We start from the raw sequence: 70558 nt of genomic DNA on the forward strand, positions 1-70558 counted from the left end.
GTGTCTGTTTGAGATCGCATTTTCACAAGCACCTTATGACAAGAGCTTTTCAGATTGTCCCAAACTGAATTACGCATGAGTTCATCTTATCATCCCCAATCCGACGGTCAAACCGAACGTGTAAATCAATGTTTGGAGAATTATCTTTGATGTACTGTTCATGCATGTCCTAAGAACTAGTCGCAATGGCTTTCCCTCGCTGAGTATTGGTACAATACGTCATACCATACATCTCTTGGAGTTACACCTTTTGAAGCCCTATATGGGTACAAACCGAGAGATTTTGGCATACCGGCAATAGCTGAATGTAATGTCCCCGACTTGGCTTCTTGGCTGAAGGAAAGAAAGATAATGAGGGATCTTCTTCACCATCATCTGAACCATGCTCAGAATCGTATGCAACAACAAGTTGATAAACGTCGTACAACAAAGGAATTCCAAATTGGAGATCAAGTGTATCTGAAATTACAGCTATACATCCAGTCATCAGTCGCGCGGAGGCCATAAAAAAATAGTCTATCAGGTATTATGGCCCTTTCACAGTGCTCTCTAAAGTGGGATCAGTGGCTTATAAGTTGGATCTTCCAAGCTCAAGTCAGATTCATCCCGCTGTCCACATTTCACAACTGAAATGGGCCATAACACCAGGTACGATCGTCAGTAAGCAGCTTCCAGTTTCTTCAGTTTCGCCTAACCTATAGTACCGGAAGCCATTCTGTAAAGCAAGTTGATCAAGCATGGCCGTTCTACAATTGCTCGTGTGCTGATCAAGTGGCACGATTTGGACGCGAACATGGCCACCTGGGAGGATCTGGATGACATGCAGCGCCATTTTCCCGATTCACCGGCTTGGGGACAAGCCGTCTCCGAAGGAAAGGGGGATGTTATGGACTGCTGTGTATCCGGCAATGACATCAGGCCATCAGACCGCAGTGCGTGAGCAGGCTTGTCGAGTTGAGTGGTAACGCACTAGCGAGTCGTTGTGCTACACCGGTATGATGTAAGCCAGCGCTAGAGGTGCGTGTGTGGGGCTTAGACCATCTCCAGCGGCGCCCGTATCCCAGCCGCAAAGCACTGTAGGTCCAGAAAAATCCCCCGAGGCCGGCCGCATCCATCTCCAGCGGGTACCGCATCCGGGTGAACAGGGAAGCGGGGCGGCTCTTCGCGTCGGCAAAACTGCGGGGAGATGCGGGCGCCGCATCACTGCGCGCGAGCGGAATCCCGCAGCGGCCGTTGCTCCCGTGGAGAGAAGGAAGTTGAGCTGGCGAGTGGTTGCGGCGACGAGGCGGGGACGGTTGGGGGCCATCGCAAGCGTGCTGCCTCCGGCGACCCGGGCAACGACGCGGCATCGGCGGCTTCCCCACCTTCGGTCTGCTCGGCCGCCGGCGCCCTAGCGACACCGTGGTCGCCCCCCAACCTGTGGTAAGCCTCAATCACCGAGATCCATGGGTAGTCATCGCGGTTGGGCTGGTGCTGCGGTGGGCTGCCGTGGGCAATGGCGGGGATAGGCGGATGTAGCCGGTGTAGGGATTCTTCCTCCGATGTGCAATTCTTCCTCCGAGTTGGTACCAAATCCTCCGGTGTAGGTGAAGTTCCTGCGATTTGCAATGGTGTAGGGATTCTTCCTCGGTGGATTTCTGAAATTGTTTGGGGAGGTGAACGGATCTGGGGGGTGGCACTTGGAAAAATCTGATGTAGCAAGCAATTTCTTTCTGTGCATTGAAACCGAACTGAAGATTTGCTGAAAAATGGTAGGGTGGAAGGATTTTGTACCAACTCGGGTTGCATCATTAGAGTGAATAGAGTTCATTTGCTGTTTGTAGCGTTTATGGGGTGCTCTGATATGGTTTGGGCATGCCAAATCCCATTTGTTCATGGTGTGTATGTGCCTAGGATTTGTGTACCTGCACTTGTTGGTTCATAGTGGTGTGGTGTTGTATGTTTGAGGTCTGTTGCCTGCTGCCGTGAGGAAATCAAAATGCAGGTTCACCTAAAATTTGGTGGTCGAATGTAGGACCCTTGAGTGCAAATGAAGGAGAAGCATCAGGTAGTGATCCTGCAAATGAGGTGACAAATTGGTAGCTGCAGGTTGGTGGGTTTCTTACATTTGATTGGGTCTATAGGCAGTGCTGGGAGTTGTAAATTTGAAGTAGCTGAACTCTGGGTAAATGGAATGGTGCCAAATTGATAACCTAATTCAGTGGAAGTGCATCTCACTTAAATACATGCAAATTCAGTGGAAGTGCATCTCACTTAAATAATTGGAATGTTTTTGTTTTGAGGTACTGGTAGCAAAACCTGGTAGTAAAGGTTGAGTTCATGTATGCATAATGTGAAATAAGGGGTCATTTGACAGGGGAGGCATGAAACCTTGTGCAAGTCTTTGTTATGAATGGACAATTATGCTGACAATGCTGTGTTCATACATGTTTTTGTGTCCAATGTTGATGCACCTGATGCTTCATACTTGTAGGATCAGTGAAAGTGCAATTCACTGAGACATTGGCATTGAGGGTGATGCAAATGAAATAATAGGTTCTGCTGACTTAACTGCAATTAATGTGTTGAAGTCTTGATGGTAGTGAGAGCTTTACCCAAGGGGGGACAGTACTGAAAGTGGACCATAGACTAGAAGTATGTTCTTTTTATGTATCCTACCTTCATGACATTTGTAGTTTGTCGCTTTAGTCTTCCCTCTCATTGGTTGTAGATGGACACCGCCGAGCTAGCCGATCTTGTGACGAAGATGCAAGGCCGTGTGCAGGTGGCGGCTGATGCTTTGCAGAAGGTGGTTACCGATAACCTAAGCCTGGATAGCACCCCTGGTGCCGTGGACCTGAACATGGCACTGCTACAGGTCGACACCATTGCGGCGGACCTTCAACAACTTGGGTTCGAAGTAGAAGATGCACTGAACCGTGTTGGGCACGCCGACAATGGGACCGACGACGAGGTGCAGGAAGGTTCTGCATCATTGGACGTTGACGACGATGACGTGGTTCCCGTTGACTGGAGCCCGGATGAGTTACTTTGTTCGGATGATAGCATGCCCTACGAATCCGATCGTTCTGGTAGCATTTAGTCGGGGATGGTTTGCAAAGTATGTGTTCCAATAGTAATGTGTTATGCATGTGTGATTGCCCTAGGCTAAACAATTTGTGTGTGAACTCATGAGCTACGTTATGTGTCCTTGTAGCAATTTGTGTGTGAACTAATGAGCTACGTTATGTGTCCATGTACCAATTTGTGTGTGAACTCCTTATGTGCTACGTTTTGTGTCAATGTACCTTTGGAAATCTGTTGGACCATACTGATTTCATTACAATGCATCTCCATTTGCTATTGTTGTTGTGTGCAGGGAAGCGATGGAGTATGCCAGGTTCCTTCGTGGCGACAGCGAAGACATGAATTGGGCCGATGTTACGCCGCTAACCCAAGACAGCATATTCGGTAGCCAGATCCCCGCGGTGGATGTCCAGAGTGGGGAGCCTACTGGAGATGTCGCTCCTGGGGGTGGCCAAGGTCCCCGCTGTGATGCCTCCGACTCATGCAAGGCGCTCACAGTGGCAAGGAACAAATTATCTTCCTCATCGGAAGAGTCATTTCCGAAACACAACTCCCTCACGGTCTCCTTCCAAGCTTCGCGACGATCCATTTGTTGGTGGCTTGCCAATTGTGAGGACCTCACCCGTGTATATATAGGGACCTCATGAGCCTTCTAACGGAAGACACCGCCCCTCCTTCCCCGACAAGCCACTTCTCATGAGCCTTCTAGGGGAAGACTCGCCACAAGCTTCCAGGATACATTTCACCAGGTCACGTTCGAATGCTCACGTGCAGGTGCAGCGATACAGATTTATCCCTCAAAATTTAATGGAAATATATTGTCCCCGAATTTATTTTCTAACAAATTATAATTCGACACACTAATTTTTAACGTGCGTTTCAATACCTGCTGCAACGGGATCACGCGACAAAACATTGCCCCTCAGACGGTTATGGTGGTTGGGAAATAATAATTTTAATAGAGGGGAGAGAAGATAGTGGATGAGATATAGAGTATCTGCTAGAGATGGATATATTGAGGGATGCTGTAATAGTGATAGGGGAGGCTGTAATAGTGTTTTTGGGATAAAAATTTGAGGTAGCTGCTGGAGATGGTCTTAGGGCCCAGCTGTAAGTATAAAGTTGCCCCCCCCCCCCCCCCCCCTCCCGTGTCTGGGCAAGCTTGGACAGATAACATAACGGATGGCCATGTTCCTCCCTCCTACCGGCTCTCTTTCTCCTTTTCTCCCTCGGCGACTTCTTCTTCTCCTGCAAGTAAACCTCCTCGCCGGCGTAAGGTCGGTAACACCCCTGTGTATGATGTGGTCAGGGCTCAGAGCTACGTGCCGAGCATGAAGCCATCCTACATGTACGCGAGTCCAAGCGATGCTCTCTCCGGTGTCGCGTGGGACGTCGTCCAATGCAGAGCGGCGTCGCAGGCGCTGCTGCTGTTCTTGCAGCAGTGGGTAGGTGAGGAGCAGGACTCTCCATTCTCCACGGTTAGCTCTTAGCAAGGAGCCGTGAAGGCAATCGATCGTAGAGTAGTGGATGCTGCTGTCAGACTCCGTAGCTGGTCTGTACCTTTTCATTTCTTTTCCGAAGAAGCAAGAATCGCCCGTCGTATGCCTCATTAACAATTCTTGGAATGGGGTAGATTGGGTACGTTTGATTTCCTGAACCGATCCTTCTGTTTCATACGAGTTGCTAAATACAGAGTAATCACTAGAGCTCCTCTTTCTTACTGCCTGTCCAATACTGTCAGACATCAGAAAGGCTTCTAGATATACAAGCAAATGTGGGGTATATATTTTGCGACCGGAATAGCAGACACATAAACATCTGTCAGAATCAGTAGTATCATTTTTAGGCTATACAAATAGTATATCTCCAATCGATGTGTCTCTTGACGCTGTAAGATAACTACGGTTCATTTCAGCACTACTCTCCAAAATTTATCGCTACTTTTACATGCAATACATGACTATATGCTCGGATAAACAAAATTCAACGGAAGTTGTAATGCTATTGAAGTTAAAGAAAGAAGCAGGCAGCACCACGAAGATAGGCTATTGCTCTGAGTTTTGAGATCCATCAAGTTCATTGCTCAACATATGGTGCAGAAGAATATCAACCATTGTACCCTTTGTCCTCGCACTACAGCACGTCAACGCTGAGTAAGTAAAGGCTGCCAACAGTAAGGTATAGAAAAAATAGCACATAATAACAGTGGATTACCGCATAGATCGCCGTTTGTTTCTTCCTTGGGGAGTAGGATCCTGCAAGGATGGGAAAATGCCCTCAAGACATTAGCTCTTTTGATCCATATAATTTCTTATGATGAAATATTAGTGGAAAAATGATTAAAAATTTATAACACTGTAAAAATTAAGTCTAAGCATGTCAAACTTGTTTCCCAGTAAGTGTTTGTGTACTAAAACTTGCAGAAGCCGTGTTAGTGTGCCAAATGTGGTGTTGGTAGTCTAGTAGAGCTCCCTAGTTAAACTAGTGGTAAGCAAGGAAAACTTGAGAGTAGTAGTAAGATATCATTTTTCCAACTTTCCAAACAATATTGTGAAATTGTGATATATAGTGTACATCAAAGTAGTCAAAGGACAATGTAAAAAAAATCAAAACTGGATAGCATTTCTGGCCTCATTAGCAAATACGGTACCAGTACCAGCAATGCCCAGTTAGTTATTGACTTACCGCTGGTTTTCTGAGTATAATGATAATTTGTTTTGAGCACAAATATTAGTCTAACCTGCATATCAGCTTCTCCAGCTTTCTCCAGTTCCATCTCAGCAAAAAATGCCTCCAACACAAATGCCATAATCTGAGAAGACAAAAGGCTATAGGTAAAAAACATACTCGGAAATATCCATTTCTCAATGAAGTCTAAAGCCAAGGGCAAATCAATCATATGAACAAAGTTTCTACTATGGAAATTCAGAAATTTTCTACCATGCATGTCCCTGGATGGGGGGGGGGGGGGGATATTCAAATATCTTACCAGATTAAGTAGCAGCAATACTGAAATAAGGTAAAAGCTGACAAAATAAATCAGGCTCCATGAACTTCCAGTTAGGTGCGCGTAGCTCTGAAAGAATGGGAAAGGTAAAGAAAAAAATGTTACCCAATACAATAATTCCTTTAATACTTCTAGGCAGAAATCCACTCAAATTTGTTTAGGTAGACAATCCGGAACCCATGAGCAGAAAAATTGAGGGGACAAATGAAGCTCGTTCCCTCCTCCCATTTAATAGATTTAGGGTCATAGACTTCAGTATTTCAAGTTAGTTTCTTAGATTTCAAAAAGACAAGTGAAGACAATAAAAGAATAAACATAAGCAACTGGATACATATCAGACCCCTAATAAAAGATGGGACAAAAAAGAAAACAGATTGCAGCTTAAGGGTGCTTGCGAGATCCTTACCTCCATCCAGACTTGCCAATTTCCCATCACTAACAAATTGAACAGAGTAACCATACCACTTGGATAATCATTGAAGTTAAAAAGAAGATAACTGAATATGTCAAGGGAAAAAATTGAGAATGATGGGGAAAAGTACATTTTGATTGCATGGTTGAAGTTTTAGTATAAAAGTTACGCAAGCCATGATAAACTGTAGAATCACATGTGGCGATTAAGAATAAAAGCGGATACTCGTTACTGAAGAGATCTGTTTCTTCCAACTTTGGGTTTCCTGTATACACAATGCCCCCAAAAATCTGCAAACAAAAGAGCTTCGACTATCATCTTATGAAAAACAGAGAGATCCCAAAAACGCCTATGATATTTCGACATGTAACGCATGCAGTTCAGCACAAGAAAAGCTCAAGCAACAAGTGTCACGAGTAATTTGTGAACAAAGAAGACAAAGATATATGGCTAAAACAACAGGTTGTTGTATGGAGGCGGACATGTGTTCAACTAAAGAAATTGAATCAGGTAGTTGCACATCTTTTCCACGCTGTAGATTTAGTTAAAAGCCTACACATGAAAATAAGTGTTGAATAACCATAAATGCTACATCTTTAATAATAATTAAGCTTTCAGGCAAACTAGTATATTCAGACCTGCAAACCAATGGAGCAGTATACACAAAGTATACAAAATACAATCCCTAAGTATGGCAACAAGCTAGACATCAGAGTAAAGAATGTCGCAACAAATGCTCTGAAACGCCGAACTTGCAACAAAATTCTTGTTAAACGCAACATCCTTCCCAGGAGAAGATATCGGATCCTGTGAGGGGAAAAATAAAAGAAAACAGATAAAATATTTGATAACACGACTGTTACAGCAAGCAACAAGAAAAAGTTGTCACAGATTTTTCTCAGCACCATATCCTCTCGAAACATGTTTAAGTGACAACATGTTGAATTTTTAATTCTTAGAAATCCAGCACAGGACACCTCTGAACTCTGAAGTACAGCCTGACTCATCACCACATATAGCTCAACATAATTGTGACAGTGGCAGGTTCTTGCATTTACAATATAAAGGAACTGAATAATAGCGTAATATAGATTTCTTCGCAAGCTTACTGAAGTCCATTTAGTTATGCTGTTTTATAGACTTCAAAAAATAAAGACTGTTAGGGTAGGGCTGGGTTCTGACCTTTTATAAGGTAGTATGTTGTACATTCAGTTTTCAGCAATTTTTTTTTAAAAAAGGCATGGTACCATACTGTAAGAATAATATAAATTTACAACGAATTGAGTAAATTTTGGAAAGTAATGCATCCAAAACAGTGAAGTTACCATTCTCCATTTGAAAGAAAAGAAAGCTTTGAAGGGAAGGCGAATGTCAGGGTCTCTCCAATAACTACAGGGAAATGGGATGTTATCATGTTAGATGCTACAAAAGTTCATTTAGTAATATATAATTTATAATAAAAATCAATTTCGCTTCAGACGGTGCTCAGAAATTATTCAAGACGTAGAGCTAGTAGCCATTAACTGTTTTCAGTGAGGACTATAGGAGATGGAATGCAAAGTTCCAAAATATAGAGAAAAAGGTTTCTTTGTAGCTCAGATGGCTTTATAGACGAACTAGATAATCATTTTCTAGCTTATTGTTTCTGTTCTTTATTTTCGCTTAAATTGTTTCTGGACTCTTTGTTACCCTCTTAATTCAAGGGTACACAGCTCTCCTGTGTGTTCTAAAAAAGAGGTATAGAGAAAAAACTTTAGCAAGTATCATGCATCTGGCATGATAAAATTTCTTCCGTAAGAAAACATGGCTAGGAAAGTTGATTACCACTCAAATCAGATTAAGACTGACCTGGTACTCTATACTTTTTCTATAAACATGTATACCATTATTATGTAATATATATAAATTTATGTTTTTATAAGATATCACTGTAATACATTATTGAATGAATTTACAGGTTTTGTTGTAAAGATGGAATTTTTCTTTTGATTAGACTTACATATAGTCCATGTAATCGCAAAATCAAACTTGTTTTGACCTTCCATCCAATAAGTGCCAAATCCTAATGAAAATATTTTCAGTGCCATCTCCACAACATAGATCCATCCTGCAACATAACATTTGTATTAATATTCATGACAAATATGGGAAATGCCATATCTGGTTAAATAAATGCTCTAGGAATTATGTCTTCCACTTCCAGGATGAAATAGCACCCAGAAAAACACTTCAAATGCTCAGTAAGGTGCCAAAGGGAAGATGGCAGGTGATGAAGGAAGAAATGTAGAACATCCAATTTATGTGGTGGTAACACTAGTAGTCTAGCACATTAGTTCACTATTTTCAGTACCACCAACTAGTCCAGAAATAGCCAATCAGGTACTTGTATCTTTATGATATCTTTCGCATGAACTTCACAAATTACAAAATGGGTGTAGTTTGTAACTATTTACTGTGGTAGTGCTTAATTTGCAGAAGCATTGCAATTTGCAAAATCTACAATCCCATATGATAAATGAAAACACACTCATAACCTGATCATCCAGATGAGACTTTAGTCAACTGACAAGAAATAAAACCATTTTCAGGATATATTTAGCAGTCACACTAGTCCTTGGACCACAATGTGAAGTTTGCACACCGGTGCGGCAGAGATAAGAGTGAAGCCCATGTGTTGTCATGCACCATATGCACCAAGTGGAAATTTTGTAGGCATGTGATTTACTATACTTTAGAAACTGGTTTAGCCCAATACGTAGAAACTGGACCAAGATACCCAATTTAGACCAATGTTGGCATGTTTTGGACACTAAGGTATTGACATCCCTCGAGATTCTTGTTAAAAAAAGGTGGCATTAAAACCAGTTCGTCTTATGTAACTTATTTATGAAATGATGTAGATGTTTATTCGTTTAAAAACTTAAAGTTTAATGTGTACCTTGAGCGTGTTCTGTTGTTTTTACATGTTACAGACCATTGCATTGACTCATATATTTGCTACAGCACGTGGCTGTATGGCAACCTATAATGCTACAACAGGAAAAAAAGAAGTAAATATCCTTTTGACAAAATTAAGTTCAAAAGATTATAATGTGGCACTGTGAATTAACAGACAAGGACCGACTTTAAGTTTGAAAGATAAGAGACAGAAACTTTATCAGAGATAATTTTTATATTTGTTAAACAGTATGTTGAGGACTTGTTCACCACAATATACTCACCAAAGACAAGCTCAACTTCTTGCCATACTTTCTGTGATGAGCTGTTTTCTATATCTAGCTGCAAAGATCACAGTCAAGAAATTACATATGATTTGTCTCAGCGTGCACTGTACAAGTTTGTAAAAGAAAGGCAGGTTAACTTACCTAATATATGTTTTGTTTCAAAAGAAATGAGAAATAGAATAATCATGGCTTTCAATTAAATAAAACATAGGTTGCTCATTTCGCCATGAACTTCACTAAATTTGCTGGTACGAGTATATATGGTGGGGAAACCTTACAAAATGTTGTAACAATTAATGTTCTGGCAGAGTTGTCAAACTCGAGACGGAACAAATGCCAAGAGTGCATATATTTCATGTATTTCTGTTTTATGTGCATTCTCGTGCCAGTGCCCTGATGATGACCTAAAACTAAGAAAAGCAATGATGGTTGTGGTACAGTGGTAGCATGGTAGCCACCACTTAGAAAACATGCTGCACACTGTGGATTGGTTGCAGGGAATGTGAGAAATAAAGAAAGTTAGATACTTCATGCTTCTGCTTCAAAATTGCTTTGCCTCAAACTACTAAAATCCCCTCAACACCTAACTAATGAAACTCATCTAAACTCTTACTAATATAACTGTTAATGTATATACTTGTATTAGAAGAGGAATCCTATTGTATAGCGTATAAACATGAACATTAATAAGCCAAACTTTGTGCCTGAAGTTCCTCATTTCAGACAAAATATATCCACATATTTACCATTTGAACACATGATTACACAGTGATATTTACCATTTGAACACAAATCCTGTTAGTTTACCTTCCACCTAATACAAAGTTTTTTTTAATTCGTAAAAAGAACAGTGATAATTTATAGTTTTGCTGCATGGATTCTGAGGATCCAAAACATTTGACTTCTCAGAAGCACAGAGCCACATATGTTATAGATCATAAACCATATTTATTGGTCAAGTCATCATTTTACCCCGCCAAGTAAATATTAACAAAACATTACTGTCGACTATGAGATTGAGTCAAATGCAAAATGTGAACAAAAAAGAAATAATGCTGCCACTGTCATACCGTTGTTTCGATGATGACAGCGATTAGGTTCACCAGAAGAATAAAGACAACAATATACTCAAACAGGCGACTCCGCACAAACGATTTCAACCTTTCACATTGTGGCGAGTGGTAGAACGATGGGTACTTCTCCAGATAAGAAGGCTGCAAAGAAGTGTACAACATTAAGTCAAACAAGTCAAAATGTGGTTGCAACAGCATGAGATCAACAATAAAGAAAACAATTCAAAGTATTAATATTTTCGATGCGAAAAGAACATCACGTATTCACGTTCTTATCAGTGGTAGTGACTAATGTTTTTTGCAACTCTGACTAGTGCTAATGATTAATGCTTTTATATTAACCCAAAATGTAAATTGCACGAGTCCTAAAGCATTGTTGTTAGTAGCGGAACAGTGCATCGCTGCAAATCAGACCCTCAATGCACTTTCAAACTTGCACCTCTCCTTTTTGGTAGAGAATAACACTACTGCTCATAAATTGCATGTATTGGTACTGGTGTAACACCCTGCTTCCAAATATGCTTTTATTCCAACCCCACGTATGCATAGCACCTCTCTTACACTTTTGTCCTCATTTCGTGTAAAAGAGTTAACCCGGTGGTGCTATGATTGGAATACGCAAGCTTATAAGCTGGCTCAACTTATCTAAACTACCAACGCGGGACTACTCTCACTACACCAGGACACATGGGCCACACGGGCCAAACAATAAACACTAATGTGCCTAGGTATTACATCCCCCCTCCCCTTCAGGTCTGACACCCTCGGCAGCTTACCGCATACACGGCGGAATACCAAGGATCTCCCCTCAGTACTACAGTTGTGTCATGCCCCCTCCATAGGCCGACATGCACGCGCTTGTGGAGCGATGGTTGATGCTCTAATACCACATACAACACCCCGCTTCCAAAATCCTTTTTTAACCCAGACCCACATGGGACGGGCCCACATATGCATATCACCTCTCTTACACTTTTGTTCTCGCTTCATATAAAAGGATTATCCTAGAGGTGCTATGTTTGAACTGTGCAAGCTTATAACCTGGCCCAACCTATCTAGACTACCAAGGTGAGATTAATCCCACCACACCATAACACTTGGGGCCACACGGGCCGAAACCAAAAACACTAATGGGTCGGGATATTACAATTGGCCATAAGAAATGACATAATTCTTTGTCATAAAAATATGCTTTCATAATATTATTAGTTCAAATATGCTTTCATTGTATTATAGCTTTGGCTTATATTACAACAAAAAATTAACAGTCAAAATTTCATGTTAGACATGGGATAACGAGCCTAATCCAAATATGAGCATAATTTTCATGATATAGAATAAGTACAGAATTATGAGCATCTGAAGAAGTCAACATACTGGTGGCTCCTTCTGGAATTTTATTGCAATAGTATTGCATAGGTCAGCAAATTCCTCGGAGGTGACCTGTACAAGGGTATACAATTTAGAAGCATCAATGCTGATGTATAATATCACCAAATGAAATCAGTTAACATAAAAATTAATAACTCACCAGGACGTGTTTATGCTTTGAAAAAAAAAATGTTATAGAAGTGATAGATAACCAGCCTGGGAAACTAGCAGCACTTTTGTTTGTACATATATTTTATTATATTTCTTTGAACTTTTTAAAGTACTGTCCAAAAACTTGAAAATTCAGGATGTACAAAAGCAAATCTCAAATTCAGATGCTGCACCAACTCTTAAATATAAAGATGCAGCAAAAGAACTTGTACACTGGCGTTTGTTTGATCACATAAAGTACTCACTAAGGCCTTCTTTTTCTGCATCATGATGCTAATGACCTCCGTAGAATAATTTATTTTTATTTATAAATTTTAGAAATTCAAATGAACCCGAAAACACCAAATAGATTAAAAAAAAAGAGTGAATTGCACAAAACTACAACTATTGTGTCATTTGTAACATAAAACTACAACTATTGTGCCTATTAATACAAAACTACAAGTTTTGTCAATTTCACACGTAACCCGATTTCCTTATCTCCCGAAATTCACTGTTCACAAGTGTTGTTCACCGATATGTTTCTTCAAAAATCCTAGAATTTTTTTTTACGTGTTCCATAATCCATATGCAACCCATTTTATGCAAATGGAGCATTACAAATGAACTCACTTTTTCATCATATAACCTAGAGCTGGAAATAATTTTAGAAATTAGGCAATCATATAAGAAGAATATTAGTGAATTTTTTCAGATTTTTGGGATTTTATTTGAATCCCTAAAAATTGTTAGATGTTATAAAAGTAGCCTTTTTTAGAGAATTTTAGTTTAAATTCTATACAGGTTTTTTGGGTAAATCCAATTAAAATAGATTGTACATGGATTATAGAATATGTACAAGAAGTTGTTGAATTTTTAGAGAAACATAATATCACTGATTTTTGCATTGGTGAACAATATATGTGAACAGTGAATTTCAACGATAGAGATAACTGAAATCGGGTTGTGTGTGAAATTGTTGTACACAACTTGTAGTTTTGTGTTACTAGGCACAATAGTTATAGTTTTATGTTACAAATGGTATGATAGTTGTTGTTTTGTGCAATTCACTCAAAAAAAAAGATCACAACAGTTGTGGAGCTCAATAAAATATTTCAAGCTCAAGATAAATTTTGAATACTCACAATTAATTTTTAATTCTGAAATTCCAATAAGGCTTTTAGCATCTAGAAGAATCGCCAAAGTTTAGGGGGGTGATGAAAATTTATGTTTTAAAATATTATAGCAACAACCTTTTTTGGGGGATGTTATAATATAAGCATATAGCATACCTTGAAATCACCACTCTGATCAAGCTCAGTGAAGATTAATTCAAAATCCTCCCTTGAGGTCTTGGGCAACGACCTACAACGAGGTAACCATAACATGACCCACAAGACCATAACACAATCAGTTCTTAAGTACGCTATGTCAAAACAATGAAGGAAAATTTGAATTGTGTAATCTGAAATAACATTGAACTGTCAAAATAAAATACACTGATAAAGTGATAAGCAATATTATTACTAAAAAATAAAAACTATTTCGGATATGAATAGGACAGTTCTCTATAGCAAGAGACAATATGATGCTAGAAGATTATTTGACACTGTGATGTCCCAGAGGGTGAAAGGAGACGCTTTGGCTACCTGTACTTGTTTAGCTCATCAAGTAATGATATGCACTGTTCTTTGTTGAGATATCCCTGACCCTGATGCATACAAAAAGGCAAGAAAGCAAGATCAACAGCAAAACAGTGAATCTAACTTGGTATTACAGCTAGGTAAAATAGTGCATAGGTACACAAGGGAACAGAAACAGAAAGCACTCACGTTAGTATCGATCAGATCAAATGCTTTCTGTAGAATACTTTTCCTTATAGAGTCCATCCGAGCAAGTTGCTTTGCGAGCTGGATCACAAAAAATATGACATGTATGCATCAAGTTACTATTTGGCATAGCAAGAACACGCCAGAATTCAGAAGGCACGAACATACTAATGATCAAGAGAATTATGACCCAATGAAGGAATCTACCTGCTCTTTAAAGCTATCATAAATGACAGCAAGAATTAGATTTGTTAGGAAGTAAACTCCTAACAGCACGTAGACAACAATAAACAGGGAGTACCAACGAGAGCTCCTGCTCAAATAAGTGCCAGCGTATATGAGTGCATCTGAAGGAATTATCATAAACACTTCAGGAATAGTGATGTCCAACTTACTTGTAAGCAGGGACCCATACGTCAGGATTATTGGATGTGGTGAAGAGGACAAACATCTGATATAACGTTGCACTATATGATGAGAAAATGGTCTTTCCTTGCGGTGTGTCCTCAAATATTACATAAGCTAGCCAGCTTGCAAATAATAGGAACAACAGCGAAAGAGCCTATATAACCAAGGTGACAAAATTATATGATGAACTGAAAATATAATGCGCGCAGGGCACTAATGCAAACAAGAATGTCAACATGAAGAAGCGCATAGCTGGTGCATGATAAACACACATAAGAGATGTATTAAGGGTATAATAGTCAAGGGTATTACTGTAATCTCCTAGTTCTAGGGTTTCCCACATGTACTCTATATATTGCCCTCATATGGCTACCATTGAATGCAAGTAGTTATTCCTAACATCTTATCACAGCTAGGTTTTTCTCCTCAGGGCGCCACAACTAGCCAAAGCCCTAAAAAATTGTCATGTGCTTCCAATCGCCGTCGTCTTGCTCCTTATCCAGCCACTACCGCTTGTCATCCATCGGGCACGCGGCTCGTCGTTCGCTTCACTGTCTTCGAGGTCAGATCCTGCTGCTCGATGATGGCTCCTCTGGGTTCCTTCACCGCCGAGATCCGCTGTTCGCCAAGATCCATCATCCGAGTTCTTGGTTGTGGACGTGCCCCTAAACTTGCCCTCTCATGGCTGATTCTGTCACTGATTCGTCTCGACGCCAGGTCTTCTCACCCCTGCGTCTCTGTCCCACTGCCAGGTCGTTCAACCCGCCGCCGGCTCCGCTTGTCTTCCTCGATAAGGTCTACCTCTAGCCCGACAGTCGAGCGTCGCCCAATGCCAGCTCCTCCGCCGCCGACCTCAGCCTTGCTCGCCCTTCGTTGGCTCCGCCACCATCAATTCGAGCATTGCTGGCTTGTCGATGTCACTCGTGCTTGTCCGTCGCGCGCCCGCCTATGCTCGTCTGTCACGTGGTCGCTCGACGGGAATTGTCGCGTGTCCGCCCGGCTCCACTCGAAGTGGCTAAGATCTACTTCAATTCAATCAGGATTCACCCTGGCTCCCTAGCTCGTCACCCCGTGCAACTCATCGTCTAGTGGCTCCAGCAAGGGGGCATCGTCTTCATCTCTAGCCTAACACGGCTTCGATTAGCCACCACCACCGAAACTCGCCTCTGCTGCCACGAACTTCATCAACCAACTCTTTTGTCTCTCAATGCCAGCCACTTATCCCCTGCCACCGGCTTGGCTCTTGATCTCACTGTGCTCTTGTTGTCATTCCATCTGTGTTGCTACTCTGCTCTGTTGCTTTCTCTGTTTCGGTTCATGGTGCAGCAAGAGCTAGCAGATGCTTTGGTGGGCTGCTGCCTGCTGGTGCTAGTATGAGCTCTTAGTGTTGGGTTGCTACAGTCAATGGGCCTCTATGCTATGGTATGCTTCATTCGGAGGCTTATGGTGCTAGTTCTTTAGCTTCGGCATGATCTCGCTGGTGCTTGCTGCTTCGATTCTTTGGTTATGAATAGCTTTTGTGCTGCTAGTATCTACTAGTAACTTTATTTGCATCTAGCTTTAGTTTTTTGTTCGTTGCGTCCACATCCAAGTCTCGGTCTCTCTTTGAGCTCATATATGTCGTGTGAGTCCACATATTCCTTCGTCAATTAGTTGTTTTCTTTTGTGGTTAGCGACATATTCATCTTTGTTTGGCTACTTCTTTCCCATCATTATTGCAGCAACAATGCCATCTAGGTCTTTCCATAGCTTTAATGACAACTTCATTTGTTGTCTTGCTACTCATCATTGCTTTATTTGCAATTCTTGATCTAATGTATTCTTTTGTCATCTTGGTCTTTCTGTAGTTTTAGTGACAATTTCGTTTGTTGTCTTGCTACTCGTCGTCACTTTGTTGCAATTCTTGACTAAGAGCATTATTTTGTTGTCATCATCACGACTCTAATCATGTGCTTCGCTTTGCACTTCTTCATCTTGATTCAACAGGATTATCAAGGCTCCACTCTACGACGGCTTTGAAAAGGCAATTTTTGGATAAATTAGTTTTATTTTGTCTAAGTTTCGTACTTAGTGTGGCATATGTCTTACATTTGAGAGGGTGTTAAGGGTATAGCAGTCAAGGGTATTATGGTAATCTCCTAGTCCTAAGGTTTCCCTCGTACTTCATATATTGCTCAATGGAGCTACCATTAAATACAAGTTGTTATTCCTAACAAGATGAACATCTTAGCTATCAGCATCACCACACCTCAAAAAGTATTAAGTGCATGGTTAACTATGGACAAAGAACTATAAACAAATATATGTGTAATTGAAATGTCCCACCGTGCTTCTGTAGATTCTATTGTGTCTGACAGGTTTCATGGCATTCTCAGATGAAACAGCTATAAGCATATAAGCCTTTATCAGTGGAGTTCACTTTTAGTAGTTCTTTGAATTACTTTTAGTAAAGGTAATCCAATATTTGTCCCGGATACAGGTTATTCAATATTCATTTTTGTTTTGAACGATAAGATTGGCATCTGCTCTTAGTTGAAGATTAAGATGGTAATCCATTCAACCATGCATCTATCCTTTTATTGTGCTTTGGAGGTCCTAGAGGTTCAACTAATCCAATAAAAGTGAACAAAGAAACATTAATTGACGAAGTATGTTAGGTATGGGATTGTAACTCTAGGTGCTTTAGTAATGGTTAGCCATCTAAGAAAACCATTCAACTCCACAATCTTATTCTCCTCTCAATTATCAATCTTTCACTCACGAGCATACGTCTTTGCACATCCCACTCCAACGCACAACTCCTAGTACTCCTCTCCTTCCCTTCCTTCAACCCATGATTTTGCCAATATGTATAGTGATTAGTAATTGCAAAATTGATCTTCTGGATGCCAAGTGAGGTCTCTTTCATGCACTTGTTGGATCATATGCATCTTTTTGAACAGAATTATCATTAATGTCAAGTGCATGCAATCATGCACTGTTAATAAGATGATTTTTGACTTGCCTGGCTTTAATTGTTTAGATGACAATAGCCGTAAACACATATTGTGCTTTCCTGGTATGCAAAGCAAATATTCAATGTGATGCAAGGAATGCATCTCACCATGATTCAAATTTAAGGTTAGAAATGATGTCAACAGGGGATCTTGGTATCACGGGAAGAATGATTTTTATATTGCTACCCTTCTCTCTTTCTTCTATGTTGAAGGATATAATAGGTTACTGAGCTAACCACCCACCCTATTCATAAGATGGTACCCACCCCAAAGCTTAAGTAGCTACTCCACATGTAACTTTTACTCCATAGCATTAAACAATAATTAATGATTGGTCCTTGCGAGTTACGTTTTGTAGGCATTGGAAAAAACTGTGGTTTATTCTGAAGGGAACTTGTTACTTATAGTCGTATGACAGCATAAGTGGCATAACAAACAAAACCTTACCAAAACATTAAGATATGTCCCAACAATACCAACCAGTGTAACAGCACACATTCGCAGTTCCCTGTTGCAAAAAGGAAAATTTAATCAATATGTCAAATACGCAACAGTCCTTAACTTACAACGAATTATATGCCCTTTGTGTGTGTGTGGGCGTGTAATTTTCTTGCTTCTAAACAGTATGACTCTTATCTGGGCCTTTCTATTACACATTAGTTATAAATGGATTCAGTTGGAAGCCCTCCTACTATGTTCATTATGGTAGCAGAAGCAGCATCAGCTCAGGCAGATAAAACACATACCTGATAGTCATGATTAGAAACACAACACGGATGTACGGAGCTACTCTGAAAGGTCCGGGACTAAACATAAACACCAGTATGTCACATGCTAAGATGAAGAGAAGAAGAACCTACAATACAAAGCAGAACCATGGACAAATTACAGTGAGTGGAGCAGCAAATCCAGATACCCAAACCCAACACAACAAAGTTGGTTAAAAAACATTTAGCTTGAAGATAGAATCTATCTTAAATGTGAAACTCAAAAGGAACTAGACCTGTGCATAAGTTAATATACTACTGACTGACTACAAGTAGTTTATATGATCAAATACATATTTTTTTCCTCTCGAATACGCAGGAGAGTTGTGCATCATTGCATGAAGAAGAAGAAATGTACATAGAGTACAACACCCCCCCCCCCCCACAGAGTTTACTTCAAAACAAACACGCCACTTAAACAATCAAAACGACCAACGACTCAACCATCCGGACTTAAATCTCAACCATGGTCAGCGGTGCTAAATCTTTGACACCGGTCATGACCCAAAGTTGAGTCTCATCCCTAATGAGCTGCAGCACTCGTTGGGAGCTAGGTGAAGCCCCGTTGAAGACGCAATCATTCCGATGTTTCCAAATTGTCCAAGCCCCCAAGGTGATCAAGGAGTTCAGACTAGCCCTCGTAGAACTTGTCACCAACTTAATAGCACCAGACCACCAATCGAAGAAATGTGTGGTGAGCGATTGGGCCGATAGATCTGGTAGCCCATATAGCCTAAACAAGAGTGACCAAACTTCTCTTGAGAAAACACAAGAAACTAAAATGTGATGATTGTCTCATCCTCTTGGTCACAAAGCGGGCATCGATCTGGATGTGGAAGCCCCCATCGTACTAGGCGATTAGCGGTCCAACACCGATTATGGGCCACCAACTAAAGGTAGAAGTGACATTTCTAGGAGCCCATGATTTTCAAATCAATTTCCATGGCTCCAGGGTAATGGATCCAATAAAAAATGCTTGATAAGCAGTCCTGGCTAAATACTTTACATCCCCAGCAACTCTCCACCTATATTCATCTTGTGTCTCGTGTTAGAGCTCCACACCTGTCACTAAATCCCAAATTACTAGATACTTGGACAGGACAGCCACCGAAAGGGCTCCCTGTATGTCTTGGACCCAGCAATGATCAACCAAAGCTTCTTGTACTGTGCGCCGATTGGCTTTGCGTTTAATAACGAGGGCAAACAAAAGTGGGGCAAGATCAGCAATGGACTGTCCTTCCAACCACTTCTCTCCAAAAGAGAGTGTTGCAGCCATCTCCAACCACCGTAATTATTGCAATAGAGAAAAAAAGCCTTAACACAAGGATGAACTTGCAAAGTAAACAAGGCCCAAGGCTTGTCTGGCTGGGTTTTATGTAACCAAAGCCACCTCATTCGCAGGGCCCAACCAAATGTTTCTAAGTCCTGTATACCGAGACCTCCAAGTTATTTAGACTGACATACCTTTGGCCAAGCTATCAAGCAATGTCCTCCTTTTGCCTCTTTTTTTCCTTGCCACATGAACCCTCTTCTAATTTTATCAATCGCTTTCAAGGCCCATGGAGGGAGGTCCATAGCCATGGCTAAATAGACCACCATAGAGGTAAGCACGACCTTCACCATAACAGTTCGCCAACCTATGTCATGAGTTCAGCTTTCCAGCCTGGAAGTTGGTCTGCAATTTTAGCAATAATTGGTTGGATTTGGTCTTTGGTCAATTTTCTGATGGATAAAGGAAGACCAAGATATTTGCACGAAAATTCAATCAATTCACAAGGCAAAAGATGTTGCACCACCGCAAGATCCTCTTTCAAACATTGAATTGGAACAACACTGCTTTTTTGAATATTCATCTTAAGACCAGAAGCAGCCCCAAATAAGTGCATGATATCTTGGATCAGCTCCAAATCTGAGATAACCGGTCTAATGAAAAGAACCACATCATCAGCATAAAGAGACACCCGATGGCGAAGGGGTCGGTTTGAGAGAGGATGTAGCAAGCCTTCATCACTTGCCCTCTGAATTAGAGTGTTGAAAACATCCATGACAAGAATGAATAACATTGGACAGAGAGGGTCACCTGGCGGGGTTCTCTCTTATGCTGAATCTCATCACCCGGAATACCATTCAAAAGAATATTTGTGGTGGAAGTATTCAATAAAGCACTGACCAAATTACGCCACCGCTGACCAAAACCAAGGCTCTGCAATACCTCCAAAAGAAAGGACCAAGGTACCGAATCAAAGGCCTTACTGATGTCGAGTTTCAACAATACTCGGGGCTGTTTTTGTTGATGGAGAAAATGAGCAGTCTGCTGCACCAAAAGAAAATTATCTTGTATGCATCTCCCTTTCAAAAAAGCACTTTGATTCGTAGAGACCATGTCGTGGAGGTTCCTTGAAAGCCGATTTGCCATTAGTTTGGTCACAAGTTTAGCAAAATTGTGAATCAAACTAATAGGTCTAAAATCTTTCACATGTACTGCACCATCTTTCTTTGGTATTAAGGTTATGAAGGCCGAGTTGAGAAGCCTTAAATTTCTGAAATTGCCTCCCTCTATAACCAAGAGAGCTGCCATCACATCGTTCTTAATGATCGGTCAGCATACCCTATAGAATCTTCCAGTAAAGCCATCAAGGCCTAGGGCCTTATTAGAAGGCATTTGTTTGATGGTCTCCCACACCTCTTCCTCAATAAACGGGTACTCAAGATCAGCTAAATCGTGAGATTGCACCTGCAAGGCTTCAAGATTAATAGACATGGATCTCTACTCAGCTGATCCAAGGAGGCTATCATAGAACTCAAGGACTGCCTGTGACTTACCCTCATGACTTATTAATATTTGATCATTAGAGACTAGTTTGGTGATGAAGTTTTTCCTCTTGCGGTGCAAAGCATGAAGGCTAAATAACTTGGAATTGGCATCCCCGTCTTTAATCCAATCGATTCATGATCTCAATCTAGCAATAGTACGCAACAAAGCTGATAAGTCGAGCTGTGCTTTCTGAGGTTACAGCATAGCCAAGCTTCATCACTTGACAAAGGTTGGGAATCTTGAGCAATTTCCAACCGGTAAACTATTTCCTTGGCAAGGAGGAGTTGCGATTTCACATGACCAACTTTCTTTTGACTCCAACTTTGCAAGGCCCGAGCTAAGGCCTTGAATATGACACAGAGGGTCTCTATTGGACATCTTCTTCGTGCCACCGCATTCCAAGCACAGAACACCTCCTCAAGAAATTCATCGATTCTTGGCCAAAAAGCTTCAAAATGAAACCGTCGTTTTCCAGGGATGCTGTCATGTAGTCCAAGTAAGAGAGGATGATGATCAGAGTCTTCAGTGGCTGCACTCTGGAGCAAACAATATGGAAATAGGGATTCCCAATCTGCAGTGCAGAATACTCGATCCAATTTAACTAGAGTAGGAGAATCCCTCTCGTTGGATCAAGTATATTTTCGCCCCAAAAGCGGTATCTCCTTAAGCGTGAGATCATCAAGACACCGGCGAAATCGACCCAGCAATGCACTATTGAGGTTTAGATTATTTTTATCCTCGGCTCTATAAATGAGATTGAAATCTCCCGCGACCACCCTAGAACCTTGGCACTGGTGTCTGATGTTTCTCAGTTCCTGAATAAATAAAGTCTTCTGATCATTATCTTGTGGACCATAGACACAAGTTAGCCACCAATCCTGACCATCAGCTAAAGAAAACTGAACTAAAGCTGAAAATTCATCAATACGCGACGAGATAGCCGACCTAATACGATCTCTCCAAGTAATAAGAATTCCTCCACTAGCTCCAACAGAGTGATATCATGTAGTTACTGCTGAAATCTGAGACCAGCATAGAGCTAATTAAAAATTGAGAGATCACCTCCATTTTAGTTTCCTAAATACACACGATATCCACCCTTGCCATGTCCACCATGAAACGAACCGAATCTTTCCATGCTATTGAGTTCAACCCCCTTACATTCCACACTAATATATTTGAAGGATTCATGTCCGATGAGAAATAAACGACCTTTACCAAACCTCAAGTGAGCTCTAGACCATCTCCTCGATTGTTGGCTCGTCTGGTGGAGCCCAACCAGAGAGGGCAACAAGGGCTTGAACGTGTGCCACCGAGAGAGGTTGTTCGAACATTTTGGCGTAATCATTCATGGCCTTCTGATTGATATGTTCCTGTTCATCATCAATAATTCCCAGCGAACGCATAGCCCTTTTGGCTTGCTTGGTCACAGGTGGAGGCCGGAGAATTCAACACCAGCACCATCAATCCTCCTGCTATGGCGAAGTGTTGTGCCCAACAGCATAGTTTCCTTTCTCCCTTCTTGGATATGCGATACAGGGAGCAGGCTTGCAGTTGTTTTAGAAACTTTGGCGATGAAGTTGGTTCGCTCAACTTGCACTGCCGACAAAGGAGAGAACGCCGTCAGCGTAAAGGGAGCAGAGGCAGTAGCCAGCCTTGCCGTGGCGCGAAGCCGCTGCTTTGGAGGTGAAGAAGTCAGCCCAGCTGCGGCGCCATGTCGCTGCAGTGGAGGTGAAGAAGCCAGGCCAGGAGCATCATCGGGCTGATGCTGCGGAGGTGAAGCCGCTGACCCAAGAGTTGCACTGGTTTGTTGCAGCAGAGGTGTAAGATTTGGTCCAGGAATAGAGTCGGGTCGTTGCTCCTGAGGGGAAGGATTCAAAAAAAACTTTGGCTAACAGTACCAACATATACTTTTTTTTTACAAAATTATTAAGTTGACACAAAACCAAGCATACACTCCTATATCTACTATTTCTCAGTAATGATTTTCTATTGCGCCAAAAACCAAACTGTGTTGTGGCGGACAAGGGACAGAACTGTTCCAGATCATTTTGCTTGAATGTTTTCCTGTTCTCCATTACCTTTTGAAGTGACCTTTCTCTTCAAACTTGGTTTGGCTGAAAAGTAAAACACTGATATCTACTTTCTATCTGTAACAATTTATACTTATATCGCAATGTATAGAAGCTACTATAACTATTTCAAGTTAGAAGCTACTATAACTATCTCAAATCAACATCTATGCATTACCAAATATTTGAGTTCTCTAATGCATGCTCTACTGGCCTCTATTTACTATTCCTAATCATCTATGCGTTACTTAATATTCAAGGTCTCATATCTTTTCCAAAAGAGTAAATTTCACAAAACTATAGATACTTTGACAAACTTATCGCAAAACTACAGATTTAAGCAATAGTTTCACAAAAATACAGATTTAGTGCCAATTTTATCATAAAACTACAGATACTTTGATAAAATTATCGCAAAACTACATATTTAAGCAAGTTTCACAAACCTATAAATTTAGTGTCGATTTTATTGCAAAACTACAGATATTTTGGCAAAATTATCGTAAAACTAGAGATTTAAACAATAATTTCACATAACTATAGATTTAGATTTTATCACAAAACTACAGATTCTATGAGTTATTCCCAGCCTCGTTACCATGACACGGGCCCCTCTTGCAATCTCACAGCAGCTGCCAGCTCATGAAACAGACCGTCTAGAAGGAAACTAAAGATACTTTGGTAAAATTATCGCAAATCGCAAAATTACAAATTTAAGCAACAGTTTCACAAAACTACAAATTTAGCGTCGATTTTATCGTAGAACTATAGGTTCTATCGCAGACCTGTTCACCTGACGAATGAGCCCCGCTTGCAGTCACATGAGCTCCCAGACGGTCAGTTTAATAAGCTGGCAGCTGATGTGAGACTATAAGCGGGGGTTGATCGTCATGGTAATAGGGCTGGAAGCAGCTCCTCTAGAATCTGTAGTTTTGCGATAAAATCAGAAATCTATAGTTTTGTAAAATTGTTACTTAAATCTGTAGTCTTGAGATAATTTTACCAAAGTATCTGTAGTTTTGCAATAAAATCAGCACTAAATCTGTAGTTTTGTGAAATCATTGTTTAAATCTGTAGTTTTGCGATAATTTTGTCAAAGTATCTGTAGTTTTGAAATAAAATTAGCACTAAATCTGTAGTTTTGTGAAACTATTGCTTAAATCTGTAGTTTTGCGATAATTTTGTCAAAATATATGTAGTTTTGCGAAATGTACTCTTTTTGAAATGTACCCAAGAAGATATAAGTAAAGACAGATGTGTTACCTTTAATTTATTCATGGAGTTCTTGCAGAAAAGATTTAAACCTTCATAGGAAAGTGGATAGAAGATATCCAATACAAGAATGACAAGTGTAAGCCCCTGAAATTCAGAGAAAGCATGTAAACATCAATACTTCGAGCTCTTATTTTCAGACTCCTTATAAATCACTACATGTTCACATATGCAGTTTCAATTTATGATAGCTCCAACTGAAACAAATTGTAAAATAGTACTCCCTCTGTCCTAAAATATAGGATGTATTAGGATTTGAAAAAGTCAAACTTCGTAAATTTTAACCAACAATTAGTCAAATTATACGCATGTTTTAATGAACAAAGGTTGTATCAATAGATCTGTATTTTATAAATCTTTTAATATGATATTGATTTTGTAGAAATCGATAATATATTACAAAATAAATTAATGGTCAAAGTATACTTTCAAAGACTTTTTCAAATCCTAATACGCCCTATATTTTGGGATAGAGGGAGTAGTTTAGAATAGTACTCTCTGTTTCTTTTTATAAGGCGTATTAGGATTTGAAAAAAGTTAAACTTTGTAAGTTTTGACTAACAATTAGTCAAATTATATTCATGTTTAGTATACAAAGTTGTATCAATAAATTTGTATTTCACAGATTTTTTAGTACAATATTGATTTTGTAGCAACTGATAATATATTGTAATAGAAATTGATGGTCAAAGTATGCTTTTAAAGACCTTTTCAAATCCTAATGTGCCCTATAAAAAGATACGGAGTGAGTACTTCAGATAATTGAATGTAAATACACATGGTCTGACACAAACTATCCACTACTCCACTACTAACCATACTGCTTTAAGATTTGTGTAATTAAGTTCTTGCTAGAGCATAGAAGCAATACTCATGTCAAGTAAGCCTTACCTCATATATTAGTGATTCTGTTTTGCTTAAGTATGGCAACTGCCCAAGAAAGTAAAGATCCCTTTGGTCACAACCATGTGGGTCATATTTCCGGCACCAGAGAGGCTTCTGAAAATGCAATGAAATATTTCAATATCACTGCTGTAATCGTCGTTGCGATGATGTGTCATTTTTTGGACAAAACAAACTTGGTGCACTTAAGATGCCTAGTTTCAGTTAAGAGTAACATAAGGTCAATCTTGATCTAAGAACCTATACAATATAATAAATGGAGACAACAGTTTTTTGGAACTAACCTCGAGAAAATTCAATAGAATCAGAGCAAACAGGTTAAGTGACCACAGCCAATCCAATCGGAGATACACGAAATAAAACCGCATGGCCCTCTCAAACCTTGTGTCATTCAAGATATCTTCAGGGATACCAACGCCATCTTCTGCCTGTCAATCAATTGTAATGAGATTTTTTTTTTTGACAGGACAACTGTAATGAGATTTCAAAATATGCGAAAGAAAATGACAAAGAAAATGCAATTTCAGATTGCCAATTAAGCTTTCACATCTATAATTACAGCCCAGCTCCCACCAATAACCTTATTTTTTGCTACCGATCAAAACTTAGAAATGAAAAGCCATGGCCATTCTAGACTTCTAGTCAAATGTAAATTCTCATTAACTAAATTTTGGATCAATTATTAACATCTTTTCACACTAAATTGTGATAGAACTTGTGAAATATAGCATCACAGATATCACAACTCCTACAACATAGCGCAACTACCACATTTCCAAACAAGCATCAAGTATTCAAATGTATGGAAACCACTCGGATCAGCACTCAACTAGTCAACTCCACAAGCACTGGCACGTAAATGTTGCTCCAAATGCACAAAAAAAAAAATCAGCAACGCCAGAGGATCCAACACTCCAAGCCACCCGAAACTCGCACAAACAACGCATGAAGCAGCACCTCAGCTTCATCTCGCCACTCTAAACAGAGCATAAACTCCTAACAGCAGAGCTCAGCGTTACACTACGTAAGCATGCAGAACTCGAACAGGCAATTCGTCAAACACCACTCGCCCGCTCCGACAACCCACCACCTCAACCAACAGCCAGCCGCACCGACAACTCACGGGAACCTCAATTCTGAGATGTAGCGAGCAGAGCAGCTCCTTCGTCTAACGAAGCAGAACAGAGAGAGAGCGAGAGATGTGGAGCAGGAACCGACGAGGTCGACGAGTGCGGCCGCCTTCTGGTACCGGTCGCCGTAGGCGAGCGCGTCCGACCGCCGGTGGTACTGCCTCGCGCTCCGCGCGCCGCCGCCAGCGGAGCGGCCCCCGGCAGGCTCGGAGCCGCGCCCCTCGCCCCCCACATCCTCGGTGATGAGCGGCACCTCCGCTTCTAGCATCTCTCCGCCGACGGAGACGTACGCTGAGACGCGGGGAGATCTGGAACGACGAGACCGGAAGCGGAAGTGGTTTCGCTGTGCGATGGTGGGAGTGGGATTAAATAATCCGATGCTATCGTGCTCAGTTAGTAGCCGATCACGTTTACAGACATGTGGCGGTCAGCGCGGAGCGGAGCGGGGCAATTGATTATTTGTCATCCTACGGGATGGCTCACTCCCAAACGACACACTACCAAAATTCAACTCCCAAATGTCATCCGGGTCCGCTGGCAGTTAGCCGTTATAGAGCAAGAAAAAATTTGCAATTCAAACTAAAACTTATGCAATTCAAATTAAAAAATACTAAAATATATGTCGATTTTTTACATGATCTATAATTCATAAGCAACCCATTTTAACTAGATTAACCTACAAATCTTGTATAGAATTCAAACTAAAATTTCTCAAAAGATACTACTTTTGCAACTTATAGAAATTTTTAAGGCCTCACAAAAATTTTAAAAATCTGAAAAATTTTACTAATATTCCTCTAATATGATATACTAATTTTTAAAATTATTTTTCACCTTAAGTGAAAAAGTGAGTTTATCTGTAATGCCTATTTATTTATATAAATGATTATTAGCACTAATAAATGGGCATTAAAAAACTCACTTTTTCGTCTTATAATCTAAGATAAAAGATAATTTTAAAAATTAGTGCATCACATTAGAGAAATATTAGTGAAAGATAACCGGTCTTATTTATCAGTATCATAAAATCATCTAATACAGGTAATTAATTATAATATCAACTCTATCTCAAACAGACTTATATTCAATTAACTAAAAAAACTCAATTTAACCTATCAAACAGATAGAATTAATCAAATACTTTTTTACAATATAATTATATTCAACCTGTTTTTTCTTAACTAAGTCTATGTGCGTAAGACGCGTGTACGCGCAAGACAACATGGCGGTCGAGACGGGTTGCTTTCGGAGCAGATGGGGTAGGATAGGATGGGATCACGATGGTATATCCGCGTGGACAGCGTGGCCAAGAATTGGATATTTGCGTGCTTGTCCTTCTCTGCTTACAGATTTGCAAAAGCTTTTCCAGGTTTGAATTCTGAATTACAAACACACGGCCCGATTCTCGTTGATGATTTTCTAGAATAAATATCCCGTCTCAAGTTTCTCAAAGTGTGTGACTACTTAAGCTTATGGGTCCTGCTAAGAAGCGTGAACCAGAGAAAACCCGACTCGAGAGTCGAGACCACTTGATGATGATTGGGCTCATGGTTCTAAGATCGTGTTCAACGTTTCCCTTTAGATCTAAAATACTTTCACAACGGAATTTTTATTTCTTTCAGCGCTCTAACGGTTTTTTTTCACAGTTTCCGTCGCGAAGAGATTTCCAGGATCATTCCCTCTAGGTCGAGATTCTCTCTCCTTTTTCTTCACAATTCCCTTCGAAAGGGAAGCTGTTAGAAATAAGAAAAAATAAAAGGAATGAGAACGGGGAAGGAAATCGAGAAGAAAACGAAATGAAAGAAATATAGTTGGAGATAGTCTAACATCCACTTCTGGAGTCTCTCTTCACCTTATCCGTTCGTGTTCTCGCAATATCTCATTGCCTCTTCAATCTGGCGTCGTGGCGCGTCTCAGATCAATCGCCTCCCACGCTCGTAACCATAGAAAACGCCAAATTCTGCATTTTAATGTTACATGGCATCATATGAACTCGAATCTATGTGCTTCTGCTCTAGATCTAGAAGATAACATGAACAAACTAATGTGAGATGCAAACCCTACCATAGGAACTACGTGAGATGATGTCAAGGGATCTTCTGATCAATTGCACACTTTTCATGACGTGTCTGCTTAAGGGGATGCATGCTTTCTCCTTATATTCCTTAATAAATCAAGTGCATGTTTTCAAGTTGGCTTCTTTCACTTGGAAAGGATCCAGGACAGTAACCGAAGTTTCTTTCTTCACAAAGAACTTCGTAGGCGTAGCAAGTCTATAAAAGTCTATAATAAGAATGAATGTTCTTGTCCTTAGCGATTCTGACATAATTTTTTTATGGTTTAAAGGCGGTTGATGACTAAAATTGATCTACTGTAAAGAATTTTGGAGATGAGGAATTCAACGGGTCGGAACATCCGATTATAATATCAGAATTTTCGGTTTTTTTAACAATGGATGATCTGGCGTTTAGAAATTTGTTGTCACCGGAGTTTTTATCGGAACATCCGGTTTATGGATCGGAACTTCCGGTTATATATTTTTGTCCAACCCGAGAACCCTATGTCTGGATGAAATCGGACATTCCGGCCGATCAGAACTTCCGATTTTTTAATCAAAACTTCCGAGTAAATATTTTTGGCCAAATCGAGAGGCCAATGTTTGAGCAAAACCGATCTTTCCAGCTATATTGGAACATCCGATCGTAGGATCGGAATATCCGATTAAATATTTAAAACCAAACCAAGAGCATCATGTTTGGAAACCCGGATGTTCCGATACAATCCGAACTTCTGATGTTCCTAATTGGAACATCCGATCGAACTCGGATCCGAGATTTTGGAAAGAGATGGAGTCAGATTTGAATGGGAGTTTTGATAAATTCCAACTCAGAAATAGGGCATCCCTCCCTATAAATATGAAGGGCCGCAGCTAATTGAAGAGGACCATCATCCAATCAAATCAATACAATTTACTTTTATCTCTTTTATTATCCTTTTGCCCTAATTCGTTTTTCTAACCTATTTTGCTTCTCGTTATTGATCTCCACGACCAAGGACAAGCCGTCGGGCAACTGCACTCTAATGGGATCCCTCACGAGCGTGGGTGATGATGAAGGCTCAACGGTGTGGTGCCATGGCGACCATGCTGCTCGTTGAGTAGACAGGCCAGAACTTCCGATCAGGAAGGCCGGAACTTCCAGCCCTTCCAAGAAAGTTTTTGTTCGATTTGCACACGAGGTGTTTGGTGTGACCACTTTTCGCATCAACACATTTTTTGGCAACTATCGGTGACATGAGAATCAGGGGTCCCCGAGTCCCGAGGCCACGACAGCAAAATGCCACGTGGCGCCTTCCCTCGGGGACTATCTCCCCGAAGCCCGAGAAGACATAGTTCCGGGAGGGGTGCTCGGGGCCATGAACAGTCGTTCCCGAGTACCCGGAGTTCCCCGAGGACCGAGAAGAGACATATCCGGGAGAGGGCGCTCGGGGCTATAAACAGTAGTCCTCGAGCACCCAGAGTTCCCCGAGGACCTGAGAAGCCCCTTGCCGGTGGACCCCACAAGGGCTCAGCGGTGATGTGTTAATCGGTGAGAGGCCCGATGCTGCATTTAAGAGGGGGTGTGGCCTGTCGTTTCCAACCACTCCTCCCACGCTTGTCGTACTGAGTACGTCAGTCCCTACCACCGCCTGGCAGGGAGGCGTGGGGGCATTTAATGCGACGGGTCCCATCGCACGTCACCCTGCGCGGCTTGGAGATGTCGTCGCTGGGCTCGAGGCTTATCGCCTGCCCCCTGCTGTGTCAGACCTGCTCTGACCGAGCGGGCATGCGGGATTGTTCGGCGGCTGCCCGGTGGGCCCCCCTGCACCCGTTGCAGCTGGGCATAATGGGCGACGGGACCGGCCGGAGGCGGTTTTTCAACCCCCTATAACATCAAGCTGCAGTCTATGATGGCTGTTTTCTATTTATAGCTCATGGGAACTCGTGCCCTCCTTCCTAGGCATGCTAAGCCTCCCCCAACAGGATAAAAGGGGGGTGCACTCCGAAGAAGGACAAGTTTTAACACACCATAACAAGCCGAAGAATACGGCACACAAGTCTGAGAAGCTGAGCAGAGATTCACCAAGCTCGAAGCAAGACCGAAACTCTAGACTTAGACAAAAAAACCTTGTAACACAGAGATCCAGATAAAGGCATTCCTGGAGCATTAATAGCACACACACACAGGAGTAGGGTATTATGCTCCGTGCGGCCCGAACCTGTCTAAAATCCCTCGAGCATTTACTCCCACTAGTAGACGATCATCCATCCTGCCTACATCTCACATATTCGCATTAAATCCACGTATGAGGTAGATCCAGAATTAGCCCCCCGACCGAATCTCAAAGGGGGTCCCCCAGGATCCTCGCTTGAGGAGTTCATCCTCCGACAACTGGCGCGCCAAATAGGGGGGTTGCATCCCTGAATCCATCTTGTTTTCTGCAGGAAGAATGGCGGGCGGACATCGTCTTCAGCGCACTGGCTCAAACTTGAGCGAAGAAGTGGAGCACGTGACCCAGGAGGCCCCGGCTCCTGCTGTTCCTCAGCAGCAGCAGCAGTAGGCCCGTACGGCACCCCTCCCTTGGGGACAACGGCGCTGGGCCCAGCAGGGCCGCCGCCGTCGCCGCAGGCGGGCCACCCAACCCTCAACAAGCGGCAGACATCCCTGCCACAAGGTCGACGTCCGGACAGCGCCTGGCGCCTTTACGGCGTAGGCTCACCTTCGGTGACGCCAGCCCAGGGAGTGCTTTGCTTGCAGCGCAACCACTCCTCAGGCACCCGCCTGTCCAGGCAGCGGGGGAAACCCCGGAAGGCCGTTGGCTGCAGGAGATGGCCGCCTTGGTGGGCACAGCTCACCGGCAGGTTCTGGCCGAAAGTTCCCGTGCAACAAGAGCCGGACCATCTTCGGGTGGCGGCAGAACCAACCGAGGGGGCTCCAGGCGGAGCGCCGCCCCCCTGGTCACAACAGGAGCTCAGGATCTCCGCTTGCACCTCAATGAGCGGAGGGATGTCGAGGATGCGCGTGTCACTCTCGAGCGCCACCGGGAGTCCCGGCGCGAGGCCGAGGCAGAGGACCAGGCTTCCTCTATGCCAGCCCCTGACCGCCGGGGTTCCCCGGCGCGTTGGTGTTCGCCCCCCAAGGGCGCTGCTGGTGCCGTGGGTTATGGCACGGGCTGCCACGCATTCACCAGTGAGCTCCGCCGGGTCAATTGGCCCACGAAGTTCCGGCCAGAGCTACCGGTGAAGTACGACGGGTCCATCGACCCCATTGAGTTCCTCCAAATCTGTACCACCGCCGTCCAAGCGGCGGGTGGAAATGAAAAGATTATGGCCAATTACTTCCATGTAGCCTTGAGGGGCTCTGCCCGCTCTTGGCTTATGAATTTACCCTCAGGATCTATTAGCTCCTGGGATGATCTGTGCCACCAATTTGTGGCTAATTTTCAGGGTACTTTCACACGCCCCGGCTTGGAATGGGACCTCCATGCCGTTAAGCAACAAGAGGGGGAGACACTGAGGCACTTCATACAGCGTTTCAGCCAGGTCCGCAACACCATTCCGCAGATCACCCCTCATGCCATCATTGTCGCCTTCCGGCAGGGTGTCCGCGACGAGCGGATGCTTGAAAAGCTAGGTACGCACGAGATCGAAACCACCGCAGAACTTTTCACGTTGGCCGATAAGTGCGCCAAGGCGGCGGAGGCTCAAACGTGGCACGTCCCGCACCCTGAGCAACCCGTTGCCGACAAGGCAGGTTCTTCCCATTCCGACAAGTGGGAAAAGAAAAAAATAAAGAAGCGCGACGATGCTCCTGTCATGCCGGCAGAGGGCGCTGCCCGTAGGCTGGCACGCCGGGCGGCTGTCGACAAGAAGCCCCCTCCTGCGAAGCCTGAGCCAGGAAAATGGTGTGAAATCCACCAAACCGACTGGCATGACCTCACTGAGTGCCGGTCGGTCAAGGGCCTCATCGAGCAGCGCTAGAAGGAGCGCGATGAGCGCCGCAGGGGTGGCGACGACAGAGCCGCCCCCGAAAATCAAGAACTCGGGTTCCAAGAGCCCGAGCACACCGTCGCTTTCATCGACGGAGGCGCGTACACGCCCTCCTCTCGTCGATGCGTCAAGACAATGCGGCGTGAGGTGTGCTCAGCGACCCCAGGCGTTGCGGCTGCAAGGCTTCTGAAGTGGTCGGAGACCCCGATCACCATCAGTCAGGCGGACCACCCCGCGAGTACTGCAGGGGTATGGCGACTACCTATGGTAGTGTCCCCCACCATCTGCAATGTGAAGGTCAGCCGAGTGCTGATCGATGGGGGCGCAGGCCTGAACCTCCTATCCCAGGAGGCATTCAAGAAGCTGCATGTGCCTCCGAGGCACCTAAAGCCGTCCCTCCCCTTTTATGGGGTGACACCAGGGCACATATTACCCCTCGGGCAGGTCGAGCTGCCCGTTACCTTCGGGAGCCGGGACAATTTCCGGACGGAGAACGTCATCTTCGATGTCGCGGAAGTCCCTCTCCCCTACAACACAATCCTCGGGCGCCCGGCGCTCGCCCCGTTCATGGTGGTGATGCACTACGCCTACCTCACGGTCAAGATACTGGGCCCTGCCGACCCCATCTCCATGCCCGCCGAGACCGGCAGAGCCGTCTCCTGCGCTGAGCAGCTATACTCGGCGTTGCTCTCTGCTCGGGCCGAGGTCGAAGGACACCCAGGGGGCCCGGGACCCTCTTCATCCAAACCCCAACTCGCTGCCGACGCCTCCATCCCCACGAAGGAGGTCGTGGTGGGTGAAGACTCGTCCCAGGTCATCCGAATCGGTAGTGACCTGGGCGACAAATAGGAAAGCGCGCTAGTCGCCTTTCTCTGGGCTAACGTTGAAGTGTTTGCATGTCAGCCGTCAGATATGCCCGGGATACCTAGGGAAGTGATCGAGCACCACCTTGCTGTGCGACCAGACGCACGACCGGTGAGGTAGAAGATCCGGCGGCAGGTGCCTGAGCGCCAGGAGTTCATCCGGGAGCAAGTCAGTAAGCTCCTCAACGCCGGATTCATCCGATAGGTTCTCCACTCGGAGTGGCTGGCCAACCCAGTCGTCGTCCCGAAGGCCAACGGTAAGCTGCGGATGTGCGTCGACTACACCGACCTAAACAAGGCTTGTCCAAAAGATCCTTTTCCTTTACCCCGCATAGACCACATAGTCGATTCTACTGCGGGGTGCGATCTTTTATGTTTTCTAGATGCAAACTCGGGTTATCACCAAATCCGTATGGCCAAACAGGACGAAGAAAAAATATCTTTTATTTTCCCGGTGGGGACCTATTGCTATGTGTCAATGCCTTTTAGTTTGCGCAACGCTGGATCTTCATTCCAGCGGGCCGTGCGCATTACCCTTAATACACAGGTTGGCCGCAACGTCGAAGCTTATGTCGACGACCTCGTGGTCAAGTCCCGAGATCGGGCCACCCTGCTGGAAGATTTGGCCGAGACTTTCAATAGTCTCCGCACCACCCGCCTGAAGCTCAACCCCGAGAAGTGCGTCTTCGGGGTACCCGTAGGCAAGCTCCTCGGTTTCTTAGTTTCCAGCCGAGGAATCGAGGCCAATCCGGAGAAGATCTGTGCCATCGAACAGATGCGTCCCCCAGCCCCCAGCCCGGCTAAAAGAGGTCCAGTGCCTCACTGGGTGCATGGCGGCCCTGGGGCGCTTCATCTCCAAGCTCAGGGAGCGGAGGCTCCCACTCTTCAAACTGCTGAAGAAGATCGGTCATTTCGACTGGACACCGGAGGCCGAGCAAGCCTTCCAGGACTTGAAGAAGTATCTCACCTCACCACCCGTACTGGTGGCCCCCTCCGAGGGTGAGCCTTTACTGCTCTACGTCTCGGTCACTCCTCAAGTCGTGAGCATGGTGCTGGTGGTGGAGCGTGATGAGTGCTCGGGGCAAGATGCTGGGTTCAAGCTCCCGGCCGCCCCCGAGCAGCCTACAGGTCTCGGGGTTCCTCCCAACCAGGGAGTCGAGCCTGAGACATCGGCTCCTCCCGACCAGAGAATCGAGCCCGAGACCTCGGCCGGCCCCGACCACTGCGCCGAGCTCAGGGGCTGTGATAAGTCCTCGAGCGAGGCCACTGTCCGAGTCCGCCGGATACAGCGACTGGTGTACTTCGTCAGTGAAGTCCTCCGAGACGCCAAGACAAGATACCCTCAAGCCCAGAAGATGCTTTATGCAGTGCTCATCGCTTCCAGGAAGCTACGCCACTACTTTCAGGCGCACAAGGTCTTGGTGGTAAGCACATACCCACTGGGGCCAATCCTCCGGAACCGAGAAGGCACTGGGCGCATCGTTAAGTGGGCGGTCAAGCTTGCAAAATTCAATCTGTACTTCGTCAACCGCCAAGCAATCAAAAGACAGGCTCTGTCCGACTTCGTGGCAGAGTGGGCGCCGGTCCCCGAGATCGACAATGAAGAGTTGTCCGCGTACCCCGGGCAAGATGGGCCCGGGTACTGGGTCATGCACTTTGACGGCTCCCTCACGCTGAAAGGAGCGGGGGCTGGAGTGGTGCTCACCTCCCCAACGGGTGAAGTACTCCAGTATGTCGCGCAGTTGTATTTCCGAGTAACCAACAATATGGTGGAATATGAGGACCTCATCGCTGGCCTCCGGGCAGCGGTGGGCCTCGGGATTCGGTGGCTGCTTGTTAAGAGAGACTTCCAACTGGTGGTCAACCAAGTATCCAAGGAATACCAGTGTGCAGACCCACAGATGGCGGCGTACGTGGCGGAAGTCAGGAGGCTGGAGCAGCACTTTGACAGCCTGGAGCTGCGGCACATACCTCACTGCGACAACACTCTGGCCGATGACCTCTCCCGCCTGGCCTCCGCCCGGGTGCTCGTCCCGGCTGGAACCTTTGAAGAAAGGCTCACACGGCCATCCGTCCTGCCTGCCGACCAGGGTGAAGGGGAACCCTCGAGCCTAGTTGGGGGAACCCAGGCAGCACCCTCAGTGGGAGGTCCCATCAGGGTGCCGCCGCCCGGTGAGTGCGCTGTGCTTGCCGGTAGTTCTCAAGATGCCTCGTGGATCGATGAGATCTGAGGGTACTTGAAAGAAAACATCCTTCCCGGGGATGATGCCTCTGCGGAGAGGATTGCATGGCAGTCCAAACGCTATGCCAAAGTAGATGGGGATCTCTACCGGTGTGGCACGGACGGTGTCCTCCTGAAATGCATTACCCGAGCAGAATGCAGTGAGCTCCTCACTGAGATCCATGAGGGCGAGTGCGGTGGCCATGCATCGTTCCGCACGCTGCTCGGGAAGGCCTTTCGGCAAGGCTTCTACTGGCCTACAACTCTCCAGGACGCTTCCGAGTTGGTTCGACGCTGCAGGGTACGCCAGTTCCATTCAAAGCAGATTCACCAGCCAGCTCAGGCTCTTCATACCATCCCCCTGTCTTGGCCCTTCGCGGTCTGGGAGCTGGACATTTTGGGTCCATTCCCCTGAGCAATCGGGGGCTATGAGTACCTCTACGTCGTCATCGACAAGTTCACCAAGTGGCCGGAGGCGGTCCCAGTTGTCAAGGTTACCAAGAACACGGCAATCCAATTCATCCGCGGTATCACAAGTCGCTTCGGCGTCCCGAACAGGATCATCACCGATAATGGCACCCAGTTCACAAGTGCCATGTTCGGGGAATACTGTGAGGACCTCAGGATCAAGCTTTGCTTCGCCTCTGTCGCTCATCCTCGGAGCAACACGCAAGTCGAGTGCGCCAATGCCGAGATACTTAAGGGGCTCAAAACCCGGACCTATGACGTGTTGGCAAAGCATGGGAAAGGGTGAATCGACGAGCTGCTTGCCGTGTTATGAGCCAACCAGACCACGCCAAGCCGGGCCACCGGGGAGACACCATTCTTCCTCGTCTACGGCGCCGAGGCGGTCCTCTCCTCCGAGCTCACGCTCGGCTCCCCTCGGGTGAATGCTTATTCAGAAGGTGAACAGGAACAACGAAGACGCGACGACGTCGATCACCTGGAGGAGTGTCGGCGACGAGCCGCCATCCGAGCCGCCAGATATTAGCAGAGCTTGCGGCACTACCACCAGCGCCACATCCAGACCCGGTCACTCAAGGTTGGGGATCTAGTTCTCCGACGCGCCCAGACGCACGAAGGAAAGAATAAACTCTCCCCTATAAGGGAAGGCCCCTTCATCGTGACCGGCGCCCCGTGGCAAGTCTCGTTTCGGCTGGCCACAGAGGACGGGCACAGAGGACGGGCGGCCTCTCCCAAACGCGTGGAACATCGAGTATCTGCGTAAGTTTTATCCCTAGGTGAGCTCGTTTGTGCTCAAGCCAACCAGGACAGAGGCCTCCCCCTGCCCAAGTTGGCCGAGGGCTGCCACCAACCATGTAAGTTAGCACTTCTGTACAAATTATCAATATACGCTCATATTACTCAGTTTTTCCTCTGGAATCCATATGTTTAATCTGTTTGGTGAGATGCGAGAAAAACACGCTCTCTCATTTTTCCCACTGATAAAAACGAATCCCGGTCGGTATGCGTGCAAGCAGCGACTGCTGACTTAAGTCTGTTGTGGTAGGTTGTGGTGCCCGGCTGCATGGCAGTACCCCGAGCACTACCGAGCCTCTGGGGTTCTCGGGTAATCCTACCGCTCGAATATGAGTGGACGGGACCGCCTAGACCCCAGGGGCGGGCTGTCGGTGCTCGATCTGGTCAGTCCTATCCCGGGCACCACCGAACCATTGGACCTCTCGGTCATGCCTTTGTCTGTACACTTCGCCGGTCTGGGCATCCGAGAGGTCTCGGGTCAAAAACGAGAGCATTCTATAATGAGTACCGCACTAACAGAGCGCACCAAGTAAAGAACTTTTTGCCTATTTTCCAAACTTACAGATCAATGCTCGAGAATCAAGCAGCTCGACCGCAAGGGCCTCAGTGCCCAGGGCGTTGCTCGAGTCTCTAGGGTCCTCGGGTAATCCTACCGCTCGGGCATGAGTGATCGGGACCGCCTAGGCCCTGGTTCCATTTCCGGGTTTCCAGTGCTCGGGTGCTAAAAAAAAGTCCTGGGGGCTTAGGCGCTCTGCACAAGGGAACCCATGTTCCCGGGCGCCCTGAGCTTAGGGCATCTACCCTTTCCTGGACCAGTCGGTCGGAAGGCTGACGGCTACCCGGTGAGTAGGGTATTACGCTCCATGCGGCCCAAACCTGTCTAAAATCCCTCGAGCATTTACTCCCACTAGTAGACGATCATCCGTCCCGCCTACATCTCACATATTCGCATTAAATCTACGTACGAGGTAGATCCAGAATTAGCCCCCCAGCCGAATCTCAAAGGGGGTCCCCCAAGATCCCCGCTTGAGGAGTTCATCCTCCGACAGCGACTCTACTAGGGATGAAGTTTGTCAGCTATCTCTTGGCCGAATTCTAAAACCCAAGGCATGTCTACTTCGGAAATCGATAAAGACAACATCATCATGGCATTCTATGACGAGTTGTTGGAAGAAGCGTGTTTGGCAATCGAAGCCGACTTGGAACAGCATCGGCAACAGTTGCTCTCGCGTTATATGAAGACTCGAAAATGTGTGTTCAAGAAAGAAGATTCTCCACCGCCCACCGACCAAACCCATAAGGTACCAACCAATGTAAGTGTTCAACCCTCTCTATCGTATGAAAAAGTTGCTAGTATGATTGATCAATCTATTGGTGCAACTATGGCTAATAGTGTTCAAAAGATGGTTGATGATACATAGGCTGAAAAGATTTGGCCTTTAGTTTTACAAATTCATGAGGAATAAAATTCAAAAAATCCTTTTACTAGTAATGTTAGCACTCCAATTATTATTGTTGTTGTTAATACATTACCTAGTGCTTCAATTCCTCATGATGGCTAAAATTACATGGGTAGTATTGCACCTAATCATGTTCCATCTTATGCTATTATAACTAATGTGACACAAAACTCATATCAAACACCATATGCTTGAAAGTACATCTAGGCCCCTATTTGGGTTTTGGATAATTGATGACAAACGATTAAGGGACTAATGAGTTTATTAAAGTTATGAACAATTTTAGTCCCAAAAAAGAAGTTAAATGACGTTGGCGTCTCTCAAAAAGAAAAGAAAAGCGGTATGTGATCAATCAATAGATTTAAATTAATTTTATTTTTGAATTTGAGTATAGGTATGACGTACTATCAAGAGGGATACGTATAGATAGACTTGAAGATGTCTCAGTGCTCAAAGTACCAATTTAGACCAAAGAAGATAAACACAAATCACCTCACGAACATCAGGAAGTTCTAAGTCTTAGTCTGTACCCAGAGTCTCCGGGCTGACCTAGATACTCTGGATTCTGGTGTGTCAGCCGGGGTCTCCGAGTACAGCTCCGGCAAGGGGTGTTCGGTCAGGGCTTTTGTGTTTTACCTAGAGTCTCCAGGTTGACCCGGATACTCCGGAATCTGTTAGTCATCCGGACCCTCCGAGTTGGGTTCCAGACAAGGCTTTTGGTTACACGTTAAAGTGCCAACCCGGAGTCTCTAAGTTAACCCTGGATACTTCGGGTTAGTAAAAAAATATTGTAACGACTAGTTTTTTAAGGGAATGGCATAAATACCCCCTCTCCACCTCCCTTTAAGTGTCGTTGTTGCTGAACCAACTCGAGACAAACACATTCATAGCCATTCAATAGCCTTCCTAACTCCTCTAGTGCATCAAATCTTGCAAGGGTTTGAGAGCTAGGTTGGAAAAGTGAGATTGAGTACTAGTGAGCATAAATCCGTCTTTTGAGCACTTGAGTTTGTCATCAAGCCGTCGATTCACGTTCGCTACTCTTGGAGTTTGGAGCTCCTAAATGGCTAGGCGTCACTCGAAGAGCACCCAAGCTTTTGGAGTGCCCCGGGAAGTTTGTGAAGGTCATCCTCGCCTCCGCAAGGGAAGAGGAAGCTTTGAGTAAGTCCAAGCTCGATCTTCGTGATCTTATTTTTTGATTTCCTCTTCAATTCGGACTATCCAGGTTAAGCTCGGAACCTTCGAACCCCGAAGTCTCTGGATTGACCCAAAGTATCTGGGTCTGTAATCCGATGTGAAGTTTTAATTTTTAAGAAACGCCTATTCACCCCCCCCCCTATCTAGGCAACATCACGTACATTCAATTGGTATCATAGCCTTATCTCATACAAGGCTTCACTACTTGGAGAAATTGAGGATGTCAGCATCCAAAGAAAAGTCTAAAAAGCCCAAAGAGTCCAAAGTATGATCTTTCAACTTCATGTAACAGTAAAAGTAAGGGAGTTGCAATTGAATTCAATTATGATAAATTAAATGCATATAATTCTTATATATCTGTGACATCTAGGCGTACTCCATATTTTGATGGCACACACTATGCCGCTTGGAGGCACAAAATGAAATTGCATCTGATATCTTTTCATCCAAGTATTTGGAAGATTATGTGCACAGGTTTTGAGCTATTAGATGAGGATAAAGAGCTTACTTCCGAGCAAGAACAAAATCTTCACCGCAATGCTTGGTGCCTTGAGCCTTAAAGAGTTTAACAAGGTGGATAGGCTTGAGGAAGCCAAAGTGATATGGGATATTGTCGGTGACACAGGAACCAGGGGTCCCCGAGTCCCAAGGTCAGAACAGCAGAGTGCCACGTTGCGCCCTCCAGCGGGGGTTATCTCCTCGAGGTACGAGAAGATCAAGTTCCGGGAGAGGGTACTCGGGGCTATGAACAGTGGTCCCCGAGTACCCGAGTTTCCCGATGACCCGAGAAGACCAAGTACCGGGAAGAGAGTGCTCGGGGCTACGAACAGTGGCCTCCGAGCACTCAAGTCCCCCGACGACAAGAAAAGCCAAGTACCGGGAAGAGGGTGCTCGGGGCTGCGAACAGTGGTTCCCGAGCACCCGAGTCCCCCGAGGACCCAAGGGAAGTCAGTTCTGGGAGAGAGTGCTCGGGACCGTGAACAGTGGCCCCCGAGCACTCGGTTCTCCGAGGACCCGAACAGCCAGTTCCGGGAGAGAGTGCTCGGGGCCGTGAGCAGTGGCCCCCAAGCACTCGGTTCCCCGAGGACCAAGAAAGGGCATATACGAGAGAGAGTGCTCGAGGCTGTGAACAGTGGCCCCCGAGCACTTGGTTCCCCGAGGGCCTGAGAAAGTCCTTCGCTAGTGGCCCCCACAGAGGCCTAGCGGTGAGGTGTCAGCTAGTGAGAGGCCCGATGCTGCATTTAAGAGGGTGCGTGGCCTGTCACTTCTAACTGCTCCCCCCACGCTTGCTGTCAGTCCCTGTCACGGCCTGACAGGGAGGCGTGTGGACATTTAATGCACAGGTCCCATCGCGCGACATCCAGCGCGCCCCGCCTGCTGCCCTGCTGTGTCAGGTTTGCTCTGACCGGGCCGGCACGCTGGGCTGCTCTATGGCTGCCCGGTGGGCCCTCCCCACGGTGCCCATTGAAAAACGGCATGATGACGAACAAGACTGGACGGGAGTGCGTTTTCAACTCTCCCAGCCACCTCGCGTAGCAGCCCATGATGGTTGCTTTCCATTTATGGCACCTTGGAACTCGCACCACCCTTTCTGGGCACGCTACCACCCCGGCGAGTATATAGGCGGGGCAGGCTCCCCGGAGAAGAGAAGAGGAAGACGAGCTAAGTGCAAGACGAACCAGTCAAGACCGGATCGAACTCTCGACAACCGGCGACAAGTTGAATACAAGCTGAGGACGAGCACCGAAGAACAAGGAGCACGAAGCTCTAGACTAGAAAAATATTCTTATAACCTAGCAAACACTCAGAGAGACATTCTCAGAGCATTTATAGCATACACACAGGAGTAGGGTGTTACGCTCAGTACGGCCCGAACCTGTCTAAAAATCCTCGGAGCATTTACTACTTCCTGCATCCGATCCTTCCATTCCACCTGCATCTCATTTTACACCCATTTATTTCACATGCAAAGCAGATTCAGAAACATCACCCCAGCCGAATCTCAAAGGGGGTCCCTCCGGATCCCCGCTTGAGGAGTTCACCCTCCAACAGATACACTCCAAATCGCACATGAATGCACCACGAACATGAATGCACCACGAGTGTGAGAGAGTCCAAGATAGAATTGCTTGAAGGCAAATTAGGAAGATTTATTATGAAAGATGATGAAACCCACAAGCAATGTATGACCGCATGATGGTGCTAGTGAACAAGATTAGAAGACTTGGAGGTGAAGAGCTAGATGATCACAAGATAGTGCGAAGATTGCTAAGAGCTTTTGCATAAAAAAAACCCACCTTGGTCACTCTCATCCTAGAAAGAAGAGACTATAAGAGGCTCACATCAAGTGATGTGCTCAATAGAATTCTTACTCATGAACTCATGGAGGAGGAAGCCAATGAAGTCAAGAACCTAGTAAAGCAAAGCTCAACCTTTAAGAACAAAGAAGTAGCATTCAAAGCAAGCAAGAGCAAGCAAGTTGAATAATTGAGCTCAAGTGAAGGTGAGAGCTCTGATGATGAAGAGATTGCTTTCTTTGTAAGGAAATTCAAGAAATTCATAAAGAAGGGTGACTATAGTAGGCACAAGAGAGACATGCCCAAAAGAAGAACATTCAAGAGAGTTTGCTATGAGTATGACGAAGTTGGCCACTTCATCGTCGAATGTCCCAACAAGAAGAAGAGCAAGGATAAAGAATAAAAGAAGAGCAAGTCCTTTAATAAGGATAAGTACAAGACCTATAAGAAAAAATATTCAGGTCAAGCACACATTGACGAGGAGTGAGACTCTAACTCCAACTCTGACTCCGATTCTGACTCTGATGATGAAGGGATCGCCACCATCGCCATCTACTCCTCTACACCGATAATGTCACTTTTTGGTGACATGAGCGACGAAGACAACACTCCCAAGTCCCAAGTGTCTCATGGAAAAAGGGTGTAAGGTAAAATCACAACACAAGCTCCTAGATAGTGAAAATGATAATGATTGTGAATCTTTGATTAAAGGTTTAAGTAAAAATGTCATGTTTAAAATAAAGGAGCTAACAGAAATAATAGAGAGTCAAAAGGATATTCTTGAGAAGCAAGAGGACTTGCTCATCGTTGAAAAGGAGAGAAACCTTAAACCCGAGGAGCTCCTTGCTAAAGAGAAGGAGAAAGTTGAGAAATTGACCAAAGATCTTAATTTGGCCAATGTCTCAATTACTAGTCTAGAGGGTAGCAATCCTACACGTCAAGAAAAATTCAAATGTTTAGATGAAACTCATAAAAATTTTGAAGTGCAAATTGATGCTCTTAGGAGTAGCTCTTCTTCCTCTAATGATGCAACCTTACTCTCTAATGCTTCCACTAGTCAAGGTCGCTCTCGTTGTTACAATGTTGATATAAATATTTGAGCTATCAATATTCAATCCTTGCAAGCATTAAAAAAGGAGAATGAGAGGCTAAATGCCTTGGTTAATTATGGGTGTATCAAGACATACAAATTAAAGGATGTACTATACAAGACCATTGAGACTAAGGATAACAAGCAAAAGAGATGTCTTGGGTTTGATATGCATACAAGCAAGCCAAGTGAGCATGTGGTGATAAATGGCAAGAAGTACCTTAAGTTCATCAAGGGAGGCAAGCAAAGTGATCTCACCACACAAGTCAAACAACCCAAGGGTCATGCACCTCTATCTACTTTTTTATGTATCTTATGTTTTGAAAAGAAACCACCATAATAAAGTGGTTGCTCTATATATTTGTGCCTGCACAAAGGATCGAGTTGTCAAAAGAAATATGTGGATGCCAAAAGTTCTTGTGACCAATATGAAAGGACCCAAACAAATTTGAGTACTTAAAACAAAAGCTTAACTTATTTTGTAGGCATACTCCTCTAGTGGATCAAGTTGGGTGTTTGATAGCGGATGCACAAATCATATGACCAGAGAGAAGTGAATGTTCTCATCATTTGAAGAAAATGGAGGATCTCATGAAAATATCATTTTTTGTGATGATGGGAAAAGAGAGGTAATTGGTTTAGGTAAAATTGCTATCTCTAATGATCATTCTATCTCAAATGTGTTGTTAGTCAAATCTCTTAGTTACAATTTATTGTCTATATCACAACTTTGTGAAATGGGCTACAATTATCTTTTTATAAATGAGGGTGTGACCATCTCTAGAAGGGAAGACTACTCAATAGATTTTACCGTTCATTTGAAGGGTAAGCTTTATGTTGTTGACTTTTCAACAGATGAAGTGAGGCATAAGACTTGTTTGATTGCTAAGTCTAGCATGAGTTGGCTATGACACTGCCGACTAGCCCATGTTGGCAAGAGAAACTTGTCTATACTTCTAAAGGAAGAGCACATCCTAAGACTAACAAATGTTTTGTTTGAGAAAGATAGAATGTGATGACGAGCAAGCAAGCGGGGACATCCTAGGAACTTGACTAACAAATGTTTATAGTGCATGTCAAGCAGGCAAGCAAATTGAAACTCCTCATCTCGCCAAGAATGTGATGACAACTACAAGGCCGTTGGAGCTTCTTCACATGGATTTATTTGGATCAATCGCCTACATAAGCAATGGTGATAACAAATATGGTTTGATTATTGTTGATGATTATTCTCGTTTCACTTGGGTATTCTTTTTGCATGATAAGAATGAAACACATGTCATATTCAAGAAATTTGTGAGAAGTGCCCAAAATAAATTCGATGTGACGATAAAAAGGTGGGATCTCTCATCCTAAAGCCTCTTGCCATTGTTCCGTCGGGAGTCATCATTGTTTCCTCCGATGAGCAGGAATCGAGTGAGAGGCATAGGATGAGAGGGAATAAAAAGTCCGTCAAAGGTCGTCGACCCTTCACTCGTCAACTCCGGTGCCTCCTCGATGCTGACAATGTGGAGTGAACAGCGCAAGGGTCAGCGACGCGAGCTACACAAGGAGGAGATGAAGATGGTGGTGATCTTGACGAGATCATCGACCATGTCACTGATGAGGTCTTCGGCGATGGAGCCCCTGAGCCTCTGGTGGTAAAGAAAGCACGGTCAGCAACTCCAGCAAGGTCTAAACCTCGGCCACTCTCTCTGATCTACCACCTCTAAGGAGGAGCAGAAGAGGTTCCTCAACTCATTCGAGGGCAAGTAGGGGTCCACATACTTCTGAACTCTTAGATGTGGTAGATCTTCACTATTTGCGACAGTTAAGAAAATCCTTTCCGTCAACTTTGCACTAGCTATACAAGTCAGAAAAAATATATAATAAAGGTAGTCAGTCTGATCAAAATATAATTGACTTACCTTTAACCTACCTTATCTACGAATGAAACCATCAAGAAAACTTCCACTAGCCCATAGTCACACCAATAAACTCAACTCAATATAAAGGTCATTCTACTATTGACCGATAAACAAATTGAGCCCTACGCAGTCCGATTATTTCCTATTTATACATGTGCACGATCATAAAAATATCGAAACAGAGTTGATACTCTCTCCTGTAAAAAAATACTTATATTTTAGACATGATATAGTCTCTAATGTGGACATTTACCACTATTTTCTACTAAAATTATTAAAGATTAGTTTCTGACAATGTATCCATAATTGAACTAGGGTACCTCGAGATCAAGGATTGAACAGGAAGCAAGACACGCAATGTATACAGGTTCGGGGCCCCAAAGTTGAGTAATACCCTACGTTTTGTGTGGATGATGTTGTATATAGATTGTCTTGAGTACAAATAAGATGGCTACATCTACAATAGAGTAGATCGAATCTAAACTAATCTACCTAGTATCTCCAAAACTAAGGTCATGATGCTTATGTCGAGTTGTGTAGGCGTGGATTTGTTCTGAGTTGCGAGTCGTCCTTTCGAGGGTCTGGTTCTCGCCTTATAAAGGGATCCTGGCACCACCTTAGTCCCTGTTATAGTCGATAGTGAGTCATTCATCTTGTTGATCAGTCAATCGAATCCAGCTTGGATATTAGTCGTACTCGAGTCGATTAACCCGATTGAGACCTTCCTAGTACATATATTCGTGATCCCCGATTATATCAGGTCCCGCAGATTTGGATCTGTAATATTCAGAGTTGTCTATCAAGTATATGGTATACTCTATCCATATATAATATACTCTTTATGCGCATATACCCTATAGTTAGATATTCGACAAAAATATTTATAAAATCTAGTAAATTTATGATATTATGGAAATATTTTTCAAGAAAAATATACATATATATTATTTTTTATGTTTTCACCCTAAATAATTTAAAAGTTATTGATAGTCAAAGTTTTAAAATTTTGACCAAATCTTATCAAAAAATCATGGAGAACTTTATGCTTGTGAACTTTGTTTTCAAGTTTTGACCGAATCTTATAAAAAAATCATGGAGAATCTTATCCGAAAAAGTTTTAAAGTTTTGATCGAATCTTATTCAAAAAATCATGGAGAATCTTATCCGAAAAAGTTAATTATAATGATATTTCTTAACATATTTATATGAACTTTGTTTTAATCATGGAGAAATTAATAAAACTCTAAATGAAGTGAAACCAATTTTAAAGATCCTCTTAAGATACGTCTAAAAAATATGTGTTTACATGTTAAGTTTTTTCTTAACATAAATTAATAAATGAGCTGCGCATTTCAACTTTTTTCTTTTTTTTAAACTTCCTCCCTATAGAATATGATACAAACGACATTATTTTTGAAAAAAATCACAGAAATTTTAAAATTATCTCTAGTTTTCTAGGATTTTTTATTTTTAAAAAATTTTAAATTTAAATTTAATTATCAAACGGTTTTTATTATCGGTACGAAACAGTAAACTCAGTTACCGTGATTTTCGAGCGTAACCAAGGCATTTGTGAACCCTGTCGTGGGCCACGCGTGAGCAAGGGCGCACGCTCTAAACAGGATTTTCGCCACCCGAAGGCCGAAGCACCCTTCTCATCCGGCCGGATAAGATAACACCACCTGCTCGGGCACGAGCAGCAGCTCGAGCGCCTCCTCCCACCCCACAGCCATGGCCACCACCGCCACCTCCCCGCTCTTCTCCCTGTCCTCCCTCTCCGCCTCCCTCCCTTCTCCCACACGACCCCCCTCCTCCCTCCCCATCCGCTCCCTCTCCCCCCGTGCCTGCCTCTCGGCCTCCCTCCCGTTCGCCTCCCCCCTCGGTACGGCTCTCTGGCACATCAGGTTTCCCTTCCTTGAGAATGCCTGTGCTTATTCATCGATGCTCGTGTTGTGAGTGTTTTTAGGTGGATTTGGGAATTGGGCGTCGACATCGTCGGCGGGGAGGTGGAGGAAGCGGGGGCTGGAGGTGGTGTGCGAGGCCACGACGGGGCGGCGGCCGGACTCGGTTAAGAAGAGGGAGCGCCAGAACGACAGGCACCGCATCCGAAACCATGCGCGCAAGGCCGAGATGCGCACCAGGATGAAGAAGGTATAGAGATAACTCCTCATGGCGGCCGGTGCTGTGCATTCCGCTCTCCTTGCTTATTATTTCGCCAGTAATTCCACCGCATTGCGAGAGAGAAATACATAAGTGGCGCTGAGCATTAAAAAATTGTGCGGTCAATAAGTTTTTGGAAGATCTGTGCCGAGACATTCGAAAATCTTATCGAATTAGCTTTGTGTTGAGATAAATATGTGAAGCAATTTCTGAATTTTGTTATCGAAAAAAGAAGCAGCTTCTGAATTGAGCTTGATTAGTTTTTTTAAGTAAATGGGAATCACTTTATACTTTGTCTGGTTGCTTTTCTTAGCCTGGATATATATGATGTTTCGATGTCTATGGATTGAGGGGCATTGAGAAGTGCATGGAGTCTTTGCAAAGTTTCTTGACGATAAAGCTGTCTGATAAACGTACATGGATTTGATGTAATGTTTAGTTGCAAATGGATTATATTTGACGGTAAATGGCAGGTGATTATTTAAACACTACAGACGCAGACAAGAAATACGGTTATCATTCCATCACATTGGTAAATAGCGTGTGCATCGTTGCCCCCATAGAAAAATCAACCGAAGAAAAAGGAGAGAACTAGTTGATTGCATTTATTTTCATAGTTATCTATCACGTGAACTATAGTTGTTTTGTGTTATTGTAATGAATTATATGGCATGAAAAATACTGTGTATAAGAAAGGTTCGTTTGTTCAAAAAAATCACCTTATTGATGCAGCAATATATAAACATCAACCCTTTTGGATGAAATTGCATATGCTGCTGTTCTCCTAAAAAAAGCATATTAAGCTGTTTTTTTTGAATTCGTTAGGTCTTCAGAGCACTCGAGAAGCTTAGGAAGAAAGCTGATGCCCAACCTGAAGAAATCATTGAAATAGAGAAAATGATCTCTGAGGCATACAAAGCTATCGACAAGACAGTGAAGGTCGGCGCCATGCACAGGAACACTGGGAACCATCGCAAGTCCAGGCTTGCAAGGAGGAAGAAGGCTATTGAAATACTCCGTGGTTGGTACGTTCCAAATGCTGAGCCTGCTGCTGCCGCCTAGTTTCTTGAGAAATCATCATGAATTTGTGGCAGCTTTGTTTTCATCAAACCTCATCAGTTTTGGACATCATATGTTGTTTAAAAAGTCGATAGCTTGCCAAATTCTCTCCATTGCAAGTGGTCTTTGTAATAGAAGCCTTGACGTAGAGTTGGCCCATTTCTTCTCCCTGATTTCTGTTCTTCACATCACTGTTGTAAAACTTCAGACTGGAAATTTGAAATATATATGTCCTATGGTGTATCCAGATTTCTTCAGCTAGAGGTAATATGTTCAGTATAAATGTTCTCTCTATTGTCACCCTCCCATTGTTCAAATGGTTAACTTTTGTTGTGCAATGGAAAAAAGTATGAGGCTGGACAAAAGAAGGGAAAAAGAGAGGGGAAGGTGCGTGCAGGTTTTTGGGCATCACTGCGCTGAACCATTTGCCATGTTTTTCTTGCATATCTGTATATATGTAGGCCTTCCTTTTAATTGAACAAATCAACTAAAACACCCAAGGATACGAGTATCTTTATGCTGCTGCATCGTTGAATACTGCCTGCCGATGCTATCATCTCTGGCGATTCGAACCGACCAGAAGGCGTTGCTCGCCTTTAAGGCCGCGCTTTCGGATCACCTGGGCACGCTGAGCAACGTGAACTTCTGCCCCTGGTAGGGGTCACCTGCAGCGCCACCAGCCTGACGCCGAGGATCTCAGCGTGGCTTACCACTCCAGCAGATCAGTCAGAATGATCTCACCTGCTGTCGCGAAACACCTTCCTCAAAAGCCTAAACCTCACGCACAAATAGTGGGAGAATTCCGGCGCCAACCGCCCCCCTAACACCTCGAATACCCCAACTTGTTCTCTCCACTGCTCTCAAGAACCCGGTGCTCTCAAGACACTGGCTGGCTCCTACCAGGAAATTTTAACATTGACATCAACCGACAGGAGTTTCTCGTTCAAGAAATTGCCATAAGAGCAGTGCTGATATGATTCTTACGAGTCTATCATCATCCAGACTAACACAATGAATAGATATCAAACATTTCTTTAACTATATGTTCTGAACTCTGAATATGTCAGCGGCTATTTTTCTGCCGGTTGCTTGCGTTCCAGTTAAATGGGAGGGAAAATGGATAGATTTACAAGAATGTTTCCATTATAAACGAAAATTTTGCTAATGAAATAAGCTATCCAGAAAAGGACTCAAAACTCATAATGTTTCACAAGGTTGCTCAGGCAGGAGGCATTCATTGAATGATCGAAGTGAGACTCACATAGCACTGCAGTAGTAAAATACATAGTTGCCAAGTGCAAAAGGCCAAAACATCATGATGATCAAGAAAGCTTGTAAACAAGCTTTCGAATTGGAGCCATTATCAAGTTAATACATAGCATCATATAGGAGAATACTCAGACCTGATAACCCGCGAGACAAAAAAGAGGCAAAATTTGCAGGTTAAATCTTCATAAGTGCGAGAGGCTGCCCTAAAGACTAGGGCAAGTTTTCATACTATATATATAGCTATACATACTACATAGCTTTGCAAAAGAAACTGGTTGTGCCAGTTTTGTCACTTTCAATTGACTGATCATGTTTCTTGAGCATCTAATGAAGAGTAGCAAAGCCAGCTCTCCTTATGCTGTTACGCCTGATCCCATCAAGGATTGAGACATCATCATGCAAGGTGAATGGTGTACTAAAAAAGGGAGTGGAGAACATTTGGTTAGGAGCAAGACATGGTACTAATTTGGAGGGAGCATCAATTTTGAAGGCAAAATTTTGGTAGCAAACAGAGACATACCAACTGAAGTCGAAACACGCAAACTTTGAGTCTTCTGAAATCTCAATTTCCACCCTTGCTTTTCTGGACGCCTGCTTGAAGATAAATGTTACGAGATACTGGACTATGTAAGATGATCCCCGGCAAAAGTTACAACCGTGGTATACAACAAGCTAGTATTTTTTACTGTTGCCCATGTAAGATATTCCTACCATGATATTGGATAATTGTACTATCTAAAGTAGTGCCTAATCACTAGCGCTTGTTAGAATCTGCATTATAAAGTAGATAGCTGGTAGCGTCTTTGCAGCTATAAACACAGGAATGCCTTTTGAGCCATTAAAATAAGTCTAGACCAGACGGTATAAGTCAATCATAGTTAATTGAACATTCAAAACATGTACAAGGCCAATTTAGCTAGGTACAGCCAGATGTTACAGCTGAGTCGCACGTGGCTGGTGTATAAGTATTTTCAACAGTGTAGATCAAGAAAAATACCTTGACCAATAAGAATGGAAGGTGGATACCATTGGCACTCTCTGCTGGCCTCTGTAGTACCTGGTTGCGTAACTTGATATAATGGAGGTCATCAAACTTCAAATAGACAAGAAAGAATCATCAGATAATAATAACTGCACCAGTTATTAAGCAGTAGCTATATATATGAAAGCAAAGAAGAGTTGTGCTAGATTCGCAAACAACTTACCTGTTTTTCAATTTCCTGAAGAAGTTTCTTCTTGTTCTTAATCTTGGTCATAAGTTCTTTACGAGCTTCCTTTGAAATAGAACATGACAGGAATCACAAGACAATAATCCTCAATTATTATTCATCTGCCTGCAAAGCAAAATACTGACCTCCAACTTCTTTATCTTTTCAGATCTGAAATTAGACAGGCCCATCCACTTTATCTCCTTTTTGTCTTTTGCGATAATACGTAGTGCGATTAGCACATTGAAAGAATCGTACACTCTCCGCCTAATATTCCTCTCATCAAACTACAAAGACAATTTTATTTTCTTTTAGATCAGCTTTTCTTTTTTTGGAAAGTGAACATGCAGGTGAATTTTATACAATTTAATAGTAGTCACCTCTTGACCATTAAGCGCCATGGTTAGCTCCGCAAAAATTTCATCTGCAACCTGGATAGATGCCTTTCGACATTTATAAAACAGTATAATAATTTAAATTGGGCATTTAGGATGCCTCATATGATTGTGAGCTTATATGAAGTTCATCTTGGTTACAGGTTGGAAGAAGCAACATAAAGTAAGATAATGTCACATAAACTATATAAATATTCCAGATATAGCCTCCGTTATGTATCATGGTCTATTAGTGAGGGTCTGAGCCTCTGAGGGATACACATAAGGAGAGTACCTCATTATAAGTTGTTCGTCCTTTGGTCTCAACTTTCTTAGAAACTGCAATGTCAAGTCAAATGCTGATTAAATCACAGTAGCAGGTTAGCAACTTCAGTTTACATCATGAAAGGAAACGATCTACACAAGTTTTAAACACAAAATATCTTTGTTTGCTTAATGTTTATCGCATAGAAATCTATTGCCCTACCCCCATGCCAGCATGTGTAAATTGTAAACCAAAAGGTAACCTCATGTACACCAAAAGATACCTGCATCACCCAACATAGAATGCTCCAAATGCAACCATTGCACCACACTAACAATAGTATTTTCAGCTAATATAATCAATTTCAAACTCGTATAAATTCCCTATCTTTCAGATCAAAATCCACAGGAAGAGTGCCTCATTCAGTCACAGCGAAAACTTTCTAACCCGTGCTTTTATTTATTTTTTATTTAATCAAAAGGTAAGCAGAGCACATTCACCTGGACCATACCCAAGCCCCCAACGAATGGAAACTACACACAAATTCTATACTACCAGATCAAAATCGGACCCAAAAAAAATGCTCCCCACCGGTCCTTTCTACTGCTCAAGGTCACACCCACACGCCCTCTATCAAGAACAGGCTAAGCCACACATGAAATCGCCCAATCCGTTTCGTCCCAAAAAAAAAAGGCACATTTTGCCGCTAACTCGGCAATGCCATCAGAGCCCTAGTTATATGCACACATTTAAGCGATTAACCATGCTAATATATCAGTAAAGACTCGAGCTTTCAGCAAGCCATGCCGTCTGACCTATCTTGCTGTACTCGCGGAGCCCCCACCCGGTGATCCGCTGCGTATTTTCCTTCTTCGCCTTCTTGTTCTTGTCACCATCCTCCCCCCTCTCGGCCGCATTGCCGCCGACGCTGCATCAGCAAGCCCAAACCAGAAAACCCTCGCTTGAAGGCTGACACGAAATTTGGTGAAGAGTCGAAAGTGCGGGACAGGATGGTTGGTACCGTCCGGGAAGCGGAGGGAGCCTGGCGCCCTCGCGACTGAGCACGCTAGTCAGATCGGCGGCGGCGGCGGCGGAAGCAGCATCACCGCAGGGGGGCGCCATTGCCTTGCGCCGTCCCGAGGGGGGAAGAGAGAGTAAAGTGGGTTTGCGAGTCTGCGACACTGCCTTGGATGGAGCGAGAGCGCTATCAACAAAAGGACTCGTACGGCAGTCCAAAGATCGAGATTCGAGATGGACAGCCACCGTTCCCATCTGGCCGTTGATCAAAGTTGTGTTAATTGTAATCGATCTATGCTTCTCCTCTTCTGCATGTCCTAGTAGCCAGTTAAAAAAAAAATTCCTCCCCAAGTATATTAATTGGAGATTTCTAAGTATAGTGAACATTCATTAGATCTTTATCTACTTTTTTGTTAACTTTCTACTTTTGGCTAACATGTTATTTTCCTTTTTAGACTGTTTTCCTTCTTTTGGCTAATTGGCCACTTTCTCTTTTTGCTAAAAAATTGTTGACCGGTTTTAGAAATTGTTGAATTAGGTCTGGAAAATTGTTGATAGCTTTCAAAAAATATTGAACTATTTTTAAAATTTATTTAATTAGGTTTGGAAAATTGTTGATAGCTTTCAAAAAATATTGAACTAGTTTTAAAAATAATTGAACTATGTTTCCAAATTGTTGACATGTTTTAAAAATTGTTGAGCTAGGTTTCAAAAATTGTTGGCATGTTTCAGAAATTGTTGAACTAGATTCCAAAATTGTTGCGGGTTTAAAAATTGTTCAACCTGGTTTTAAAAATCATCGATAGGTTTCAGAAATGTTGAGTGGGTAGTTCAGTAGATAAAAATATAGTAAACGTTCACCACGTAGACCTCCCATATTAAATTACAATGGAAAATAGTTATTTATACTTAGAAATACTCAAATATATCTAGCTGGCGGCACACTATGATTAGCTATATTTGCATATATGTCTTGATTTTTAAAACCTCAGCCAGTAGAGAAATGTAGCAATATATAGAAACATATAACTCCCTATGGCTCTAGAATAATGTACCATAGGTGTTTCCCCTATATCACGTCGAATAGGGAAACATCAATGGTATACTTAAAAAGTTTTCGGTAAAAAGTTACTTAGAAAGTTTCATCAAAGAAGTACTAGAAAAATTTGAATAATTTTCGCACAACGAGTCCGTTGTCGAAGTATCGAAAATGTAGGTGTTATGTTAACTCGGTCATGCGCTAGCACCAAAAACAAACACAAGCAACTCCCTCTGGTTGTGCGGTTTTTTTTTTACAAACCAGCACAAGAGCTGCTTATTCTGTTTACCCCAAGCACAGAAGGTGCTTTCTGTAAATTCAAAAGTTATATAATGGAGTTTATTGATCAAATTTTCCTTATTTCAGCTCCTATTTCTGTTGTACTAACGTTTGCACCTGACTTGACATTCAATCATTTTTGTACGAACAGTTTGTCTCCAAAAGAAGACCAGTCAACAGCACAATTGCAAGACATTGCAGAAAGCTTGACTAGCCTACGTGTCTGTCTAGGGGAACTAGAAAACCCATCATAAGACCTACTTATTAAAAGAATTTACATGTCAGAAAGATGAATAATCATTTTTTATAATTTAAATAAATTTGTAATAGATTAGTTAAAAACGGAATTTCTACAAATTTTACAAAGTCTCTGTACTTTTATGGACCTTTAAAAAATAGAGACAGCTTGCATGTAAATTACGTCTAATAAATTCTAACTCAAATCAAATAAGGAGATATGTATCCTGAGGTGTCCACTAGCAGATACACAAAGCATATGTACTTACAAATACTCATAAGTACATAGATCTAGTGGAAAGCACAAATTAAACCTTCACAAACTTTCCCATGGCTCACCATAAACACGGGAGCTCGTCGGACGACACTGTCGGTGTATCAGGAACCAGGGGTCCCTGAGTCCCGAGACCGAGCCGACCATCCGCCACGCGTCACCATCCCGCGAGGTCCGCCCTGCGAGATAAGAAGAAGCTAAGTCCCGGGAGAAGGTGCTCGGGGCCGCCGCCTCTGGTTCCCGAGCACCCCAGTTCCCCGATGATCCGCGGAGTCCAAGTACCGGGAAGGAAGTGCTCGGGAGAGAGTGCTCGGGGCTGCACGTGGCAGCCCCCGAGGACTCGGTTCCCCGAAGGGTTCCCCCAGTGCTCGGGAGAGAGTGCTCGGGGCTGCACGTGGCAGCCCCCGAGGACTCGGTTCCCCGAAGGGTTCCCCCAGTGCTCGGGAGAGAGTGCTCGGGGCTACACGTGGCAGCCCCCGAGGACTCGGTTCCCCGAAGGTTTCCCCCAGTGCTCGGGAGAGAGTGCTCGGGGCTGCACGTGGCAGCCCCCGAGGACTCGGTTCCCCGAAGGTTCGCGCAAGATCGTTCGACGACCCAAAGGGTCCCCTCGCCGAGGTGTCAGCCAGTCAAAGACACGAATGCCGCATTTAATAGGCACGCGCGGCCTGACATCCTGATATCCTGACATTCTCAGTTGCCCACGCCCTAGTGTCAGACCCTGCCATGCTTTGGCAGGGGGGCGTGGGTCCATTAAATGCACGGGTCCCGTCCCGTTTCACCCGGGTGCCTCGGGATAACGTTGCCAGAATCGAAGCGCTCCGCCTGCCACCCTGCCCCGGCAGAAGAACAAGACAGGGTGGGCGCACCGGGCACCTCTGCGGCTGCCCGGTGGGTCCTCTTAATGGCGCCGGAGGACCTCCACAGTGGCGGGTGGTCGGATGCACGCCGCAATTTTCCACCGCCCCTGTCACTTCGCCAAGACGGAATGATGACGCCTTTCTCCGTGGCACCTTGGCACGTGCGCCCCCTCTTTCCCATTCAGGATAAGTCGAGGTCGGCGCGCCTATAAAAGAAAAGGATGGAGAATACATAAAACGACGCTCACAGCTCACAGCTCACGACACACAACACACGACTCACGACTCATCCTTGAAGAATTCCGCCTCAGATCCGGAAGCCCTCAAGAAGCACCCGAAGCCCAGATCAAAAGACGAAGAACATCACAAACAAGCTCAAGCCAAGCTAGAACACGAGAGCCTCAAGCTCTCTGTAGACAGCTCACCCCTGTAACCAGATACATCCTTGAAGAATTCCCCTCAAGGATAGATATAGCACTCACACAGGAGTAGGGTGTTACGCCTCTGTGCGGCCCGAACCTGTCTAAACCCCGGTGCACCCATCTTTCTCGCACTAGGACGATCATCTCCCACTAGCCACTGCATTTATTTCCGTTTCCATTTATTTCCCAGACAAGCTCGTTCAGGATCATCCCCCCGGCCGAATCTCTAAAAAGGGGTCTCTCGGGATCCCTGCGACAGGAGTTCATCCTCCGACAGCTGGCGCGCCAGGTAGGGGGGAATATCCCTGGATTTGTTTGTTTCGCTTTTTTCCACAGGAAAAGATGGCTGGTGGGCACCGTCTCCAGCGTTCCGACTCCACTTCCAGTGACGGAGCGCTGCCCGACGCCAGAGAAAGCCCAGTCGCTGCTGCGTACCGGCAGCAGCCGCCATCCACATGCGCGGTTTTTCCCGCTCAAGGGGATCAAGGCGCTGGGCCCATCAGGGCCGCCGCCGCCGCTGCCGACGCACTTTCCGACCCCCAGCAGGTGGTCGGGACCCCGGCCGCTAGGTCCGCCTCTGGACCACGTCGGGTGCCACCTCGGCGCAGGCTCGCATTCAGCGAGGCCGGCCTAGGGAGCGCGCTGCTTGCAGCGCATGCTCTCCTCAGGCACCCGCCCGTTCAGGCCACGCCGAATACTCCAGAAGACCGGTGGATCCAAGATGTCGTCGCTTTGGTCGGCACTGCCCGTCGCCAGGTGCAGGCCGGGAGTCCTCGCACCACCTCTCAGCGTGGTGCCGCCAGAGCCGGCTCCTCAACGGGCAACGCCCGCACGGGCCGAGGGGCCTCCAGGCGGAGTGTCGTCCCCCTGGCCGTGTCCGAAGCCCGGGACCTTCGCTTGCGCCTTGACGAGCGGAGGGGCCACGAGGATGCCCGAGTTACTCTCGAGCGCCAGCGGGAGACCCGGCAGGGGGTCGGGGCAGAGGACCAGGCTTCCTCTCTCCCGGCCCAAGGCCACCGGGGATCCCCGGCTCGCCGCCACTCGCCACCAAGGACCCCTACTCGTGCTGCGGGGTACGGCACCGGCTGCCGTGCCTTCACCACCGAGCTCCGTCGGGTCAGGTGGCCTTCCAAGTTCCGCCCCGAGATGCCGGAGAAGTACGACGGATCCATCGACCCCGTCGAGTTCCTCCAGATCTACACAACGGCCGTCCAAGCGGCTGGAGGCAGCGAAAAGGTGATGGCAAACTATTTTCATGTTGCCTTGAGGGGCTCCGCCCGCTCTTGGCTTATGAACTTACCCCCAGGGTCTATTAGCTCCTGGGATGACCTGTGCCACCAGTTTGTGGCCAACTTTCAGGGCACGTTTACGCGCCCCGGTTTGGAGTGCGACCTCCACGCCGTCCAACAGCAGGAAAGGGAGACGCTACGGCGCTTTATACAACGCTTCAGCCAGGTTCGCAACACTATTCTGCGAGTGGCCCCCCATGCTATTATTGTTGCTTTCCGGCAGGGCGTCCGTGACGAGCGGATGCTCGAAAAGCTAGGTACGCACGAGATCGAGACCACTGCGGAACTCTTCGCACTGGTCGATAAGTGCGCCAAGGCTGCGGAGGCCAGGGCGTGGCATGCTCCTCGCCTCGCCTCCGACCAGCCAAGTTCTTCCCGCTCCGACAAGCGGGAAAAGAAGAAGAGAAGGAAGCGCGAGGCCGCTCCCGTTGAGCCGACCCAGGTCCCCGCTCACAGGGTGCCGCAAGAGCCCGACCGCCGGCAAGAGCACCGGCCGGGCGCCGACCGACGTCCCGTCAGAGCCCCTCCTCGGGCTCCTCCTCGGGCCTCCGTGCCCACGAGGGCCCCGGCACCAGCTAGGGCACCGGCTCCAGCAAGAGCCCCGGCCCCCGGCCGAGCTCCTGCTCCAGCGAGGGCCCCCGCTCCCGCGGGGCCCGAGCCAGGTAAATGGTGTCCCATACACCAGACCAGATGGCACGACCTCACGGAATGTCGTACGGTCAAAGGACTCGTGGAGCAGCGCCAGAGGGAGAGCGACGAGTCCCACAGAGGAGGCGATGCTGAGGTCGCCCCCGACAACGCTGAGCTCGGCTTCCAGGAGCCCGAGCACGCCGTCGCCTTCATCGACGGAGGCGCCTACACACCTTGCTCACGCCGTGGCATCAAGGTCATGCGACGCGAGGTGTGCTCGGCAACCCCGAGCGAGGAGGCCGCAAGGCCCCTGAGGTGGTCGGATGCTCCGATCACGTTCAGCATGGCTGATCACCCCGCCAGTACTGCAGCCGTGGGGCGGCTACCTTTGGTAATGTCTCCCACTATCTGCAATGTTAAGGTCGGTAGAGTGCTGATCGACGGTGGTGCCGGCCTCAACCTCCTCTCTAAGGAGGCTTTCGAGAAGCTGCAGGTGTCCTCCCGAAGCCTAAAGCCATCGCTCCCCTTCTGCGGAGTGACCCCCGGGCACTCCCTGCACCTCGGGCAGGTCGAGTTGCCCGTGACGTTCGGGAGCCGGGACAACTTCCGCACGGAGTGCGTCCTCTTCGACGTCGCGGAGCTCCCTCTCCCCTACAACACCATCCTCGGGCGTCCGGCGCTCGCTAAGTTTATGATGGCCGTGCATTATGCATACCTTACGGTTAAGATGCCCGGCCCCGTAGGCTCCATCTCCGTGATCGCCGACTCTGGCGGCGCCGTCTCCTGCGCTGAGCAGTCATACATGGCTCTGGTCTCAGCGCAGGCCGAGGTCGATGGCTCTACAGGGGGCTCGGGACCCTCTTCATCCAAACCCCGACTCGCCGCCGACACCTCTGTTCCAACGAAAGAGGTCGTGGTGGGCGAAGACGCTACCCAGATCATCCGTATCGGCGGTGACCTGGGCAGCAAATAGGAAAACGCGCTCGTCGCCTTCCTCCGGGCTAACGCAGACGTATTTGCCTGGCAACCGTCCAACATGCCCGGGATCCCTAGGGAGGTGATCGAGCATCACTTGGCGGTGCGTCCGGACGCCCGCCCGGTGAAGCAGAAGGTCCGGCGGCAGGCGCCTGAGCGCCAGGAGTTTATCCGCGAGCAGGTCAGCAAGCTCCTCGATGCCGGATTTATCCGAGAAGTCCTTCACCCCGACTGGCTCGCAAACCCAGTCATCGTCCCGAAGGCCAACGGCAAGCTCCGCATGTGCGTGGACTACACCGACCTAAATAAGGCTTGCCCTAAAGATCCCTTCCCCTTACCTCGCATTGATCAAATTATAGATGCAACCACGGGATGCGATCTTTTGTGCTTTTTAGATGCAAACTCTGGGTATCACCAGATTCGCATGGCCATAGGGGACGAGGAAAAAACTGCTTTTACCACTCCGGTGGAGACTTATTGCTACATATCAATACCTTTTGGCCTGCGCAATGCTGGGTCTTCCTTCCAGCGCGCTATTCGTATTACCCTTAACTCGCAGGTTGGCCGCAACGTCGAAGCTTACATCGACGATCTCGTGGTCAAAACCCGAGACCGCGCCACCCTGCTCGAGGACCTTACCGAGACTTTCAACAGTCTCCGCTCTACCCGCCTCAAGCTCAACCCGGAGAAGTGTGTCTTCGGGGTACCGGCGGGCAAGCTCCTTGGTTTCTTGGTCTCTGGCCGAGGAATCGAGGTCAACCCAGAGAAGATTCGGGCCATCGAGCAAATGCGACCCCCAGTTCGACTCAAGGAGGTCCAGCGTCTCGCCGGCTGCATGGCAGCCCTCGGGCGCTTCATCTCCAAGCTCGGGGAGCGAGGGCTCCCCCTCTTCAAGCTTCTGAAGAAATCCGGTCGTTTTGACTGGACGCCGGAGGCCGAGCAGGCCTTCCGCGACTTAAAGAAGTACCTTACTTCACCACCCGTGCTGGTGGCTCCCTCTCAAGGTGAGCCCCTACTGCTCTACGTTTCGGCCACTCCTCAGGTCGTGAGCATAGTGCTGGTGGTGGAGCGCGACGAGTGTTCAGGGTCGGGTGCTGGGTCCCAGCTCCCAGAGGCCCCTGACCACTCACCCGCCCTCGCGGCTCCCCCTGGGCAAGGGGTCGAGCCCGAGCACGCTGCTCCTCCCAGCCAGGGAGTCGAGCCCGCGTGCCCGGCCAGCCCCGACCGTGCCGCCGAGCCTGGGGGCTGCAGCAGCCCCCCGGGTGAAGCCGCCGTCCGGGCCCGCCGGGTGCAGCGACCGGTGTACTTTGTCAGTGAAGTCCTCCGGGAAGCCAAGACAAGGTATCCCCAGGCGCAGAAGCTGCTCTATGCCGTGCTCGTCGCTTCCCGGAAGCTGCGCCACTACTTTCAGGCGCACAAGATCTCGGTGGTTACCACGTATCCACTGGGGCCCATTCTCCGGAACCGGGAGGGCACCGGGCGCGTTGTCAAATGGGCAGTAGAAATGGCAGAGTTCGACCTACACTTCGTCAGTTGCCAGGCAATCAAAAGCCAGGCGCTCTCCGACTTCTTGGCAGAATGGACGCCCGTCCCCTACGTCGTCCCAGAAGAGATCTCTGCCTATCCCGGGCACGACGCGCCCGGGTACTGGGTCATGCACTTCGACGGCTCCCTCTCGCTTAAAGGCGCAGGGGCCGGAGTGGTTCTCACCTCCCCAACAGGTGAAGAGCTCCGGTACGTCGTGCAGTTGCAGTTCCGCGCATCCAACAACATGGCGGAGTATGAAGGTCTCATCGCTGGCCTCCGAGCTGCGGTGGGGCTTGGGATTCATCCCCTCCTGGTCAAAGGGGACTCCCAACTGGTCGTCAACCAGGTATCCAAGGAGTACCAGTGCACGGATCCTCAAATGGCGGCGTACGTGGCTGCGGTCAGGAAGCTCGAGAGACGCTTCGATGGCCTCGAGTTGCGGCACATCCCTCGCCGCGACAACGCTCTGGCCGACGAGCTCTCTCGCCTGGCCTCCTCACGTGCGCGCGTCCCTGCCGGAGTCTTTGAAGAAAGACTCGCACGGCCTTCCGTCCTGCCTGCCGAACAGGATGAAGGGGAAACCTCGAACTCAATTCAGGGGACCCCGGCGGTGCCCTCAGTGGGAGGCCCCGTCAGGGCGCCGCCGTCCGGTGAGTGTGCTGCGCTCGCCGAATGTTCTCAAGATGCCTCGTGGATGTCCGACATCCGAGGGTACTTGAAAGAAAAGTTCCTACCCGGGGATGAGGCGTCTGCCGAAAGAGTTGCTCGGCAGTCCAGACGCTATGCCATAGTAGATGGGGATCTCTACCGACGTGGCGCAGGAGGTGTCCTCCTGAAATGTATCTCCCGGGCAGAAGGCGGCGATCTTCTCGCTGAGGTCCACGAGGGCGAGTGCGGTGGCCATTCATCGTTCCGCACGCTGGTCGGGAAGGCCTTCCGGCAAGGTTTCTACTGGCCTACAGCTCTCCAGGATGCTTCCGAGCTGGTTCGGCGCTGCAGAGCGTGCCAGTTCCATGCAAAGCAGATTCACCAGCCAGCTCAGGCTCTTCATACCATTCCCCTGTCATGGCCTTTCGCGGTCTGAGGTTTAGACATTCTGGGTCCATTCCCCCGAGCAATAGGGGGCTATGCATACCTATATGTCGCTATCGACAAGTTCACCAAGTGGCCGGAGGCGGTCCCAGTCATCAAGGTGACCAAAAACACGGCGCTCCAGTTTATTCGCGGCATCACCAGCCGCTTTGGCGTCCCGAACTGGATCATCACCGACAACGGCACCCAGTTCACAAGTGCCTTGTTCGGGGACTATTGCGAAGACCTCGGCATCAAGCTCTGCTTCGCTTCCGTCGCTCATCCTCGGAGTAACGGGCAGGTCGAGCGTGCCAACGTGGAGATACTGAAGGGCCTCAAAACCCGGACCTATAACGTGCTCGCTAGGCACGGGAAGGGATGGGTGGACGAGCTGCCAGCCGTGCTGTGGGCTAATCGGACTACGCCAAGCCGCGCCACCGGGGAGACTCCGTTCTTCCTCGTCTATGGCGCTGAGGCGGTCCTCCCCTCCGAGCTCACTCTGGGCTCCCCTCGAGTGCATGCGTATTCTGAGGGTGAGCAGGAGCAACAAAGGCGCGACGACGTGGACTACCTGGAAGAGCGCCGGCGACGTGCCGCCGTCCGGGCGGCTCGATACCAGCAGAATCTGCGGCGTTATCATCTGCGCCATGTCCGAGCCCGGACTCTCGAGGTGGGGGACCTAGTTCTCCGACACGTCCAGTCGCGCGAAGGAATGAATAAGCTATCCCCTGTGTGGGAAGGTCTCTTCACCGTGATCGCGGTCCCGCGGACAGGTTCTTTCAGGTTGGCGACGGAGGAAGGACAGTCACTCCCGAATCCGTGGAACATCGAGCATCTCCGACGCTTCTACCCGTAGATGGTTGTGCTCGCGGCCCAGGTCAGCAAGGCCGGGGGCTTCTCCCCGCCCAAGCAGTCCGAGGGCTCCGCCCCTTGGGTAAGTCGCTGTCGCCCCACCTTGTAAATGTTGTACATTCAGTATTTCAATAAGCAATCGCTGTGTCAAAATATTTTTTCTGGATTCCGTATGTTTAATCTGTCTGGTGAGGTGCTCGGTTGTGCGAGAAAAAGTTCGCTCTCTCCTTTTCCCCGCTGATAAAAGAATCCCAATCGGTATGCATGCGAGCAATCGTCGCTGACTTACGTCCGGCATGGTAGGCTGTGGTGTTCGGTGTCGTGACAGGCTCCTGGGCACTACCAAGTTTCAGGGTGCTCTGGGTAATCCCATCGCTCGAGCTGCTCGAGTAGTCCGGAGCTCGGGCCCCCCGGAGCGGGCTGTCGGTGCTCGGTTTGGTCTGTCATACCCGGGCGCCACCGAACCATAGGACCTCTGGGTTATGCCTCTGTCCGCTCTTGTCCGCCGGTTTGGGTATTCGAGAGGTCTCGGGTCGAAAACGAGAGCAGTCTATAGCAAGTACCGCACTAACAGAACGCACCAGACAAAGAAATTCTATATTCTCTCTTAAGTCACAGGCTGGCAATCACGAGCAGTTCGGCCGCGAGGGCTTCAATGCCCCGGTCTCTGGTCGACCCCAAGGGTCCTCGGGTGGTCCTACCACTTAGGCATGGGTGGTCGAGATCACCCGATCCCAGGAGCCTCGTATGCCTCTGAGCACTCAGGCGCTCCGTTGAAAGAATCAAGTTCCCGAGCACCCGAGCTCGGAAGCACACCCCTCCTGGATCGGTTGGCCGGAAGGCCGGCAGCTGTCCGGTGAGTGGTTATATTCAGACAAGTCTGCTTTCAGTAAATTTATGTTCTCGAGTCATTCTCGGGGGCTCTCGCGCTTTAATCTGTTCGGCGAGGTGGTCTCCTCGCACGCAAAAACCCTGCCGCGTGTCTACTTTTTCCCAGAACGATAGAGCGGTTTGTAGAAAGGAGTACCGCGCGTGCGGTAATGTCTGACCGAAGCCCTTCGTGGTGGTCGTGGTGTTCGGTCCGCTTTTAAGGACCCCAAGCACTACCGAGTCCTCGGGTGCCCTGGGTAATCCTATCGCTCGAGCTGCTCGAGTAGTCCAGAGCTCAGGCCTCGGAGGCGGGCTGTCAGTGCTCGGTCCGGCCCGTTTTAAGCCCGGGCACCACCGGACCACGAGGACTCTTGGTCACATTCTCGCCCGCACGCGTCTCCCTTCTACTAACTGAGTGGTCGCAAAGTGAAAAAGTGTTCATTAGGCACGGCGTGTTCCGAGCGGGATCGATCTATCTCCCGGGCAAGGAAGTCTGTGTCTTTGTTTCTTAACTTAGGCAATGCGGACTCGCGAGAGCTCGAAGGCCGACTACGCCAGCAATAGCGATCGGGACAACTTCGTTCTCGGGGATGGGAAGGTCGGGAACGGCCCGACTGAGTACTCCCCGGGACTTCCAGGCAGAGCATCAGAAGAAACATCAAGCACTCAGAGAAATTAGAGTTGCGAGCCCAAGGAAGAGTTGCCATTATATTCACAAGACATATACAAGGCATTTTTCAAGGGTTCACTCCTATATTTACATTCATCAAGACAACAAAAGAAAGAAAAAAGCTACAAAAGATCTAGTCGGCGGCGGAGGCGTCGGCTGAATCCTCTGAGTCGTCCCCGGGGGCTGGCGGCAGCGGCACCTCTCGCCTAAAGCCGGCCGCCACCACAGCGGCGGTACTCCGGACCGCTACCCGGGCGGCCTCTCCCTCAGCCTTGACCACTCCCTCCCGCGCCGGCTCCAGCGGGAAGTTCGGGTCCCTGCTTCGGTAGCAGGCCAGGACGTGCTCGGCCACTGCATGTGCCAAGCCACGTCCCTCCCGGGCGGCAAGTTCCAGAACCGCCCAAGGCAGGGCCTCAAGGCGCTCGCAGACCTGCTGAAGCCCCAACACTTGTCGTGCGGGGCTGTCGCTCTTCTGATCTTCAACAAGCCGCCCAAGACCACCCTTCTCTACGGCCCGCCGCATCCGCCGGAGTATGTCTTCCAGCATATGCTGCAGGTTGACCCGTGAGACAAAAGCGGTCTCGAGCTTCTCCTTGGCAGCCCGTAGCTGCGCCTCGAGTCCCTGGTCCCCAGCCTGCTACCTCCCTCTCCTGCGCCTGCCCCATCCTGGCAAGGGCCTCGCCAGCTTGCTGCTTCGACGCCTCAGCCAGGCGGGCGGCGCCTTCTCGTTCCCGCGCGGCTTCTGCTTGCACGGTCTTCAAAATTTCTTGTTCCCGCGCGGCTTCCGCGCGGATGTCTTCTAGGAGCTTCTGCTCCCGCGCGGCCGCCGCACGGGCCTCCTCCTGGGCGCCCGCCAGCTGCGCCTTTTCCAATGCCAGGCGGGCGCTTTTGGCCTCGAGCTCCCCCTCCTTGGCGTTCACCGCTGCGCCCAGCCGCCCGACCGCTACCTGGACGCCTTCAATGGCGGCCAGGAAGGGGTCGTCGGGCTGGCCGGGCGCCGGTGGGGCCCAGGCCTCTCCGCAGAGTGCCTCCAGGGGGTCCGAGCTCTCTGCAGGGCCCTGCACCGCCATCCGCCCCGGGCTCTGCCTGCCCGGGGTAGGCTCCGCCGGCACCGAAGACTCGGACGGCGGCCGCATTCCCGCATCGGCCGCCCTGTCCGCCGGCCCCGGCAAAGCATCCACCTCCACCGTCATCCGCCCCGGGCTCTCCGCGCCCGGGGTAGGTTCCGTCGACGCCAAGGATCCGGACGGTTGCTCCGTCCTCCTCTCGGCCGCCGCCTCTGCCTCTCTCCCAGTGGCCGCCACGACAATTGGCGCCTCCGCCGTTCCTGTGCCCGCCTCCGTCGGCGCAGCCGGCGGGCTCGGCTCTGGCCTCGGCGCCCGCGCCTTCTCCGTCGCAGTGGCACCTGCGGCCGGCCTACGGGAGACAGATGAAAAATGTCAAAGCTTAGTTCGGGCCAGAAATGCCCAGGAAAAAGCAAGAAAGGAGACTCACCGATACTGCCATTTGGCCGCTGGGAGCCTGATGTCCGGGTCCGGCCCCGTCGGTTCGGACCCCTCCCGTCGCCTCTTCCGCTGGGGGCTCGGCAGGACCGCTGCGCGGGCCTCAGGTGCCGCTACGCGGGTCTCGGGTTCCGCCGTGTGGGTCACGGGCGCCGGTGCAGGCCCCATCCGCACCAGCCGCGGCTCCAGCACCGGGAATGCCGCCGCTGCCGTTGGCGACGGCGGAGAATCCGGCACTAGAATCAGGGCCCGGGGACGCTTTCCCCGGTCTCCCGGCGCCACCTCCTCGACGGTTTGGAGTGCGACCTCCATGCCGTCCAACAGCAGGAAGGGGAGACGCTACGGCGCTTTATACAACGCTTTAGCCAGGTTCGCAATACTATTCTGCGAGTGGCCCCCCATGCTATTATTGTTGCTTTCCGGCAGGGCGTCCGTGACGAGCGGATGCTCGAAAAGCTAGGTACGCACGAGATCGAGACCACTGCGGAACTCTTCGCACTGACCGATAAGTGCGCCAAGGCTGCGGAGGCCAGGGCGTGGCATGCTCCTCGCCCCGCCTCCGACCAGCCAAGTTCTTCCCGCTCACGCACACACCTCACAAAGAGGGGTTGGGAAGAGCTCTACAAGCTTTTGCTATAGTTGTGGACGTGAGGAACACCAGCACTAGCATCAGCATTACCTCTAAATGAAGGGGAGGGGATATAAATACCACACACACAAAAACTAGACGTTACAGTCAGAAAGGTACGGAGTCTCCGCAAAAAAATTACGGACACTCTAGATTTTAACACAACTAGCTGTTGTTTTTAAAAAAAAAAACAAACTAGCCATTAGAACTAGAATTTACAGACCCTTCATAAAAGTGCGGATTATCCACAAAAATATACGGGTACTCCACGGTTTAACAAAACAGCATAGGTCACCATAGTGAAAATGCCATAACTTTTTGTTATGAACTCCGATTTCGATGATCTTAGACTCTACGGAAAACTTATTCGAAGGGCTATCCATCCCAACTAAAAACAAACTCTAAGGCCACCAGGTGCAAGTGTTGTGACATATGTTTCTCTTAAGTTAGTACTTGGGTTTGGTTAGTTTGAGCACCTAGACTTGTCAAACCATTCTATGTCACATCTATCTTGATAGAGTGGCATACCTATACTTAAGATCAAATATGAAATCTATTTCAACCTCTTGAGCCTGATAAACTTAAACTTGTCACTTCTTTTCAATTTTACTTTACGATGGTGCAACCTTTTCTTGTCTCTTCTTCTTGAACATATCCTTCTTAAGCTTATGACTTGGGATTCTTAAACACATATGGTCAAGAATCAACTTGACATCCTCAAGCCACCTTAAAGCTTATGATTCAACAATGATTTAATATTTGACAATGTATGACCACTTATGGCCTTGATCGGTGCCTCGGTGGCCAATACTTGCTTTTTTCTCCATCGCATGGGTCTCTCGGCACCAAGCATTTTGCTTGCCCTTTTCCACTTGCATGGTCCTTCGTAGCCAAGCTATTTGTCACCCTTATACCATCTTTTCATCTTGAGTCACACATCAACAATAAGCATTTATTGAATTCTATTTCTTCAATAATATGATCTTTGCTTGAATATTTACTTTTATATAAATCTTGTGATTAAACAAGCTTCCATGTTAACTTCCCCTGAATTTGCTAAGCCTTTGATCGACTTTCTTCTTTCTTGATTAAGAATATCATTCATGTGACCAAGCAACCTATTATTGCAATTCTCTTTAATTTACCATTGTTCTTGATCACATATCTATTCATCATCAATATACACTCATGTATTCTATTTTTTCAACTTAATATTTATTTCAGTATGTTTCTTCGTATTGATATTATGACCAAACAAGCTTCCTTATAAACTCTTCTTGATCAACTAAGTCTTTAATCACTTGTCTTCTTTCTTAATCAAAATACTAATTTTGTGACCAAACAAGTTCTTAACTAAATCTTCCTTGATTTAAAAAGCTCTTAAAATACTAAGCCCTTGATCATATTTCTTCTTAGTGTTGTAATATTGATCAATCTTTATACACTTTTATTTTTCTTTAATTATGCAAGCAAACAACCAATGAGATTATACAATTGCACTTGCATCCTTATCTCTTTTGTACTTTTTAATCTTTGCTCATCATTTATTTACTCTTATATACTTTATATGACATGAGCTTGACTTTATCATTTGCATGTAAAAACATATTCAAACTTAATAAATTTATTAGTCCTTCAATTATTTTATCATTCAATTAGCAAAACCCATTAAGAGGCCTAAATATACTTTCTCTTATCCAGGTTCCATTTTCATGAACTAATCAAGCAATTGTGTTACATCCACAACTTGTCAAGAAAAAGTTTGAACCTTTAATTATTGCTTAAAGGACTTGAGATGCTTGGAATTTCTTGCGAGGTATCTTAACTTGGCATTCAATTGGATGCTTGTTACAAAGCTACTGTTTGCACTACCTGCATGTACTTGCCAATACATCATACATGCACCTATCTATCTGGATGAAGACCACAGGAGAACGAAAAGATTCAGAACGAGAATGTGCATCGAAATAAAATCGTTTCAACCGATTGACACGAGTTACAGATGAAATTTTAAGGGCCTGGAAGAGTGCGTGGCTTTGCATCAGCAGCAAACTGGTATAGAGGGCCCTGTTGACCTTCACTCTCAGACGATGGTGCAGGGGCCGGGGTGGTCGTCGACGGCGATGCAGTACGGTGGGTACGGCGGGGGGCACGGTGGGCACGGCTTGGGGCACGGCGGTGGGCACGGCATGGGGCACGGCGATGGGCACGGCATGGGACACAGCTTGGGGCACAGCTGCATCTGGGCGCACAGTTTCTTCTTCTTCTCCTCTTCCTCCTTCTCCTTCTTCTTCTCTTCCTCCTCCTTCTTCTTCTTTTCCTCGGCCTCCTTCTTCTCATCGCTCACCGACATCACCTCCACCTGGTGCTTCGCCTTGCGCAGCTCTGCCACGACCTTCACCACGTCCACCTCCCCCACCACCGTCAGCGTGCTCTTCTCCTCGTCGTATGTCAGCGACTTGATCCCTGGCATTACCAGACACAAACACACATGAATGATGACTAAATGACTAAGAATTAGAATACATACAGGGAGAAAGATAATTACCTTTAACTTTTGAGGTGATCCCCAGGACGCAGGTCTTGCACTTCTTGCAGGTGATCGCCACTTTAAGCACTATCTGATGATGCAGAACAACAGTGACTAACCGACAGAAATTCACATGCTAGGGAAGAATTGAGAACATATAAACGGATGAAAGAAACTCGAGATGCTAACCTTCATCGTCACGCTGAGATTTATTCTCTGGATACTACTTGGTTATTACTAGTTGGTTGTTCGCATATGTGTCTGAAATTAAGCTCTGCCAAAGGCCTCTTCACCTATAGGTAGCTTTATACAAGGGTCCTTGGCAATGGTTACATGCCATAGTTGGACTTCGTCAATGGCCATATACAAACACGCCGCAATTATTATGTCCTTAAGAGATCTAGAATAACTTAAACCAAGCAAGTCAAGGACGTAGTAACTAGAACTAGTAGGTGCAGCTCACATATAAGAGACACGGTCGTTGGAATTATTTTGAAGCTATATGGAGTGGAATATGTCTAAATTTCCCTAGCGTAGGAGATGCCAAATCCCTTCAAATGGCAGTTCTCGATATAAAATGGCGCGGCAAATTGGCACTCTAACAGCCGGTTTACAAGATAGATAGATAAAAAATCTCTAGCTCAATAATCAAAGCATGAATGGATAGGGAATGCATGTTCCTGCCTGCTGTGGTTTCTTGTGTGTCGCAATGGCAGTGGTTGACGAGTATTCCTTTCTGTTATAAATTAACTAACGAAGATGATTACACGTTGAGTAGGTAGCAAATAGGAAATGCCAGCAACTAATACTACTAGAGAAGTAGTAGTACCGGTATATCCGTAGGTTTTTGTATTGGTGTAATGTCGCCGAGGAATCAGCAGGGGTCATATATTCTCAGAGTTGTTGCTCTCGTTTTATTCATGTATGTTGATTCCTAAAGTTGCTAGAAATTTAAAATCATCTTCAGTAGATACTTTAAAAATTTATTTTTATAATATTATTACAGTATTCTTTAATACTATTACAGTATTCTCTATTTTTTTTATCTCTAACAACTATTTATTTCCTTCCTTTTATTACTATCTATCTCTCTTCGAACCCACATACATACACTATAAACAGTATTGCTGCATCTCCCGATCTCCAGCAAATTTACCGTTCGTCTCCCGTAAATCTACCGTTCCCGCATCACTATCGCAGCCGAAACTGTTTCTGCTGGAGCACTTTCCGAGCGCACGAGTCCGGCTGCATCCCTGTGCTGCTACTGTAGCAGTCAAAAAACTACTCCGCTGAAGATGGCCTAATCAGATAACCCAGAGCAGTGAGCAGTGGCATTTTTCGAAGCCGGGAAGGAGTAGTGCCATATTTTCAATCTGGCTAAACTGCAATGGCATGTATCTTACGCCACCTTCTTCTAAGCTCCGCTGGACGACACGATGTGAACAATTTACAATTGCCAGTGGAGTGATCCGGGGAGATTGCTGATGAGTGGCGTAACAGCCGGCAGCCTGTGGACGGTAGCCTAAAATCCCAGCAAACTAAACGGCAAAACTAAGCACTACCTACGTCGACTAATGGTGTGGCGAGTAGTTGCCACCACGTTCAGTTTCTCTTGACTCGTCCACCTGCCGCGGGACGGTGGTGCAGAACAGCGGCCGTCCACCGGTTCTTGGCCAAAGGTCACGGCGGGCCAAATCGATCAAAGGCTCATGAACACAGAGTCGCGCGCCATGCACGGAGCAGAAAGTCTAGCCTCTGATGACTCTGCCAATAACGTACATCGATCGGCGGCGCAAGGCAACTCATGGTTTTTTTAATATTATTTTTTCGGCAGTTTAAAAAATATTGCGTAAATTCAAAAAATTACAAAAATAACAAATGGTTTTACAAAATCTAGTTTTCGTACAATCAACTAGTGAAAACTGGATTTTCGCATGTTGGATTAGCGAAAAATTGAAATTTTTCGCTAAATGAAATATAGAAGAAAAAAATTATATGAATGAAAGAGCGAAAATTTCAGGCCTGCAAAAATTTTCTTTTCTAAGATGGGTTGTGCAAAAATATTTTCGCATAATGAAAATCGAAAATAAAATTTTTCGCTATTTGGTGATGCAAATAGTTTACCAAAAATACAAGCGGGAATGGTTTCTGACGTGATATTTTATCATAGTCGCACCATGGCATGTGTGACTTGTTCGCTTCTTTCTGCAGCTCCATCTCACTTTTCTTCTGCTATGGGTCTTCATTTCTTTTTTGTTATTCATCCTCGCGCTTGAGTCTATCAAGGATGTCACATCATAGCTTATAGGGGCTCATCTTGCTTTTACTCTTGTTGGACCCGAATCCGGACCCGAACTGAAAGTCATGAATGGGATTATGGTGGAGATGAAGTAGTCGGTTTATATGCACTAAAACGCATTCACCCTTGGGGTTACCCTTATATAGAGTAGGTGGTTGTGGCATGTGTTAGAGATCTCACGAGATCCTGCCATGTGTTCGAATCTATGGTATGAAGTCAATAGAGAGAGAAAGAGGCGCGACACATCACGGATGCGTAGTTTTCGAGTGGCGAAGCATGGACCGAGTGATTGGTCATTGTGCATGCCATTAAAGCCATGATTCACACACTATAGGTATAAGCCGGTTGTAACGGCTAGTGTTATGGATTTGATGAATCATGTGCTCTAGCATCTTCCCTGATTGATTCACCGATTATTAGCAATATAGAGTGGTTCT

General features: G+C 46.2%; 4 protein-coding genes across 6 annotated transcripts; 1 reads left to right on the forward strand and 3 right to left on the reverse strand.

Annotated features, from left to right (window-relative positions):
- Positions 1 to 4829: 4829 nt before the first annotated feature.
- LOC133917962 (two pore calcium channel protein 1) lies at positions 4830 to 26878 on the reverse strand. Of its 2 annotated transcripts, XM_062361766.1 has the most exons (23): positions 26584 to 26878; positions 25650 to 25793; positions 25354 to 25461; positions 24454 to 24549; positions 18283 to 18392; positions 17984 to 18044; positions 14528 to 14694; positions 14340 to 14445; positions 14136 to 14213; positions 13953 to 14014; positions 13596 to 13668; positions 12160 to 12225; positions 10780 to 10923; positions 9707 to 9764; positions 8485 to 8592; positions 7811 to 7874; positions 7124 to 7292; positions 6711 to 6775; positions 6480 to 6570; positions 6056 to 6142; positions 5807 to 5878; positions 5281 to 5321; positions 4830 to 5199 (listed from the first exon to the last, which is right to left on the reverse strand). In XM_062361766.1, exons 1-23 carry the CDS (start codon positions 26761 to 26763, stop codon positions 5112 to 5114), a joined length of 2238 nt encoding a protein of 745 aa, XP_062217750.1. In that variant the 5' UTR covers positions 26764 to 26878; the 3' UTR covers positions 4830 to 5111. The 2 variants fall into 2 exon arrangements, with proteins under 2 accessions (XP_062217750.1, XP_062217754.1); XM_062361770.1 differs by lacking the exons at positions 24454 to 24549; positions 25354 to 25461; positions 25650 to 25793; positions 26584 to 26878 and adding an exon at positions 19768 to 19958.
- Positions 26879 to 46444: 19566 nt separating this feature from the next.
- LOC133917979 (small ribosomal subunit protein bS20c-like) lies at positions 46445 to 48280 on the forward strand. Its single transcript, XM_062361780.1, has 3 exons — positions 46445 to 46700; positions 46785 to 46969; positions 47804 to 48280. The coding sequence occupies exons 1-3, from the start codon at positions 46550 to 46552 to the stop codon at positions 48038 to 48040; spliced, it is 573 nt and encodes a 190-aa protein (XP_062217764.1). The 5' UTR covers positions 46445 to 46549; the 3' UTR covers positions 48041 to 48280.
- Positions 48281 to 49308: 1028 nt separating this feature from the next.
- Positions 49309 to 52327, reverse strand: LOC133917990 (transcription factor-like protein DPB). Of its 2 annotated transcripts, none has more exons than XM_062361786.1 (9): positions 52175 to 52327; positions 51969 to 52081; positions 51184 to 51227; positions 50895 to 50957; positions 50661 to 50801; positions 50512 to 50580; positions 50304 to 50399; positions 49827 to 49897; positions 49309 to 49721 (listed from the first exon to the last, which is right to left on the reverse strand). In XM_062361786.1, exons 1-9 carry the CDS (start codon positions 52273 to 52275, stop codon positions 49631 to 49633), a joined length of 789 nt encoding a protein of 262 aa, XP_062217770.1. In that variant the 5' UTR covers positions 52276 to 52327; the 3' UTR covers positions 49309 to 49630. The 2 variants fall into 2 exon arrangements, with proteins under 2 accessions (XP_062217770.1, XP_062217776.1); XM_062361792.1 differs by having other exon boundaries at positions 49311 to 49721; positions 50895 to 50945.
- Positions 52328 to 67109: 14782 nt separating this feature from the next.
- On the reverse strand, positions 67110 to 68990 carry LOC133918004 (heavy metal-associated isoprenylated plant protein 2-like). Its single transcript, XM_062361795.1, has 3 exons — positions 68012 to 68990; positions 67841 to 67913; positions 67110 to 67758 (listed from the first exon to the last, which is right to left on the reverse strand). The coding sequence occupies exons 1-3, from the start codon at positions 68015 to 68017 to the stop codon at positions 67376 to 67378; spliced, it is 462 nt and encodes a 153-aa protein (XP_062217779.1). The 5' UTR covers positions 68018 to 68990; the 3' UTR covers positions 67110 to 67375.
- Positions 68991 to 70558: the final 1568 nt, after the last annotated feature.

This window comes from Phragmites australis, chromosome 1 (genome assembly GCF_958298935.1).
Source record: "Phragmites australis chromosome 1, lpPhrAust1.1, whole genome shotgun sequence".
Classification (NCBI taxonomy): domain Eukaryota; kingdom Viridiplantae; phylum Streptophyta; class Magnoliopsida; order Poales; family Poaceae; genus Phragmites; species Phragmites australis.

What these genes read in the sequence shown, in the direction of transcription:
- LOC133917990 (XM_062361786.1), bottom strand. Translation starts at nt 52,275, where the DNA reads ATGGCGCCCCCCTGCGGTGATGCTGCTTCCGCCGCCGCCGCCGCCGAT. An exon ending in CCGCGAGTACAGCAAGATAG is followed by an intron (nt 51,228 to 51,968) that starts GTCAGACGGCAT and finishes TTGACATTGCAG; the next exon opens with TTTCTAAGAAAGTTGAGACC. An exon ending in TTCCATTCTTATTGGTCAAG is followed by an intron (nt 49,898 to 50,303) that starts GTATTTTTCTTG and finishes ATCTTCAAGCAG; the next exon opens with GCGTCCAGAAAAGCAAGGGT.
- LOC133917979 (XM_062361780.1), top strand. Translation starts at nt 46,550, where the DNA reads ATGGCCACCACCGCCACCTCCCCGCTCTTCTCCCTGTCCTCCCTCTCC. An exon ending in CCCGTTCGCCTCCCCCCTCG is followed by an intron (nt 46,701 to 46,784) that starts GTACGGCTCTCT and finishes GAGTGTTTTTAG; the next exon opens with GTGGATTTGGGAATTGGGCG. An exon ending in TGCGCACCAGGATGAAGAAG is followed by an intron (nt 46,970 to 47,803) that starts GTATAGAGATAA and finishes TGAATTCGTTAG; the next exon opens with GTCTTCAGAGCACTCGAGAA.
- LOC133918004 (XM_062361795.1), bottom strand. An exon ending in GATCACCTCAAAAGTTAAAG is followed by an intron (nt 67,759 to 67,840) that starts GTAATTATCTTT and finishes TGGTAATGCCAG; the next exon opens with GGATCAAGTCGCTGACATAC.
- LOC133917962 (XM_062361766.1), bottom strand. Translation starts at nt 26,763, where the DNA reads ATGCTAGAAGCGGAGGTGCCGCTCATCACCGAGGATGTGGGGGGCGAG. An exon ending in TTCTATTGAATTTTCTCGAG is followed by an intron (nt 25,462 to 25,649) that starts GTTAGTTCCAAA and finishes TTGCATTTTCAG; the next exon opens with AAGCCTCTCTGGTGCCGGAA. An exon ending in ATCAGAGTGGTGATTTCAAG is followed by an intron (nt 12,226 to 13,595) that starts GTATGCTATATG and finishes ACCCTTGTACAG; the next exon opens with GTCACCTCCGAGGAATTTGC.